General features: G+C 35.7%; 2 protein-coding genes across 2 annotated transcripts; one reads left to right on the top strand and one right to left on the bottom strand.

The window, feature by feature from the left end:
• The first annotated feature begins 18,338 nt into the window (after positions 1-18,338).
• On the top strand, positions 18,339-25,595 carry LOC115444612 (titin). Its single transcript, XM_030170451.2, has 7 exons — positions 18,339-21,870; positions 22,172-22,383; positions 23,303-23,510; positions 23,782-23,900; positions 24,295-24,473; positions 24,706-24,815; positions 25,275-25,595. The coding sequence occupies exons 1-7, from the start codon at positions 18,417-18,419 to the stop codon at positions 25,565-25,567; spliced, it is 4,575 nt and encodes a 1,524-aa protein (XP_030026311.2). The 5' UTR covers positions 18,339-18,416; the 3' UTR covers positions 25,568-25,595.
• Positions 25,596-28,218: 2,623 nt separating this feature from the next.
• Positions 28,219-67,954, bottom strand: LOC115444614. The gene is made up of 6 exons (XM_030170453.2): positions 67,766-67,954; positions 48,262-48,602; positions 39,549-39,688; positions 32,935-33,110; positions 30,897-31,086; positions 28,219-30,717 (listed from the first exon to the last, which is right to left on the bottom strand). Exons 1-6 carry the CDS (start codon positions 67,822-67,824, stop codon positions 28,978-28,980), a joined length of 2,646 nt encoding a protein of 881 aa, XP_030026313.2. The 5' UTR covers positions 67,825-67,954; the 3' UTR covers positions 28,219-28,977.
• Between the last annotated feature and the right edge of the window lie 4,135 nt (positions 67,955-72,089).

Raw genomic sequence — 72,089 nt, 5'->3', positions numbered from 1 at the left:
ACATAAAATTGTATATGGGGGTGTCCGGTGGTACCTAACAAAACAGGTAGATAGGGTGCCTGGGGGCTATTGAAATCGCCCCCGTCCACGATTTCAATAGTTTGGAGTGAAGCATTTCCATTGACCGCGCTGATCGGAAAAGGGATTATTGGACGGAATTTTTTATTATTACTGGTGTTGTAGAGCATACTTAGAGCCGGTTTTGTGACGTCCGAGTAACCTCTAATCGTCGAATATAATATAAAGCGACAAAATAAAAAAGTCAAACTCTTAAATAAATGGTAAACAAAAAACTTTGTGTTACTGTCTTTTCTGTTAACTACAACATGTTTTGTTAAACATTATGGAAATTATTCAATGATTTTTGAAAATAAAACAAATAAAAATGCTTTATTCATCCCATAAGCGAACATAGTTGCACTTATGATAAGTCAAGGTACATGTATTGGACATAAAATAAATGAAATAGTACAAAGTAAACAAAGAAGCTAACTCGGGCTGACAGGAAAGAAGAAATAAAAAAGATTTAGATATTAATTGTTACTCGAGTATTTTGTGTAAAAATAGCGTCTTTCCAAAAGACTTCTTTATGACTTTTTCATGTTCGAAAGTAGATCTCTAAAACAATAAATGCGATTTTAATTATTCTTTTATTAAAAAAATATTAGTCGGATCTAAACCTATACAACTTGAAGTCATAAGCACTGATGCGCGACGTTTGCGGGAACTCTCTCTCTCTCTCTCTCTCTCTAGTCGGTTCCTCATAATATCTGAGGATCGTGCGGGAACTACAATAATAAAAGTATTGTCATAATATTTACTCAAAAAGATTGTTATAAGTCCGGTGTGTTTGTAAAAAATCACCTAATGGCTTCTATGATTTGTGTTTATGCTATGGGTTACAAATGTGATGTTGTTAGTTCCATACCGAGATTGATCATCTTTTTGGGATGTTTTCAATTATTTGATTATAAGCTTCTGCTCGCAGCTTCGCCCACGTGAAATTTTCCGGGATAAAAGTCCCGCTATATATTTTTCCGGGATAGAAAATAGCCTATAACCTTCCCAGGACCTTAAACTATCTGCATGTCGAATTTCATAAAAATCCGTTCAGTAGATTTTGAAAAAATGGATAACATACAGACAGACACAAAAAGGAACTTTGTTCTGTAATATTATTAGGAATAGATTTGTGTGGGAATAAATAATAGTGTCCAGTATTGAGTGATACAATAATCTTCTAATAATAAATAGTATGGCAGTTTTAACCAAATGTTTGGAGCAAGTTATGCCTTTTTTAGCTAGTTTGAGAACAAAGAAACTGCTTCAAATTAACCATCGCATGTATTAGGTGAGAGGAAATACTTAAAAACAAATTCATAATTGAAATCACTATTATACAAGTTGGCATCATTTAGTTTTTAAAGCTCTACAATTAAGTTATACGGGGTCATTTTGATATTGCATTAAATGAAATACTCGTCTTTACCTCTGCCAACATTGTGACAAAAAATTACGATTTTACTTTTCTGATTTTTTGATCATTTTGTATTTTAGTGCGTATATGGCTTGTGCGTGAATGTATATCTGTCTGTAAGTGCTGCGACGAATTGTCTTAGGGTTAATCGTAGTGATATTGGGACGTGTAAAATTAAAATTACTTATTATTGATGTATATTTTGTTCAAAACTTTATTATTTTATATCTGCGGTTTGAGTTAGTTATCGTAAGTGTTATTTTCAAATAGATAAGTATGTGGTTTTATTTATTAACGCAATGTCAAAATGACCCTGTATACAAAACAATGTCAGACATGTCAATTATTATACCTAGCACAAATTCGCATCTTGTGCTTCTTATCTTGAATAAATTTACGATTGACAAACTCTCAAAAGTAATTTCTTACCAAGGATTCGATTTTAGAACAGTCACCTAAAAGATGCTGATTTAATTGAAAATTGAAAATCGTTTAAACTTTTGTGTCCGGATTAAAAATCGTTTTTTCTTCACTAAAAATTAACTTCAGAGACTTTATTCTAGACAAAGAGAAAAATAATATTTTGATTGAATTTAATGTGTAAGAGTATTAAATTTATGATTTTATTGAAGTAGTTGATACTTTGATGGCTAACTCTACTTTACCAAATACTGGGTACAGGCCTCCTGTACTACTGAGAGAGATTAGGCCTTAATCCACCACGCTGGCTTAGTGCGGATTGGTAGACTTCACATCCCCAAAATTCCTATAGAGAACTTCTCAGGTATGCAGGTTTCCTCACAATATTTACCTTCGCGCTTAAAGAGAGCGATAACTCCCAAATCACATTATCTGAAATAAATAATGTTGGCGAAACGAATCTACTTTCTACTAGTACGTTCACTCGGCGTATATCTAAGCAGAACTATGTAGAGGCGAAATGGGAGGCGAATTGTGAAATGCAACCAGTGTATAGTATTTTCCCGCCCTCACGCCCACCTCTAGAACTCCTATAAGCCAGGATCAGCAGTGGCACGCGTTATGACTTCGAGTGATGAAGTTCAGCTAGTCTCAGGGAACACTAAGCTTTTTATCCCGCAACGAAATTAATCAAATAGAAGATAAGGAGGAATTGATAATATTGATTATCCACTTCTCTCCATAGCAAAGCGGGAGACAAAATATGAACTAAGGGGCATTGTAACCTTAAGTATAGGGACGTCTACAACTGACAAAGCCACGAATTAAAGAACAAATGAAAGAGTCCCATCATATGAGCTGTTAGATTTGATTCAAATAATGCTCATTGCAAGAACGCCAGAAAGTACGGAAATTCCATTTAGTTCCTACAAGGTTCCTATAGTATACACACCTAGATGATATTTGCATAACATTCATAATGATGGTGCGCTCATCATGCTAAAGACTACACATCCAAAGTACGTGATAACCTGTTCAAATTCCTACCCAGGTGTAGAGCTAGTGTATAGTCAAGTAGAGACCTTATACCTAAAGAAATAAACATCACTATATAAGACGACAAAACAAAACAGTTCTCTCCTTTTCCTCCTCATCGATTTTAATACTTATTGATAAGCAGTAGAGCTTATTTCACAATGTTCAAGTAAATTAAGAACTCTTACAATAAGTAATTGATAGGTAAACCGCCAGTTAACCGTTGCAAATAATTATAATTGTAATAATTTACTCAACAAGTATATTTGTAATTTTTTTAAATGTTCTTTTTATAATTAACTTGTCACGGTTTATTTGTCCCTTTTTTTAATAAAATTGCATATGAATATCATATTTTTCTAAAGATATTTAGATACCAATATATTTTAAACAAATTTTATTCTATAGCGTCGGATAAGGTCAGGGGGAAATCGCTGGCCGAAACTAACTTACAAACTTTAGCTATTAACGGCAAAGTTTAAATGAAGACGTAATCTCTGAAACTACTGAACTGATTCCGAAAATTCATGAGAGCTATATGGACTACTTTTTTGAGGAATAATCTTCAACGCAAACAGGGTCATAGGAAAAGCTAAGTTATTTTTTTTTTCTTTATATCAGTTAATTAGTTTTACTATAATCTGAATCTTTTTCATTCTAAAACTTATGTTGAACAAAAATATGTAATATGACAAAAAATAAGTAATGATTCTTTTGCTAACAGATCTAATGAATAGTTGTTAAAATTATTATTTTATGCTTTATCTTGTGTTTAATTCAATTTTATGTTTTACTAGCTTCTGCTAGCGGTTCAGCTGGAATAAAAAAAGATTTTATACAATAAAAGTAGCCTACAGCACTCAGAAGTAATGTAGCTTCCTATTACAGAATAAAATGTAAAATCGGTTTAGTAGATGCTGGCCAACAAACAAACTCTTTATCTTGATAATATTAGTAGTAGCTGTACTTTTATTCCGGGTCGGTCAAATGGCCCCACTGCATCGGATGGTAAGTGTAGTAAGGTGCAATAGAATTTCGACTAACGAGAGATGATTACCATCAAACAGTCGAGACAATTATGTCGATCTATTGGAACCGGATATATACAAACTGATCCTGGGACGCAACACACTTACTTGGACCATTGAAATTAAACTAATTTTCGGATTCTATCGCGGTGTTAGTATTTTATTTTCTCCCGACGTTTCGAAGACTTTGCAGCCTTCATGAAGGCAATCAATGTCTAACATTCGCGTAAACATAAGAAATCATTACTTGGACCACTATTGCGGTTTTGAACACGTTGTGTACGGTTGACGTTATCCGGGCGGATATAAAATATATCCTACCACCAGCGAATTATATTTTGTAATTTATCTCATTTGCGTATATTTTTTGTAATTACATCAAAGTATTAACTGATTTTAAATAGGCTCCTTGACTTAAATTACTTACTGTATTGAGGTCAAAGCTCCTAACATCTCATTCGACATTTGTATTATGATTTTTCTTTGTAAAATTCCATTTCAGTACAAACGTATTTGAGGTACAAATTGAGGGGAGGTGTGGGCGGTGTAAAGCGCAGGTAACGAGAGGCAAAAAGGAGATATAGCGGAAACTGAGAAAGTTAGGTCACATATACCACGGACATGAGACGAAAAGTCAATATTTTCATTGAAATTTAAAAACTACTGGTAGGCCTCTCATATGTGAGAATTCGATGAAGAACAACTTAAGCAACTATTAGTTTAAAACTAGTATGGTGTTTCTTACATCTTGAACAATTTCGTAATGTTTCTAGCATGTTCAATAACTAATAATTTTAAAGTAGTGACTTGACTACAAGTTGACTTACTTTATTGGTGGTAGGTCTCTCATATGTGAGCTCCCGCTTTGGTAGGTACCACCACAATGTCTATTTCTGCCGCCAAGCAACACTGTGTAGTCATTGTTGTGTTCCGGTTTGAAGGACATTGTAGCCAGTGTGACTACTATTCCACTGCGCTAGCCATCCTAAGACATGTTGTCTTATTATCACAAGAGATGTTGTCTTATTACGTCCAATAGTTACACTGGCTACAATTGATTTCGAAATGTCATAAGGCTCTTAAATGCTCTGTTCATTCTTTATAATGCTAGGTAAGTACTTAGACTGGCTGTAACTGGTTTGAACCGGAACATAATAGTGCATACACACACAAAAAGAAATCTCGATTGTGAGAATCTGCGAAATGTTTTAATATTTTTTTTCCAAACTCCAAATAGTACGTGGTGTAACTGTACAACGCTTTTACGTCTAAAATAGCTTCGCTGAGTTTCCCTAGATATTGCGCAGGGCTGTCGAGGAAAATAGGAAAATTACAGGATGGAAAATTCTTGATGTGGAGTTGTCTTGTGGTATAATAATGTATTATGCTGCAAGGAAATATGCCGGCATAACATTAAAGTAACATAACATGCCCTTTTCGGGGTACACAGAAGTATAAGTTATCATTTTTTAATTGTTCACACTAAAATTAAAACTATAAATATTTGTGAAATGCGTGTTGTGTTCACTAGTTTTAGAATTTCGACTTCGTATAATTTTAATGATTTTTTTAGGAATAAGATATGTGCATATACCAAGTTATGAACCAAATAAAAAAGTAACAATTTTATTTCGCAATCTATCCCCCTTCCCCCCGTCTAACTACACTTAATCGCATAATTTTTATTTATTTTTTTAGGAATATATGTATATATCTCAAGTTGTGAAACAAATAAAAAAAATAACAATTGTATTTCGCAATCTATCCCCCTTCCCCTTCCGTCTAACTAACTACACTTAACAAAAGTTATTTCGTATTATTTTTCAAAACAAGCACGGCAAAGTAACTTCACTGCACCTGATGGTAAGTGGAGAGTGTGATAGTAATATCAACTGACGAGAGATGATTATCCCTCGACAGTCGACACAATTATGCCGGCCTAATAGAACCGGATATACACAGGCTGATTTCGAAACTCGACACACTTACGTACGCCACTATTGTGGGTTTTAACACCTTGTTTACGGTGGTCGCTATCTGGGCGGATATAAAATACATCCTACCACCATCGTTAGCTGTATTAAATATCAAAATGTCAATCTACTTAGGAATTTGTAAAAGCGGTTTGGCATATTTATCGTATGCTCGCGAAAAGTAAAATGTAGTTTACTGTATACCCCACAATAATACATAATGGAACTTTTACTCTAGCTTTTGCTCGCGTCTTTAAAAAAGTTGCCTATACTGCCGTACTAAGCGCAAAAGCGATATGTCAGGGAAACCTTATTTCCAGATAATCAAAGTTTTGTAAATATAGTTTTATAGTTTTGTATGTAAAACTGAGATAGAGAGAGAGATTTTTTTTTTAACCACAAAACAAGATACTGTTCTTAGGTAAGTTCATTAGATGGGTATTTCTTTAAGCTATCTGACGACATAAACATCTAGAATTTAATTTTGATTTGAGATACCGCGTTCGTGCTTAGCACGGCAGTATAGCACTCAGGAATAATGTAGCTTCCTATTACTAACAAAAATATCAAAAACAATTTAGTAGTTCCTGAGATTAGCGCGTACAAACACATCAGCTTAAATATTAATAGATTCAGGCGAACAGAGCAAACCGCAATTATATTTTACGTTTTTAAAAACATATCTACAGCACGAGAATTTTTACTCGTGTCCTAGATAAATTAATTCAATATCGATTCAAACGGTAAATTAATTCAATATCGATTCAAACGGAACGGATGTTACAAAGGCAGATATCGATTATACCCAAACCGAACCCCACACAGGAGACAATTAAAACAATTTCTCTTAGATAAAGCAACCCTAATAAAACAAAGGGGAAGGCAAGGTAATTTATATGGTAATGTCTAGTATTATTCACTTTTTGTTTTACCGCTGCCTACTTCATAGGTTTTTGTTACAAAAAGTTTGTATTTTTACCTTTAATATAGGTTTTTATACTGACTGCTTGCATCATAAATGTTGAGCATAATGCTTCACAAAACATGATAATATAACACAAATGCATGTAAAAGCAACATATAAAATATTGATAAATGAAGGGTTTTGAATCCGATGAGCGACTTTCGCTTGATACGCAAACAAACTAAAAAGAGATATAAATTACAAAAATCGATTTATACTTTTTTTTATATCGGTCTTCCATTAACTTGTTTACCCCTTTTTATATGATGACAAAAATTTAAAAAGCTGAATATGATAAGAAACTTTGTAAAGATTTTTATAGATTTCGAATAAAAACTCCTGAATGGATTTAGAGCTAATTTATAAATTATACCGCTAATTAACGCAGACCCCAAGACACAAACTTATCTAGGGCGGGAACTATTGTCAATACATTCATTAACATCGTATATTATTATAACGGTGACGTTTTGGTTGCCATTTTAGTTCAGATTTTGAACAAATAATTTATATGGACGTCCGTGTCTATAGAATATACAGTCATACATATATACTGTCCTTTATTATAGACACTGTATTGCTCGTAGTCTATAGCCCCTAATTATACGATTCCGTATAGTTGTCATTGGGCTAAAAGCTTTCCCTTTGATATTTGGGGGGCCTCGACTAATTAATTAGTCTCTTCATGCTTCGAAACGTATCTAGGCCGGCTAACCCTAAAGTATTCACAGCATTATCATATAAATAAGTTTATATCAGGGTATTTCATATTCTTTTGGATAGGTTTTTATAGCATAGACATCAAACGAGCAAATTGCTCGCCTAATCTTGTCTCAAGAATCATGTTTCATTCGCATATTGACTAAATGACGAGACGAGCATACCGTTCGCAGGCGCGTAATCGCAAACTCGACAACGATATATCAGTAATGCTATGATTTTTCTCCAAAAGTATCGGAAACACTAATCTAACAAATGTACTACATTGTGTATCGTAATCATAGACTAAGTTTATGTTTTTTTTAGTTGTTCGGAGTGAATGCACCGAGTGCATAAAAATAAATAAATTATTCTTTAAGATGACGTACGAGTCGGTGTCAAATTCGAATGTATAGTCCCACAAACTTATCTGGCCCGGTGAGAAAGTCGCTGTTATGTCAGCGAATGGCAGGCAGATTGACTTTTCAAAACGACGTCGTTAGTTCCTCTTTCGGCCACCGGGCCAGATAAGTTTGTGGCACTATAACGTATCTGTTAGTTACCATTAACCGCCATTTTTAAAAACCGACCCCAATAACTTCTTTCGATCTATCTTAAAAATGGCCTCATCAGAATATTTTATTTTGACTTGATTACAAATGAATTATTTTGATTGGTATCTCGGAATTGGAATGAAGATTGATATCGTTTATTAAGGCTGTAAGGGTAGATTTATATTCGATACCAGCTGACCCGACAGACGTTGTCCCGTCTTAACTATGAATTTGCAGCGCGCATTCTATCAATCGCTAACAGTTATTTCAAGCAATTGATAGTTATATAAAATTAATATTTTCGTTAAGTTTTCTTAAATTTTCTAATTTTCCGCGCAATTTTTTGAATTTTTTCTTTCATAAGAACCTTCTCCTGACAATAACAAATACAACAAAAAAAATAGTGAAATCGGTCCAGCCGTTCGCGCGTGATGGCGTGACCAAGGGAAATAGGGATTCATTTTTATATATATATAGATTGTCGAATATGAAACGTTCAAACTTCTGGTGACCCACTTCCTGCTTTCTCAGTCTGTTATACAAAAATATAAATATAATGATATATTCTAACTTTAGGGACATTACTATAACAGAGGTCGAGGAGTGTTTCAGAAATTTTCTCCGGAATATTTAGCAGGATTTGCAAAAAAATATTGAACTTTTTATTACACCATATCTTTTAAGAAAAATGTGCCTAAAGCGCAAGTTACAAGGTCGCTTATTCACTGGTCCTTAATACAGGAAAATGTTACCAGTACCCTACTAGCCTATTACAGCATTTTCTACTCTAAAATGAAGTGATAAAGTTGAGAATCTATCGTGCGTGATTTTTAATAGAATTGATCAATCTTACAAGCAAAGGCATTTGAAATTCGACATTATTACGAACGTAATAGAGTTGATATCATCGTAGAACGTTGCAGACACGCGCTGGGGAATGGTTTCGATTGTTCTTTCTGGTGTTTCCGAGGTTAGTGTGTTTGTTTCCATTGTAAGGACACCTCGAATAGATTATTATTTTCGCTGCAAAGTAATAAATTGCGATTTCTTTGTTTCAATATTACATGAGAACTATTGTGTTCCGTATTGCCTTGATGGCGTAGTTGTATTTGCGCGATGCGACATAGCACTGCGTTCAGATTCAAATCTATGGTCTCAAATAGAAAGGGAGGAACTTTCAGGCAATTTAAACATAATAAATTGGATGTAGGTTTGATTCAGTCCATCCTGTCGTGTCCAAGGACTGATGTGGCAAAGGGGCTCTGTAATTTAGTGACTATCACCTAGATGTGTAGATTGTATGTCTATTTCTCAATCTGTATAATTTTTACTGTATGATACAATAGTTTTGGTAAGTTCTTGTGGACAAAAACCCTAAATCACTACATTGTATAAAACAAAGTCGCTTTCTCTGTCTCTATGTGTGCTTAAATCTTTAAAACTACGCAACGGATTTTGATGCGGTTTTTTTTAATAGATAGAGTGATTCAAGAGGAAGGTTTATATGTATAATAACATCTATTAAATAGTGGAGAAATATTGCACCCGTGCGAAGCCGGGGCGGGTCGCTAGTTAAGAATAAAATAAAAAAAAAAACTATGTTTGGGAATAGTGGTTTTTCCTCACTATCAGCCCGGAGTTTGGAATTTGTGATCGATATAGCTAAAGGGTTCCATATCACGTGATGGGACACACTTGGCGAAAACGGATGTCTTGATTACACCTCTACCTAACCCTTCGTGGATATTGGAGGATGTAGTCATGATGTGTGTGTTTTGTATAGAAAACTTTTAAACAGTAAAATTACTGGGCATTATGAAGATCAAACATAAAATATAAAAACTACTAAAAATAATTTAATTTCACTTATGGTTACTTTACTTAATTTTTACTTTTATTATTTTTAGTTGTTTTTGAATGTGATTATTTACTTAATTTACTTTACTTTTATTGTTTTTAGTGGTTAAAATTCATCATAAGTTGTCACGTGATTGAGACAATGTGCGGAGTGGAACTCATAACTTGGGTTTCGATGTGGGCATCATAAATAGTTTTTTATTATTTCCTGCGCCGGAAGTTGCTAGGATGTCAATCTATCTATATATATAAAAATGAATCCCTATTTCCCTTGGTCACGCCATCGCGCGTGAACGGCTGAACCGATTTCACTATTATTTTTTTTGTTGTGTTTGTTATTGTCAGAAGAAGGTGCTTATGAAAGAAAAATTCAAAAAATTGCGCGGATTAGAAAATTTAAGAAAACTTAACGAAAATATTAATTTTATATAACTGTCAATTGTTTGAAATAACTGTCAGCGCTTGACAGAATGCGCACTGCAAATTCATAGTTAAGACGGGACAACGTCTTTCGGGTCAGCTAGTAAAGAAATATTTTGACATAGTGAATGGACAGTGAACACCCGTAAAAACAGACGTATGGAGCGACTTGATCATGGACATATGACCAAGCTTCTAAATTTAAAAAAAAATTGTGACAATGACATAAGCTGACCGCCAATGAAAAATGACGAGTTCTGACATTTTTTTTTAAAGGACAAAAATTGATCGGTTCTACCTACCCTACCCTACTGTATCCATTTTTCGATCTCCCGCAGTTCAATGGACACGGCCCAAGGTGGCCACCCCACGAAACACCCCTGCAGCCCCTACTTGTCACGGTAAAGAGGTCAACGACATCACCCTACGTTTAGGCGGTATATTACGCACCGATGCGAAGTAGGTTACGTAAGAAATCTTAATACTTTTGAATGTGTATGGAAATTTGCTAATATTATATTTCTGGTGGTAGATCTTGTATATGCGAGAGTCCGCCTGGGTAGGTACCACCGCAATGTCTATTTCTGCCGACAAGCATTGTGTATTCACTGTTGTGTTCCCGTTTGAAGAACATTGTAGTCAGCGTAACTACTGAACATACTAAGACTTAACATCTCATGTCTCAGGATGGCGAGCGCAGTGAAACACCGAACAATACTTTGTAATTCAAGGTGTTGGATGGTGTTTCTACTGTTTAAAGGCAGTCGTATCGCTTGCCATCAAGTTAACGGCAAGCTCGTTTCGTCATTGAAAGCAATAAAATACCTTGATTGATAAGACTACCTCAGAGAGGTTATACTGTATGAATGCATTGCTGAGATCTTGGATTCAAAGGGGTGAGTAAAGTATTGGGATTTTCTGTTGAGTTCTGATTTCTGATTTTCGTGAATGGAATTTGTTACTATCATATTATGGGATGGAATTCCCACGGTGAGAAGTTTCGCTGGTGTTAGGATATATTTTATATCCGCCCGGATAGCGATCACCGTACACAAGGTGTTAAAACTCGCCTTAGTAGAGCACATAAGTGTGTCGCATTCCAGGATCAACTTGTCTATATGCAGTTTCAATATAATTGTGTCGACTGCCGAGGGGTAATCATCTCTCGTCAGTCGACATTCTATTGGACCCCACTTACCATCAGGTGCATAAGGGTCATTTTGCCGTGTACGTGTAAAAAAATTAGGTATCTAAAATTCGCGTAAACATAAGAAATCATTTTCATTCATATTAGTATAATATAATATCAGCTCTCTATTATATACTGTACCACTGCTGGGACACGGGCCTCCTCTATTACTGAGAGGGATTAAGCCTTTGTCCACCACGCTGGCCTAGTGCGGATTGGTAGACTTAACACACCTTCGAAATTCCTATAGAGAACTTCTCAGATGTGCAGGTTACCTCACGATGTTTTCCTTCACCGTTATTCATATTAGTAAAAAGTAATATTAAAAAAGCGAATAATCCTAAATGTTTTTATGTTCAATTGTTTAGCATTTGTCATATGTTATGGAAATGAGTTTAAATACGAAATGGTGTCACGCTATCTGTCCGGGAATCGAACCCCAACTCACGACCCTATTACAAGGGTTTTTAATATTCCTTGGAATAATTTTGCAGGGCTGATATAGCGTGTAGTGTAGCGCAGAGGCAGCTGTGGTGTTCATTTAAATAATAATTAAAGTGACAATTATATAAAAAAAAGAATATCGTGCATAACTGATGTAATTTACTTTATAGTAGTAATAAAGACTGTTTATGAAAATTGTGTAGTGGCATGATGGACTGCAAAGATCAACTTTATTAAATTCTGGTAAATTTAATCAAATAAATCATTTTACTTGCAAAATATTTATAAGTATTTATATATTATTATTTATTTATTAGGTTTTCCAGCAGACTTAACACTACGATTTAAATATTATATTATAGTTATAATGCAAGCCCAAGTTAGGAAAATTCAACATGCACATAATTTAATCTAAAAGTGATCTAAGCGCAGAAAATTAAATACAATATAATTCAGAGACGTTCACACAACATGTTACCCAAAGCCAGACTATATGAATCTTGTAGATAAATTAAAACATATATTCAACGAAACTAACTCACATAAAAACAATCTTAAAACTGTGCAGATTTATTAATTAATTTTTAAATTCAATATAAATAAATAGGAGTCCCTGTTTCACATTGCTCTACGTGTAGCACATATTGCAGGGAGTCGAGCACGCGCCCAAATGTCATGCGCGGATTTTATACCGCTCGCTGAATGTGGAGACAGACTTTATTTTTATTGCTTTGAATGACGAGACGAGCTTGCCGTTCGTCTGACGGCAAGCGATACGACCACTCATAAACAGTTGAAACACCATCCAACACCTTGAATTACAAAATATTGTTTGATATTCCACTGCGCTCGCCATCCTGAGACGTGAGGTGTTAAGTCTTATTATGTCCAGTAGTTACACTGGCTACAATGTCCTTCAAACCGGAACACAACATTGACTAGTCACTGCTGCTTGCCGGCAGAAATAGATATTGCGGTGGTACCTACCCAGATGAACTGTCATATGTGAGACCTACCACTAGTAAATTTATTTATGATGTCATGATCAGGAAAAGAAACCTCGCCACGTTGCGGTAAAATATGGAATTAATTTCTTCTATTGACAACGTTTACTTTAAAACGATAGCTACAGTGGCGCCCTCAGAACAGGATGTTTATTTTTCTGGTATAGCTAAGGAAATATTTTGGAAGCAGCAATTAATGCTTTGATTTTTTATCAGTTTCCGCTTTCATGTAAAATGTATTACTTTTTTATTCACAAAATAATAAAGTTTTAAATTACACAACACTCTCTAGTATTATAAATATATTTTTTGAGAAAGATCTAGTACCTGGGGTCCTAACCTGAGTATGATTATCCCCGCAGAGGTAAATCAGCTATTTCACGGGGGTAACAAAAAATCTAATTATAGGATCGTAATTAAAGAAAGTAACAGAGCTGACGTTAAAATTGTAAGGCTGTTGTGCAATTTATGATTAATAAACATGTTTGTATTTGCTTGTGTTGTTTTTGATAACATTTTATGGCGGGTATTATTTTTTCACATAGACCACAGGGGTAATAATATTGAAAACTTTGGGAACCACTGGTCTGATATTCATCATCATCATCATTTCAGCCGGGAATCGTCCACTGCTGGACATAGGGCCCCCCCATTGTGCGCCACAGGGAGCGGTTCTGGGCCGCCCTCATCCATCAGACTCCGGCGACCCTCACCAGATCGTCGGTCCATCTCGTCGGAGGCCTGCCTACGCTGCGTCTGGTCTGATATTACAAAAGTTTTATTTTTCTCTTTAAATGTCTCTACTGTAAAGTCGACATTATCGATTTAGCGTGGTTTTATTTGTTAATATCGATTATCGTATGCATATAATTGTTGCTCGTGGCTTTATTCTCCTAAAGTGCTAGTGAATTAAAAAGACCTATAGGAGCTAGAACCAATAGGAACGGAAAATCAAAAAAAAATTGGAAAGACGGGAAAAGTTATTCTTTTTGAGAGCTTCCGTGGGGCGCGTTGTGTAAACAGTTAACGTTTCGCAACGATCATGTATGACGGAATTGTTCCTCTTGAAAAGTTTGAAAATTGAATATACTAACTCATCTAAATATACTAACTAAGTATCTTCCTTCTAGAGACCTCTTAGCTGTAATGGGCTTGTATACAAAGCGAAGTAATTGGACAGGCCGAAATACTTCTGCCGACTGTCAGATATATTTTCATTTATTATTAATCATTTTCCTTAGATTTCACCTAACACCAGATGCAGTGAACATAATTCCTGGTGTAAATTAATGATATTTAAAGACTATATTCGTCATTAATTAATCATTAACACACTATATGAAGTCGTCAAATTATCCCAATTGAGTGTTCGCATACACTACGCACTTATAAATACTAGTTGATATTGAAGTAAAACTTTTTTAGAACCGTGATTTGAAACTCGATGAAACTAAAATGCGTCAAGATGTTTGAAAAAGGAACAGCATTCAACCAGCCTACATGCAACATTTTGCAACTTTTTATTCTATTTTTGTTCGTACTGAAATTAAAATAAAAATTTTAAAATGTGAAATTAAAATAATTTGTATTTGTACGTACAAAACACTGTTTTTGTTTGATTTGTTAACTTAAAAAAAAGTTCCTTTCCACACAACCCGACCACTTAGTTAGTGGGACGGTGGAGTTATAATTAGTTTACGCATTGACCCCCTCCCACCGGTGCCCGGGAAACAAACCCCTCTCATAGGGCACTGTACATTTCTATAAAAAGCATTCGCTTTGATTTACAGCGGAACTATATTCTAAAGTCAAAGGACTAAGGTTGAAAATCAATATTGAAATGGCAGTAATGTCGAACTATGATCAAGAATTATTTACGTACAGTAAACATAATTATAGATTCTAAAATCAGTGGGCTAAGGTTGAAATTCAATATTCGAATCGCCATCGTTTACTTTCACCGATCGGTCAGTGTCCAATAAAACCTGCAAAGGTAATAGATAGACTTGTAGAGAATAAAGGTAGAGGAAAGAGTATGCTAAGTTCTGTCTGGGTAGGTACCTCTGTATTGTCTATTTCTGCCAAGCAATAATACAATCACCATTAATTTCCAGTTTGGAAAACATTATATCAGCCCTGTATTATATACTGTCCCACTGTTGGGCACGGGCCTCCCCTACTACTGGAAAACATTGTGATCAGCAAATTACTCGCCATTATGACACTTAAGATCGTATTAGTAAATAAATATCACCTTTGAGTAGGATCTTAAGTAGTCATTTAATGTATTGAACTATTTAATAAACATTGCTTGTTGACATTTGAGAGCTTGTTCTCAGGTGAGTCGCCATTGTTTAAGATCCAGTAAAATGTAAAAAGCACGCTTTTACAACTATAGGTTTATTTGCCAACATTAGGATGCGAAAGCCTGGAACAAAGTACATGTAGATTTTATAGAGCGTATTGCTATGCTCGTCATCTAAATAGGATCTAATAAACAAAACAGCTCTCAAAATCCGTCATAACCTGTGACCTGTTGACAGGGTAACTACTGAACACAATAAGACTTAACATCTCATGTCTCAAGATGGCGGGCGCAGTTGAATACCAAACAATACTTTGTAATTCAAGGTGTTGGATGGTGTTTCTACTGTTTATGGGCGGTCGTATCGCTTACCATCAGCCGAACAGCGTTTCATCTGATATCATAATTCAGAGCGATAATAAAAAAATAATACCAGCCCTGTATTATATACTTCAGAGCGTTACTGAGTTGCAATGTATCTAATATCTCAAGATGGCGATTGCTTTAAAATGCCATGAGCAGTCATAAAAATATTGAATTTGTCAAAGCTACGGGCAGTTACCCTGTATTACAAACTAGTCTTTGCCCGCGGTTCTCTCCGCGTGAAAAGAAATCCGGGATAAGAAGGCCTATAGGAGAATAATGTAGTTTCCTATTGGTGAAAGAATTATCAAAATCGGTTCAGTAATTCCAGATATTAGCCCCTTCAAACCTACAGACAAAAAACTCACAACTGTCCTTAATATTAGCATAAATTATTGTAGTATGTCATATACTTAAAAGGTACATGAATGCTTATTGCCATAGTTTCCTTTTATCTCTTTTATGCCAAACAAATGTACTTAAAATAATACATCAAACTTGCTTCTGGCGTTTTGAGGGTCCAACCCCATATGATTAGTGTTTTAAAATGAGGGGCACTTGATTAAAAATGTATGCAAGGGGTCTCGGTGTGCACGTTCCGTAGATTTATTTAAAGCTTTGCTCGCGGCTTTGCTCGCATGAAGATTTTCGGATAAAATGGAGCCTATATTTCGACAGTCCCTACGTAAAGTATCGAATCTGCAAAATTACATTGTGTAGATCCAATACTTTACGTATGGATCGTGGAATAAACATCACTTGTTTAGTGTTAATTTCCATGGCGATAAGCACTTCGATCCTTATTGTCTTAAATAAATGCAATTCATTTTAATAAGGACCGTTTAAATATCGACAGTCCTCTGTAGTATTGAATCTGCAAAATACAATTTTGCTGATTCGATACTATACGTAGGGACCGTCGATTTCAAGTTAGACCTGCCATATATCAATGAAAACTGAATTTATTTCCATGCAGTAGTTTTTGTGTAATGCCTATACAAACATACAAAAAGATACTAAGTAAAACACCCCCTATATAAATATTTCTTCAATATCTATACTGTGACATTGGCCTGTTACAATATTATTATATGTAAAGATTTATCCGCCTTATTATTTACATCATGTTTTTCTTTTTCAGAAGTTGGCAAAGATGTAATATTTATGATGAGAAATACTTTTCTTGCGAGCGAAGCCGCGAGCAACGCCTAGTATTTTATAAAATAAATTTCATCTTTATTACATGTCATACAGATCAGACACCACCTTAGGGTTCTTCCATACTGTACCCTAAATCCGCACCTATAAGAACCCTTTTTTACGTACCATAGAGTCGATTATCCTTTGGCAAGTCCAGCCCCATTTCAAACGTCAGTAAAATAGAGCAAAAGATTTATGTGGGTCAATTTGTAACAGTGTAAATTTTTTAAAAATTGCAACTCGCAATTGTTTGCGAGGATTTGAACAGTTTGAGAAAATTGCTTTTGTTTTTTTTTTATAATATATTATAGCTGTTTGACAAACTGTTTTAGTACTTCCTTTGAGTAAAATACAGATCAATTTTAATTGTCGTTCTACGTAACAACTCAACAAAATTTCATCACAATCTGATGAGTGGTTTAAAAACGCTTAGAGGACAAATAGATTCACATATTCATACGTATTATTAATGCACTTTATCCCAGAAGAGGTAGGCAGAGGCGTAACTGGAGCACGCACTTTCCGCCTTACATTCCGTCCCATGATGTGATAGGCGAGCCTATCACCATATCGGGCACAAATTCCAGACTCCGGGCTGATACTACAAAAAACCAATATCACTTTGCCCGACCCGGGAATCGAACCCTAGACGTTAACACAGCAGTCGTACCATAAAACAACTACGCCATCGAACATTCTAAACAAATCCATTTTTATTTAAATAGATGTTGCACTATTTTTTATGCAATTTCAACTTTATTGCTATGACAATATTGTAGGTATAAGGTATTAATATGAGAATAGTGATTGTCTAGATTCAATTGGTTGTCGTAGTTTGCGGCATGCACAATATTATAAAAAAATAAAGGTAAATTTAGCTTAATTCTTATCTGCAACTAATTTTGTTTCCAAAAACCTATTATTAACGCATGATTAAGGACTATAATACGAGTAATATTTATAGAATTCCCAAAAACAATCGTGAGTTCATTTACCTGAGTCAATTTGCAAAAATATACGAAACAAATTCACTAATACAATGTGTCACGATTTAAAAACAAAATGACAAAATCAACATGAAAAATTTCCTTAATTTTAGAAATTTCAATGACGATATCATGGGTATGAAATCCACGAACCGTCATGCAATGGAATTCTTCCTAAAAAACTGTAATTCCACTGACTCAGTGATCTATATTTTCAATCGAATCAATTCTTATATTTAGTGCGTACTCGTAACGCTTGCACTTTTGGCAAGCGGCTCTTCCTTGTGGCCGAGTAGTTGCATAAATCTGTACTCATTGTCATTTCAAAACAAACTGTTTGCTTCCATACTAAAGTCCAATTCAGTTTGTGGCGAATATGATGACATTTGAAACATCACACGCGAATATTTGTAGACCAGAATAATACAGACAAACAAATCGGTCAGACCGCTTCTGATTTTAGATTTGCGCGGACGTGGAAGTCACCTAACCTCGGAAATGAACGCGAAAAAAAATAAAAACAAAAAGGCTAACAAGCAGCCGAACCCGACGCCACCACAAAAAGAACAATCAGAGAAAATACAGGAAAAAAATGAAAGTGAGTTAAGTGATCGAGTGGATATAATTAGTGGTATAGTGACTGAACCGGAGATTGAAATACCTAAGAAACCAAAAAGAAATCGAGGTAAGAAAAAGAAACAAGATAGAGAAGACGATGATAAGAATGAAGAAAAGACGCCAGAACCAGTTAAAGAGATTGATAATAAAAGTGAAATTCCCGACACCGACGTTAATATTAATATTACCGATTCGAAACCGAAAACTGTATCCGAACCCATCGAGGACATTTCTATTGCCCCTACTGAACCAATAAAAGATGAGACTGAAATACAAATAGCAGAAAATGTACTGAAAACCGAGCCGTTTGAGCAAGAGGTAAAGCACTCTAAGAAGAAGAATAAGAAAAAGAAACGACACGACTCAGATAGAAGTGATAAGAGTGGAGATGCACTATTGTGTACTGCTGCATTTCAAAAACTATTAGATGACTCTGATGAAAAACCTACGGATGGAATGGAGGACAGAGAAGGTGATAGTGTAAAAGAAAAATTAATAGAAGATAACCTATTGGCTGTAACAGAAGATGACAAGGGACCTAGCCTAGTTGCTGATGATACTCAAACCATTTCTACGCCTGAAACTGAGAAACATATAGATGTAACGCCTGAAGTCCATAAATTTGAAAGTAAGAAGAAAAAAAATAAAAAAGATAAGAAAAATCCGCCTAAATCAGAAGAAATTGATGTGTTGATTCCAGTAGAATCCTCTAAAAGTTTTGAACCAGTACGTGATACTAAAATGCCTGATGAAATTATTCAGACACAAGCTACTTATATTGAAGCAGAATCACTGAAAGATATTACAGAAGTAATTTCATCAGAGAATATTGAATTAGACACTCAGTTCGAAAACACATCTAAAGATGTAATCAAAGCAAGCAAGGTGCAGGTAACGAGAGAAAACGAGAATGTGGATATAATCCCTAAAGATGATAGTATTGCAGAAATCTCTAAGCCGGATAAAGGAAGCCCGAAACCAAAGGCAAAAATAGCAAAGCCTGTAGATAAAAAACGAAAGGGTAAACAAGAGTCTACAGATGTTTCAATGAGTGAAGGCGTTAGTACTACACTTGAATCGCTAATTTTAGAACAACCTTCTAGGGTCATAACAACGCCTGACGTACCAGATATTATACAAAAAGAAAATATACTCGATACTCCAGAATTAAAAGAAATATTCAAACCCACACAGCAATTAATAACTGATATCTGTGAATTTACGGCATCAAAAGAAGAGACTAAATTAGACACTTTCACTGTGGAGGAACAATTTGATCAAACAGCAGCACTACAACGTAGGGATAACATAATTGCAGAAGCAATTGGAAATAAATCCACAATACAACATAGTGCAGAAGAGCAAAAATATGTACCTATAGATAACAAAACGGGTAAAAAGAAACGGAAACCACTAAAAATGCCTATACCCAGCCCCGTGGAAGTAGAACCTATTCAAACTTTAGAGGAAATGACAACAGAGCTTAGCAAAGAAGGAAAAGACATTGGTGATGTCGAATCAATATTTGAAACCTTGGTCCCAACAGATATCGAAGTAAAAGCAACTGACCAAAAACTGGACGAAATTCTTAAGTTGAAAGTAGAATCTCAGGGTGAAACTGTAGATACAAATTCTAAAAGTACTGAACATCCTGAAGAACAATGGATAAAACCAAAAAGGAGAGGAAAAAAGTCGCTCAAAATGCCACCTACTCCTGGGGTCAAAGACGAACAATTCAATTTAAATATAGAAAGAAAAAATGAAGAATGTGCAAAAGAGCCTGAAATAACTGTACAACAATCCCCAATTGAAACTTTAGAAATCCGAAGTGTCAAAGCGGATGATTCTGAATGTTCACCTTGTGACGTCACTCCAGACATCGTGTATCCTCGATCAACAAGCCAACTTAATATCGATAATAATAACAATACGGTAATTTGCGAAATATCTTTACCAGACACATTGAATATCCCCGTAGGATTAACCTCGCCTTTAATTCAAGGGTCGGGAGAAACTCCAATAGGAACACCAATAATGGTATCTTCATTCAATATAACCGAAATGGAAAGCCCTACAGAAAAAACCGATTTGAAATCTAAAGTGATAGAAGTTAATCAAGAAATGGAAGAATTGAGATTATCAATAGAAAGGTCGTTGGCTGAGTTAACAGCAATGGAAAAAAGTGAACAAGAATTAGAAAAGCAATATGAAGAAACACACAGTAGTAAAGTTGAAATCACCACTTCTGAAAAAGAACTCTCTAAACCGGAAGATATTCAAACAACTAAGAAGGAATCGATAGACCTGCAAATAAACCCTGAATATATACCACCTGCTGCAGAAGAAATACCAAAAGAAACCAAAGGAATTGCACCGCTTGCCGTACAAGAAGATGATAAAGATCTAGAAATACCTAAAGAATCCACGGACAGTAAACTCAAAAAAGAAAAAATTGAAAAACCACCAGAAAAGACACAATGTGCTGAAGCACCTCCAATTTGTCCAGCAAGAAGAGATAACAAAGGCAAAGGAAAAAAACGGAAAGGTAAACAAGAAGTTTATCAATCAACTACTACACAAACTTCAGCTGAATCCTCAAAAGACAAAAGAGAAGAAAAGACTGAACAAAAGACAGAGACTCAAGAACAAAGTAAACAAGAGACTAAGCAAAAAGACTCAGAAATATTACCAGGTAATGATGATGTGAATACTTCAGATCCGATTACAGATGTAGATTATGATCCAATAGAAAAATTCGAAGACGCTTTAGGTTCAAGTCCTGACGACGTTGATGTTAATAAAACGTTTGAAATGATACTGAGCGAAGTAACTGATTCTAACCAAAAGGAACTGGCATCAAATAAACCTGATATAAATATCACAGCACCCGAAGAGGATTTTCGGGAAGCCAATGTACCCCAGCCAAAAAACTTGCTAGGCCATCCAAATATTCCTGTATCATCGAATAAGGACGACTTTAAAAAGGAAAAACATAAAAAGTTGAATACTAAACAAGCTAAAGTGAAAATAAAGGATGCCAATGATATAGAATGTATGAAGGAATCAAAGCAATCTCAAACTAAAAGCAAGAAGGCATCAAAAGACTTCCTGTTGAAAAATTCGAATGAAAACGGAGATTTTATTTACAAATACAGTTTTCGTAAGGTGTTCTTGCAGAATACGTGCCACGTGTGCGCTAAGGAGTTGTCTTCTATACGAGTTCCGTGCAATTTCTGCAACTTGCTGTTCTACTGCAGCATAAAACATAAGGATGAAGACTGGCCACAGCACCAAGCGCTGTGCTTCGCTATTTCGACTATCGTTCATGTTAAAGGTTAGTGTAAATAAACTTTGAAACCTGATAGAATTCTCCGTTTTATACCAAATCTCAAGTGTTTCTTTGTTCATTAGCTTTTGCTGACGAGTCGTGACTTAAGCTGCGCTAAAATCTTTCTTAGTTTCTTTACTTATTTTTCCTCATTAATATACAGAGGATATATTTAAGTCAATCCAAAACTTCTATCTATGTATCAAACAACCAAAATTTAACGGTTTATTTATTGTACATACAAGTTCAGAACTTCCATATTTATTAGAATCCTACATAATATCATTATTTAAAATTTCTATTACAGATCAGAAACACATCTATGCCGAAGCGAAGAACATTACTGGGCAGAATTATCGTCTACTGAGAATGCAGATGATACTCTCCTGTGAAAAGGTCCTGAAGCGCAGGCTTGTGCCGTGGGAGCAGGAGGCGCTCTTGTACCCTAGGATTTGCGCTGACGTCAGATGTCGGGAATGGAGGCAGACAAGGCTTAAAGATTGTGAGGGATGTGGACAGGTAACCTCTTGTTAAATCTATAATGAGAAAAGCAAGCCGCTCGGCTAATGGACAACTTATAATTTAATGAACAGATTTAATCAATTTGGGAATTTGAATTAAGTAGACTTGTAGACTTTGCTCACCTTGACATATTGAATGTTGAAATGCAAAATCTTTATATTATCAAGACCCCGTATGGTAACGTGAGTCATAAAAATGACCCTCCTTAATAGGCCAAGTAAATGTATCGCGTTCTGGAATCAACCTATGCGTACCTATATCCGACTTAGAAACATGCCGGCATTATGTCATCTGGCGAGAGATCATCTATCGTCAATCGTTACTCCTCCGGGACGCCAGTTCACTTATATTGCAGTGACGTCACATTACCATGCCCATATGAAGAACAATAAAACAACATAGCGTGGTTAAAGAAATATTTTCTATAGCTCTATATCTAATTACCGAAGATTACTTTCGATTAGGCTAACGAACCGTAAACAACGATGAACCCGATTAACACGTTTAGCTTTAGTATTTGGGTTGGTGCCCGCGCATAGCAGCTAAATACTCTGAGTGTCGTACGTCTACTTAATCATTTGTCTTGCCATTCCCTGTCGACAAGAGATGTATTTGCCAAGAGAACGCATATTCTGGCACTCCAATGGCTATTGTAAAAGCAACAGATAAGGTTCATAACTTAAAATTTTAATTCCATTTCAATATTAAATTGCAGAAAGGATTTAGATTAATATTTATGAACAGCTGCCAAACCGGTGCCTCTAGCATCTGAACTTCTTTAGGATTTCGGTCTATATCTATAACAAAACCTTCATTATAGAATTAATTTCGGATATATAGCTGATAATTTTTAGACCTTGATCAAGGAGATAAATTTTTGAAAATATTAACAATTGATGCCTATATTGCTTTTCAGATATCCTACTGCGCCAATAGCCTCGACCACTTACCATTGTCTCACCAACGTTGGTGCAAATCTTACGCCTTATATCAGAAGTTGGTGACATACCAACAGACCAAAGGACGATTGGAGCCAAAGCTCCCTACCAAGGTAATGACGGGAGACTACGAAATACCGGAGAAGATCAATGAGGTGCTAGCTTCTATGTATGAAGAGGAAATTGGTGAGTGTGGCTTTATCTGAAAATAATATCACCCCGGTAGAACTAGGTTTCGATGCTCTGTGAAATAATTTCTCAAAATTACATAACTCCAAAAAATAGGCAGATACGTAAGTTCAACGTCAGCTACTGAGTTTAATCATTCTATCTAAATGTCTTAATTTTCTTTAATATTTTTCAAAGTTTTCTTAGCCATTCGATTTCCTGACCTATATGAGTAAGTCACGACTCTATTATAGATTCAGTAAATAGAAAACAAATGATTATTTTTCAGATATGAACGACATACAGTACGCGGCATTGACTCAAATAGCCACAGCGCCTTTGACTGTAGCTTACAGTCACCAGCTATATCGGAAAGTTAGCAAACCTTCCACCAATGGCATATACAAGGTATGACTATCACTACATTGGCCTTTTATGATTGATAAGGGATATCTTGTTTGTGCTTACTCGTTGTGCTGCCTAGCAAGTTACTTGCACATCATCAAAATAATAAAAAATATGCATTTTAATATAAATTGACAAAAGCAGCTAACCTCTCGCCTCATAGTAAGCGATATGACTGCAACACAACTTGAACTTTAAACAAAACACTGACGGCATAGCACTGCGCCCACCACCCTAAGACATGAGGTTTTAAGCCCTATAATGCACAGTAATTCTAATGGCTACACCTCTCAATAAATCTTTAATATAGCATTGCTTCCCTAAATACTTGAATTTTAATCGGATGAGAACAAGTTTCTATAATATATAAAATATTATAATCTTGATATCATTACAGAAGTCATCATTCGTCATCCACGTGTTAGGAGCTGAACTCCAGTTTGAAGCCGACGTTCTGAACAAATGGGAGGTGTTCTTCCTCCACCTTCGACCTGACGTGACCGAGTTGGTTGTGGTCCTGATCAGCAGCAACCTTAACCCTGGGAACTTGCCTTTGGATTTGCTTGGAAAGATTCGGTAATTGTTAACTAATCTTTTGAATATAATGTTTCTGAATATAAGTCAGAACTTGAGAGTGGTGTGAAAGTGAAGAGACCTATTTTCAGCAGTGGACGAATGTATATTAATATCCTTGAGGACAGTATAACTGTACTAAATCCTTGGTGGCATTCAGTACAGTCCATCGATCAAAACCAGGGTCACACCGCCTTACAGAACATTTATCTTATTAAAACCAAACTTTTTCCAGGTTGTGCGAGAATTGCCATCAGAACAAGCGCCGCGTGATCTTCAGTTTCCAAGACAAGTTGTCATACCAAGAGTATAGGACCAGTGATGACTTCATATACCCTGATATAGGTAGGCAGACTTCTGTGTATTTAATAAAAAAAAAGCCTAGAAAAGTCTTGAAAACAAACACAAACAATTTAAGGTTTACTAGCAGCAAATAGGTTATGAATTGTGATATTTTTAATTTTTCTGGTTGCGCGAATGTTAGACATCGAAATACGACTAGTTTTATTTCCATATGAGACTCTTGGGTAATATCTTGATCTTCCAAAACAGGGCCCCGATGGTAAAAAGTAAACCAAATCCTTTTTGCACTATCCCTTAAAATATATGTGCTTTTCATCACTTTTTTCCATCATTGTGTCGACTAGCGAGGGATAACGAACTCTTGTCAGTCGATACTCTTTCTGGCCACTCCACTTACCATCAGATGTAGTAGAGTCACTTTATTGTTTGCATTAAAAACTGTTGAACCGAACCCGTACTTGAAGGGTATGTGGAAGAAATAAACTACAATACCGTTTTCAGTTTGCGCCTTCAACGCTAGCATCAACCGCTCCTCCTACTACCCCAAGGACCAGTGGCCAGGCATCATTTCATCGGTGATGAGGCTCCGATCACCATTCCTCATCACCTCTCACACCCCTACGGAGCTTCACCGCGACCTAATCAAGGTCAAGGAATGCGGAGAAGTGAAAGTGATGGTGGAACCTCAGAGGAACTACTTCGCCAGCGTCCGGCCCGACAGAAACTTCATAACTGATGATGAAACTCCTTTGCTATTTAAAAATCAATGTTTCGCGGTTTTATGTGGTGTTTAGCTTGAATAAATGATTTTCAGTTTTTTAATCTATTTTCTTTTGTCGTCAGACCTCAAGTGTATGTATATTAAAATAAAGTTAATATTATGCAATCATAATTCAAAAAGAAATAAATTTAAAATTACGAGCTTTATATTGGTGAAAGATTCTTAATAGTTGTGTTTTTGGCATTCGTGAGAGATACTTGGAAGTCCAAACGATCTCGTTCAAGAACTGGATATTAGGGGCCTTAACTCTACAGATTCGACATCTTGAATGAGTGATTGAGGGGATGTTAATACAATTGCTTTATTAGATTTTCTGCTTTATTTGTTTTTGAAAATTATTTTTGTTAAACGACTGTCTGGAACTGTAAAAAACATTATGTAACTTTTGAAAATAAAAATATATTTATTTATTCACCGCTCAACACTCACAGACAATATTAGTCCTTTCATAATTTTACAGAGACTTATCATACTTTTTTCTCTCTCTTTCGCAAGGCGCAGTTTGCACATCTGCCAATTTCCTACCTTGATATTGGCAGAACCATCGTCTGTCAATGGTGCCACAATCTAACAATTGAATTATATTAATTGAGGGAGTGATATCAACCAACTCAGGAACTATATGAAGAGAAACTTGAAACAAAAACAAAAATACACAATAAAAATTTATTAATAAAAATATTCACAATTACATAATATTCTCTATTCGTATTTACAATACATATAACAATTAATACTATATCACAGACAATACGACTGTTAGTCACATATAGCTTAAGGATGTACTAACTATTGTCGATATATCGATAATATATAAAATACTGATATACACGGTCTTTGACCTAGTTTCAGATTGTAAAGAACAACCCTATCTAAATGAAGAAGTTTGTATGAGGCAACAATACTAGTACATTTTGAGAATGGAGGTTAGATTTTACTGGCTTGGACAACTTACTAAATATATTTACCGCCAAGGAAATTTAAAACATCGTGCTATCACTGTCATCCATTAGGAGATGACAAAGACAGCACAATTATTAAAACATTTTTAGCGTTAATCATTAATATAGTGAGTTGTGCAAGTCAGCCTACATCTGATACATTGCTGTAATCAAGACATAACACCTCTTTTAAAAAGGCAATGGACCGAAAATTAATACCTGTAAACGTACTACAGAACTAATTAATTGTTAAATCTATCGATACATCGACAATCTATATAATCCTAGCACATCCCTATAACGGCACATAGACACTTGACCGCAGAATAAAAATAAAACACGCAAATATAATTTCTGAACGGCACGCTCACTCGAGTCCCAGCACCAGCCACCTAAAAGAGATAGTTATATACATACACACACAGAAAGGACAGAGACAGAAGATTAGAATCCAAGAAACAAAGACAGATGACGTCAAAAAGCTTGCAAATTATTTGGAGTTTGGAATTTGTGACCGACATTGTGTTGATTATGAAAAAAAACATATATTTTTGTAACAATTTCTTTTTCATAGTAATTGCTTAAGGTTTCCGCAAATATGAAGATTGATTACTTATTCGTCAATAAGAATTCTCACAAAAGATTAAACTCAATAAAGGATCCAAAAGAACATATATATAGTTTATTTACTGTACTTATCTTTATTATGATTGAGTTTATTTTCATTCATAAAGTATTAAGAATTTAATGTTCCGTATTTCTCTTAATAATTTGCAATATATTGCTTTAAAATATCATAATTTAATAAATAAATTTATAATTTTTACACAAAATATATACACACAGAAAATTAGAAAAATATGTAAAGATTTGGTGTTATTTACACAAAGTTATGACATAGATACGTTAACAGGCAATGGAGTGTTTGGGATAATTCATTCATTAAAACTAATGGAAAGTCTGCCAATCCACACTAGGTCAGAGTGGTAGACTCGGGTCTAAATCCTCAGCATAGTTCAGAAGGTCCATGCCCAGCAGTAGGTTAGAATAACATACAGGGCTGATATTGTAATATTATTTGAAATAACAAAGAAGGGATAAGATATTATTATTCACTTTTAGTTTGTCAATTTCATTCGTGTTCTATTTTAGACGGAAATGTTATGATAGTTATTTCTTAGTTGCACTGTTTAATATCTTGAGAGGTTAGGAATTAGATGCAAGAACCAAGATAAAGATTTTGTTGTGAATCATCTTGTTAATAAGTTTTTAAATTGTATGGTAGAAGTGTTATTATTTACGGAGTGCCGATATGAACATTCGCAGTTTCAAATCCCAAGGGCACACACCTCTGACATTTCTAAAATCATGTATGTTTTTTTGTGAATTATTGCTTGCTACCTGCATACTTAATAATTTCTCTATAGGAATTTTGAGGGTGTATGAAGTCTACCAATCCGCACTAGACCAGCGTGGTAGACTAAGACCTAATCCCTCTCAGTAGAGGAGACTTTTGCCCAGCAATGGGACTGTATATAATACAGGGCTGATATTGTAAATATTATTATTGACTAAAAACATTTTCATTAATTGGGAGCAAAATACCATGTTTAAAGCCACCAGGTGCTGCAAGCAGTGGAGTACAGACTATAGACAGACATAATTTCACTGGAGTCAGTATCACTATTCAATTCTAACGTACACATTAAAAAGGGTTTTTTTAATTCTTCTCAGTAAGGCGACGCCATCGTGAGGCATACAAAATCTGTTGGTCATTGAAGGCGGCAGGTATAATGACCTAAGCTTTATTATTATATTGATAGAATTATCCTCAACAAAATGATATCACGTTGCAGAAATGCGACAGTAAAACCTTAGAAGTATCAGGCAAAGAGTTCGCAAGGCAATAAAGACGTTAAATATTTAACCCTTTTAAAAGAATTTACACATCTTGTTAAGTGCAAAGCAGACACTTTGTTGTCATTAGTTTTGATATCGCTGTTTCCATTCGTTTAATATTATTATTAATTCATAATATAAAATTGTCACAGGCCGATGCCTGTACCTATAGATATTGAAGAAAAAATAATATAGGGGTATATATTAGAGCAACAGAAGCTATTTCAACAGTTTTAGGTTTTTTATCTGTCTGTTTGTACTCGCATCATCTAAAAACTTCTGCGTATAATTGAATGCGAATTTTACCTATATTGCTTAGAGGTGTAACTTAAAATGTAGACTACATTTTATCAAAAGAAATTATAAAGTGGGACTGAAATCACGAAAAACTTTTAACGTGAGCGTAGGCACGAGCAATAGCTTATTCATAATAAAGGCGCCCATACCTACAAGTGTGTGAAGTATCAACTAACCAACGAAGTAAATTCCAGCGTCATAATAATAAAGAAGTGACCTTCACTGCGAACTGTTTGCCTGGTACAACTTCGGTTGTATTAATAAAGCAAAAGAAAAAACATATACCTTAAAGTACATAGACATTAACCTGGTCTAGTTCTGTCGTAGAAGCAGTTGCTTCCGATGCTTCTTTGGTATCGAAATCAATACTTTCTGCAGCTTCAATCTTATTATCGACATTATATGATGAATTGCTAATACTGATTGCGTCGTCAGAACTTTCTAGATTGTCCAGGAATGTATCTTGGTTAAAGAATTGTGTATTTTCTGTATCATTTATGTTGATATTATTAATTTCAGATTTGAATTCTATGTCTGTATTAACATTTGTGTATTCATCATCTATGGATTGCGTTACATCAGCATCAGATGTTCCCATTGATTCTAGTTTGTCAATTTGTTTTTGACTCTCCAGATACAAATTTTCTAATTCTGTTTCTGTAGAATCTGAAGTTCTTAAATTCCCTGAAGTAGTTGTTTCTGACATCCCTATTTGTTTATTATTTAAATAATCTAATGTAAACGTTTCTTTCGCTTTCTGATTCTCTTGACTTATATCAGAAGCACTTTCTGTAGTAGAGTCGAATACGTCATTTTGATTATTCTGATGTAATTTGGTGATTAAATATTCTCCGCTAAACATTTTATCTAACGTTTCTTCAGAACTATGAACAGATTCAGTAGTTGAGATTTCTGTATTAGTAATACCTTTAGTAACAAACTTAGCAACTAAATCTTCGTTACTGAGAGAATCATACTCTTCTGAGTATTCTTTGAATTTTTTTACAGGATCTTTAGATATGCTTTCAGTAGACAATGTGGGTGATTTGTTTTGTAATTCTGTAGTGGAAAATTCTGTGCTAGATGTTGTTGACGTGTATTTTTTATCATATTGTGTAAATTCTGTAGACGATGGGTTCGCTATTAGTTTTATAGTTTTTGAATAATCGTTTGGTGTCATATACTCTGTGCTTAAACTCTTTGTATCATCTTTGAGATCAATAGATTCTGCCGTTTCTGTTGATATACCTGTGGTCACATGATGGTTTTGTAATTTTAATGTCAAAAATTCTGAACTAGTTATTTGTGATGTTTCTAGATTTGAAGGAAAATCTGTAGAAGCTTTAGTTAAATCAATGTCTTGAACATTTTGATTGCTTTGAACGAATTTTGTGACTAAATTTTCTGGACTAGAATTTATCGTTTCTGTATGACTAATATTTAATAATTCTGTAGGTAATTCTGTACTCAACATTATATTTGTATCTTTATTATTTTGAACTATACCATCTATATCTACGGATTGACTAGTATCTCTGTAATAACTTTGTTTATCAGTTGTAATATCAATAAACGGTAGACCTTTCTTTTCGTTTTTAGTCATATTATGCTCCTCCATTAAAGAATTGAAAATGATCTCCATAAGTATACTGTCATTAATATTTGGTACAGTTTGGTTGATTTTGTCGTATTGTGAACCTTTTCTTTTGATTTCCTCAACAACGTAATTTTCAATATCTTGCGTGTAATTTTCTGGTGGAACCCAATCGAACTCTGGATCTGTGATATTCGTTTGAAAATCTGGTCTTTTCGTTGTTATCCTTTCGACTGATATTGGTGGCATTTCGTCTCTTATCTTCGTCGATGGTTTGGTGTACGCTGCAATAGCAGGGCCTAAGGTGTTGTCTAAATAATCTTTCAGTTTCTTACATTTGCTCACCGTATTTACATCATTCGAACTTCCCCATATGATGAAGCCTGACGCATTTGATTTATACAAAGTGTCTAAGGCTGTTTTCAGGTCCTCCTAGAAAAGTATAACGAAAGTGATAAATACAAGTGCATCATAGAGTATTTAAATGTATAAATTTTTATAGCTTAACCGAATATAATCGCAGACAGAAAATATAGACTTTTGAAGCAGTGAGAAAACCCTGGTTATCATTAGGTTTTCTGCAATCACTCTTATTAAATGAAAATACAAACCTCACTGAAATATCCTCCATCTCTGTACCGAAACCAGAAGTAAGGGAGCACTGGAGTGTTCTTGTATTTGATCCTATCAGCTTCCTTCACCCTCCCACGTATGAGGCCTGCCAGTTGGGAGGAGGTGAGGTCCCGCGAGCTGTATACTGAAGGATAGAGAGCAGTACTCTCCGACCACAACCAGTGTGCACTGGAAATACAAAAGATTATATATACAAAGCGACTTCACTATATGTGATGCTCAGTATAAAGAATCGATTCATTAGATGTTGCTAGTGGTAGGTTACTCATATCCACCTGGATTGATATAACCGTATAGATGATATAAAAACCCCATAATATCAAACGTAAGAGAGTCGCATCGCGGGATTAGCACGTTTATACCCATATTGTCTTTAGTTTGTCTAATAGATGATCTTTCGTAAGCTAGAAACCGGCTGGAATGTTACCTTCGCTATATATTCTGTTTCTGCCAAGTTTTGGACATTATCGTGTTCAGGTTTGAAGGAGATAGTAACTAGTATAATTATTGGGCATTAGAAGACTAATACCCGTATTTACAAACAATATTAAGATACAAACAAATACAATACGCCTGTACTCATAGTGTCGGCAATGTCATAGTTTTCTTTGGCTTCGTTCAGCTTTATTTATCTGACAGCCAACTAAAGTAGAGTTGTGTCTCAATATTAGCCAATCACAGCGGCCCTATTTCTGCGTACTGCGAAGGCTGTCATGCCGTAAGCAGCAAGAAATAAACTTATTATAAACGCATTGCGCCTTATATTTAAGTAACGTTTCTGAACACGGACCTTAACATATAACTTCTAAGTGACGAGCACAGTGCCACTCTATATTTACAGAATCTTCTTCTAGTATAAATTCTGGGTAGTGTTATAAACTTTTGTAGGTAGTCATGATGTTTACGTCATATTTTTGTATAAATTGCCACTGGCGAGCATGTTTATTTTTTTTATTTTTTATTGCTTTGAATGACACGACAAGCTTGCCATTCGCCTGATGGTAAGCGATACAATCGCCCATATACAATAGAAATACCATCTAACCTCCAGTCTAGTAGTTACATTGGCTACAATGTTCTTCAAACCGGAACAAAATAGGGACTATACTATTGCTTGGCCGCAGAAAAAACATTGTGGTGGTACCTACCCAGACGAACTCTCACATATGAGAAACCAGCCACCACTAAATCTACGATTGGACGTCAAGTTATAACGCTTCCATATTATAATTATGCTCATTGTTCCGTAAAATAATTTTATAGTAAACAAATATTTCCATTATTTACAGCGTAAACAATGCGTAAGATAAATTTGCATAAAATGCATATTTGTAATTGTGAATTGTCGTGACAAATTCTGAATAACAATATGTACTGCGTAATATATTGAGGCACGGCATCACGCACTTATCAGTTACTGATGCATATTTTCCTGCCTACAAGATATTGTTATGCTAAGTCTTAGCATATTTTTTCTATTATCTCAGCTTAGAGGCTGGTTGGAGGAAAAATTATATTCTCAGCTGCAGTGGCGTCTGGTGAAGTTTTTTGAAAGAAAACCCGACGTAACATATAGGTACTAATATTCATAAATGCGGTCTGCAAATCATTTTAATGATTCTTAAAGTCCACAAAAATTCTACATCAAGAGAAGCCGGTAGGAATTGAATTATATGGACCGTTCGTCATTACTCGGCTGTTTAGCGAAGACCTTAGCCAGCTCAAGGCCCCGGATAAAAGCAAAATAAATGCTTTATTGGTTAACAGAGTGGTGACTTATAAAAAAGTCGTCAGCTTAAAGTCTTAAGTCTTCGCGCGAGGATCTCGTGTAAGCGCGTACAACAGTCTAGTCCCTAAAACGCGGTTCGATATGGTAAAGGAAGCCTGTTCCCAACAGCGAGACGGCACATACAATTATAATTTACTGTAACACCTTTTTATACAATATAGTATGCAACATGATCATAATTATAATACAGTACTGACAATTCAGGAACTCATGTAAGGTTTCTTTACCGGTCATTCTCTTCAGGGACTTTATTTGCGCATGATTCTTTCATCTTGTTATTCGCCATGTTGAAACAGTAGGGGAAGCCGTAGTATCCCCATAGGGCGTTGGGCCGCATCTGCTTGGCGATAGAGACAGTGGTCTGCATGAATGCGCGCGCAGCATCCTCAAAACGTTGTTTCGCCTGGAAAATACCATTTATTCTCTTAATAGTCTGAAGTCATCTAAAATTAGTACCAATGAGTATGCAATTGTTTCTTGCTTTGCTCTTTACCAAGAAACAAACACATATCACGCCTTTATCCCTGAAAGGGGGAGGGACAGGGGAACCCAGGGCAATCACATTTTGCTTTATATGTTCCGCCCCAAGATATGATAAGGGGCGAGCCTATCGCCATATCGGATACGCATTCCAAACCCCGGGCTGATGCCGAGTAGAAAACCCATTATCATTGCCCGACACTAGATTCGAACCCGGGCTTCAAATCAGTAGCCATACCGCGCATGCAACACCTACCAAGACAGTATCTTTTAGAATTTTTATTCCAATTCTAATTCCGTTTTTTTTTTTTGTAAGGCGTGTGCGCGCGTTTACTCTATTATACTTGCACTAATCTCGACAACACAAACTGCTGTGTATCCGTGGCGGAAAGTGAGATTTTCCAAAAGAGAACCCAACACAACATATAGGTCCTAATATGCATAAATCTGCAAATCATTCTAATGATAATTAGATTCTACAAAAATACTACGTTTTTTTATTGCTTTGAATGACGAGACGAGTTTGCTTTTCACCTGAAGGTAAGCGATACGACTGCCTTTAAACAGTAGAAACACCATCCAACACCTTGAATTACAAAGTATTATTTAGTATTCCACCGCGCTCGGCATCCTAAGTTATGTTAAGTCTTATTATGTCGAGTTACACTGGCTACAATATCCTTCAAACCTAACACAACAGTGACTACACACTGCTGCTTGGCGGCAGAAATAGTCATTGCGGTTTTACAAACCCAGACGGACTCTCACATATAAGACCTACCACCAGTAAAATAAAATGAAGGGAAGTCGGCATAAATCAAGTTATATGGACCATTCGCCACTATGTATGCTAATGACGAACGTTAAGAATATCATATTTATTTTACGCATTGGTCAATTAAAATAGCCTATGCGGGAATTTCGCCTAACCACAATTAATTCATAAACACAAACAATAATATTGTAGTAAACAAGTGAATCATATCAGTTTTGCGGTGCTTCTGTAGTTAATAACAATTAGCATGAAATAACTAATGTTTTCATATAAATATGACGTATGTGTGACGCAATGGAGGATGAGTCTTTGAAACGAGGACCGTGAGTTCAACATCCCAAATGGATCAAAATTGTTCTTCACAAATCATGTTTTTGTTTTTGAAATCGTAGAATAGAAAGTTTCTAGAAATTTTCGATACCAACTAAGTATCCAAGACTTATCTGTTAAAGCACAGGAATATGCGTTAATATTGATTATGATATATAATCTATAGCGTTCCACGAACAAAGGGCTATCCAACAGTAAAACAATTTTTCAGTTTGAATCAGTAGTTCCTGAGATTAGCGCGTTCAAACAAACAAACTCTTCAGCTTTATATAATAGTATGGAAGATTATTTTTTTACTAGATAGGCTAAGGTAAAGGATTCATTCCGGTTTCCAAAAAATGTATATACTTTAATAGGAAGACTGTAAAAAATCGATTATAATTCACACACAATCACACTTTTCCCAAAGGGTAAGCAGAGGTGCAACTGGTGTACTCACTTTCACCATACGTATTCCATCCCATGATGCGATAGAGGATATCGCCATATCGGGCACAAATTCCAGACTACAGACTGGTACTGAGTACAAAAACCCAACATTACTTTGTCCGACCCGAGGATCAAACCCGAGACCTCAGCACTGTAGTCGTACCGAATTACAACAACGTCCTAGAGGCGGTCTCATATTAATTCCCGTTAATCACTACTATAAATTCATACATTTAGTCTTTGATCATGTCGGGTTGGCTATACGCTGTCTTCCAAACATAAACAGTCTTACTTATAAAAAAATCGCAAAGCTATGCTTAGTTAAAACGCAAATTAACTCGATCAGCTGTAAGTCAAAACCCCTCGTGCCTCTTAATAAGGCTTAAACTAGGAAAACGGTAATGTTTTTAACAGCCATTTAAGCAATTCTTAATCACCTCTTAACGATGAAACAAGTTTTTAAGTAAGACTGAAAGAATAAAGGCAAAGTATATAAACCGAATATATGTATATCTACGGGTGAAAGTCTAATTGTTATTTTTTGGGAGACTAATTTCATACATTAAAATTAAACTACTTTTCGGATTCCATGTGACCCCCCGTGACCATGAACGCTGCAAAGTCTTCAAAACGTCGGGAGAAAACTAATTTATATAAAAAACCGCGATAGAATCCGAAAATTAGTTTAATTGTAATGTCTAACATTCGCGTAAATATAAGTTTCAAACATATTAAAAATCAGCACGTTTTTCTACGTATTTTAAACTAGTTAAAGTTTTTCGAAAAAATTGTCGCATGTCAGTTAGCCTTTTAACCGATATGTATATGTATGTAACAAAGTTCTTGTACAACAAATGTTGCAATAACGGACAGTAAACGCATGTTATCTCACTTTTTAATTAGGACAGCGCGCTCAATAAAGGGACTGCTCAAACGTTTACAATGTAATTAAAGATTGTTTAGAATTGTCAACAGATCTGAGATGAGAGTAACAGGAATCCTATCTTACTTTCTAAGTATTCCCTACTAATATAATGTTAGTATGTGAGTTTTTTTTCATTACTCATTACACTAGTGGTAGGTCTTTCATATGTGAGAGTCCGCCTGGTTAGGTATCACTGCAATGTTTATTTTTGCCGCCAGGCAGCAATATGTACTCACTCGTTGTGTTCCGGTTTGAAGTATATTGTAGCCAGTGTAACTACTGGACATAATAAGAGTTAACATCTCATGTCTCAGGATGGCGAGCGCAGTGTAATAGCAAACAATACTTCATAATTCAAGGTTTTGGTGGTATTTTTACTGTTTATTGGCCGTATTGCTTACCATTAGGCGAAAGGCAAGCTAAGAAAAAAGAAAAGAAAATATAAAAAAGAAATTAATTGCTTGATAAAAACTGACTACGAATCCTCAAAACTGTTTCGTTATTGAGTCAATTTTCTCTTTTACTTCTATTTTTCTTTGGTGTTCATCTGTTTTCTTCTATAAGTTCCATGGCTAAATTTGTCGCGAAAGACTTTAAAAAATCTGCTGCTGTCTTCCTAAGACTATAGATATAACAATTAAAAGCGATCCCACAGCAGCGTTTGATGGGCAAGTATTTAGGGCACTGGTTGCGCAACGAATATATTTATATAAAACTAGCTTTTCCCGCGGCTCCGCCCGCGTTATAAAGTTTTTCAGGCTAAAGTTTTCCGTTATGAAAGTAGTAGTTTCCCGGGACCCTATGTTCTTCCCGGGGTCTCAAACTGTCTCCATACCAAATTTTATCTTAATACGTTGGGTAGTTTTTGAGTTCAACACGTTCAGGCAGACAGATGCAGCGGGGACTTTGTTTTATAATATATTTTTAGAACTTTTAAGAGGAACAATCCCGTCATACATCATTGTTGCATAACTTTAACCGTTTACGCAGTGCACGCAACGGAAGCTCTCAAAACTAATAAATTGTCCCCGTTTTGCAACATGTTTCATTACTGCCGCTCCTAGAGGTCATAGCGTGATGATATATAACTTAGAGCACTCCACGAACAAAGGGCTATTCAACACAAAAAGAATTTTTCAGTTCGAATCGGTAGTTCCTGAGATGAGCCATTACTGCTCCGCTCCTATTAGGTATAGCGTGATGATATATAGCTTATAGCACTCCACTAACAAAGGGCTATCCAACGCAAAAATAATTTTTCAGTTTGGACCGGTAGTTCCTGAGATCAGCCATTACTGCTCCGCTCCTATTGGGTATAGCGTGATGATATATAGCCTATAGCACTCCACGAACAAAGGGCTATCCAACGCAAAAAGAATTTTTCAGTTTGGACCGGTAGTTCCTGAGATTAGCGCGTTCAAACAAACAAACAAACAAACTCTTCAGCTTTATATAATAGTATAGATGTGGCCCGTTACTGTCAATTCAATGGCAATGACTGACTGATTTTTGTATGTGTCCCTGCTGTGTTTACCCTAAATTTGGTTGCGAACTTTAATATAGAACCCTCTAGAACATTGTTTTTTAAAGAGAGCGACAAGGAGGCGTGACAGTCGAAAAGAGGGGCATTAATGTAGATTTTTTCAATCTATTTGTATCTTCAGACACTTTCCTAGCCTCTCATCCACCACTACAACTTCTGTAAACCAGAATCAGCAGTAGCACGCATTTCATGACACCGAGTGCTGAAGCTCAGCGAGTGTCAAAGTATTTCTATTTCTCGGCAACAGTGCTTTTTCTGGATGAAAGATACCATATGTCTTTCTGTACCCCTGACAACGTTGTGCAAAAATTCATGATCATCGGTTTGAGTAGTTAAAGCGAGGAGACGTAACAAACTCACTTTCATATTAGTTAGGATACTTGGTGATCTCCTTGTCTTCCTCTTTCTTGCATTAAAGAGCAGGGGGACATGTTCATTTCTGTATGAGGCAGCAAACTAGTAAAAATTACTTTGGGAACCCCGCTATGAAAAAAAAATTTGGTAATTCTTCTTAAGGATTACTTACAAATTTATAATTGTTAATTGGCAATCTGTTTCACTTAATTCATTACCTACTAACTGTACCAGAGTCTATCCATGTAAATATACTGATATTACTTCTTGTATAATTTTTTGTTTGTTAACTTAAATGCTCTCTAAAATTTCGCCTACATAATAAACCCGCATCTAAATCAGTTCAGCCGTTTTTATGCGACGCGCGAACAAATTAACTTACTGCTTGTAAGTATATATTATGAAATGCGTCCGTCCATGCAATACGCAGAAATCACTATAATTAGTCATTTGTGGAGGGTACTTAAGTGCATTCCTTAATTGGAATTTGTTACGTCATTTCTTCTTGAATGCGTAAATTTATAAAATATGAAACTATTTTTTTTTTTATTGCTTTAAATGACGAGACGAGCTTACCGTGCGCTTGTTGGTAAACGATACGACCGCCCATAAACAGTAGAAACACCATCCAACACCTCGACTTACAAAGTATTGTTTGGTATTCCACTGCGCTCGCCATCCAGAGACATGAGATGTTATGTCTCATTATGTCCTTCGAACCGGAACACAACAGTGAGTACACGTTGCTGCTTAGCGGCAGAAATAGACATTGCAGTGGTACCTACCCAGGCGGACTCGCACATATGAGAGACCTACCACCACTAACTATATCCAGGTTAGGTCTATATTTGTCGAATCGAAATAAAAAAAATAATAATCCCAACACTGGAATCAAACATAATAGTCGCGACACAACATGAACCATCATCTAGTATTATTATTCCAAAACTTGACCGAATTAAAAATTTCATGTCAATAATATGTTCATTAACGTGTCGAGAATACCGTGAACATTTAAGTTATATCAACAAAATATAAATAACATGTGAAAATTTAAAAACTTTCGACTTCAATAAATACCTCTAAAAGAGAAGATATATGCCTACTGTTCCTTTAAGTTTATAATCTATCTAATATAAATAAGTATATCATCGGAGACGGTTATAAAACTACAACAGCATAGTTTTCTAATAACAACTGTAAAAACAAACAAAGTTTTTTTTTTATTATTAATAAGAGGTAATTTTCGTAACTACGTTCTCTAATTATAAGTACGTATATAAAATGTTTGCATACCGTTGAAACGGTGAAACATGTTGCACATGTAAGATATTTAACATCATAATTTATACCTGTTTTATCACTACATACTATAAAACAAAGTCGCTTTCTCTGTCCCTATGTGTGCTTAATAATATCAGCCCTGTATTATATACTTGCCCACTGCTGAGCACGGGCCTCCTCTGCTACTGAGAGGGATTAGGCCTTAGTCCACCACGCTGGCCTAGTGCGGGTTGGTAGACTTCACACACCTTCGAAATTCCTATAGAGAACTTCTCGGATGTGCAGGTTTCCTCACAATGTTTTCCTTCACCGTTAAAGCGAACGATAAATTCACAAAGAAAACGCACATAATTTTTTAGAAAAGTCAGAGGTGTGTGCTCTTGGGATTTGAACCTGCGGACATTCGTCTTGGCAGACCGTTCCACACCCAACTAGGCTATCGCCGCTCCGAGCGGCAATAGCCTAGTTGGGATTTATGTGTGCTTAAATCTTTAAAACTACGCAACGGATTTTGATGCGTTTTTTTTTAATAGATAGAGTGATTCAAGAGGAAGGTTTATATGTATAATAATAACATCCATTAAATAGTCAGCATTGCACCCGTGCGAAGCTGGGGTTGGTCGCTAGTGCAAAATAAATTTATTTGCTTTGAATTGATTCTCGTAAAGCGAGCTGTTGTACCATTTTATTAATATGTACTTATCGGTTAAGTCCAACTCACTTCAGCCTGTATCCACTGCTTCGGCCACCACCAATGGAGCTTCTTCTCTATTTCAATTGATATGTCCTTGTACGGTACCAACACTCCGAAGTTCTGCCGGAAGATCGGACGCCAAGACTCAAAGTCGATGATTCCGACCCCTGGAATGATTTAAATTTAAAGATAAAAAGTTTTTATAATCGTTGTGTTATATAGTAATATAACTAACAAAAGAGAATTATCCTATGTTTGAGTTTGTATATTATTTTATCTACATATAAATAAAAATGTTTTTTCTACGACTTTTCTTAAATCGTTAGATTTTATGTTCATATAAAAATAAACACATAATTTAATTTCCGTTTGAATGTTAGTTTAATCGGAATATAACGTAAAATTTAAAGGACGTAGCAATTAGACGCTGCGCAGACGTTATCCATTGTCGTATTGAGAACCCGACGCAAAACAGTGAATGAATCTCTCCTAGCCGAATTTTGGCCAAGGCGGCCAATCTTAACGGATATCAGCCACGTAGGAGATATTATAGTGCATAAGTGTTGCGCAATACACAGGTGCACTCTCTGTTCCATCACTCTCAAAGTCCAGAGTCTGGCAATCCAACACGACCGAAGACTTATCACAAAACAGTAAAAATCAGCTATCGATATTACGTTTCACAATAATTCTAAATTATGAATTTAATTTTAAATAAATAAACTAAAACATATTGATAATCAAATCAAGTAAAATCGTTTAAAATGTGTCCGCTATTCTTGACTCTAATGCAATAATCCCTTTGCGCGGAGGTTTAAACTGAATTGAACCTTATGGTTTCCAGCACTCATTATACTAATTAAAGCCAAATGAAAATTTTGCATAAATATTTATTGTAGGTGCTATAAACATTTCCTACAAACAAAAACAACTGCAATACATTTACAATTGTTTATGCATTGTCCAAACAATGTAGACATTAAACAATATCAATGCATTAGTGCCATCTGGTTTGTATTTAATAATAAACACAATTTAACGAATTTCAGATGGTGTATGATTAAATATTTACATTAAATCTAATTACACCAGTTGTTAATGGGTTTATAGATGATTGAAAAGTCTCTGGTTGTAGTAATTGCGAAACTCTATTGTAGGTTTGAGTTGCCGTCAAAATCAGTCTGGTTTGTTCCGCTGCAATCGGCATGTTTACTGCGCGCTCGCTACGTGCGCCGCGAGGGCCTTCGCCTCGCTATGAAGCACAATTGACAACATTACAAAATGTAAACATGCCTAAAACAAAAAAAAACCGTTTCTTAATTTTTCCACTCTGAGTTCGATTACGAATTTTTAATATTTTTTTAATACTTAATTTCGAAGAAAAAAAATTAAAAACCGAAAAATGCTTGATGACGTCACATATACGGTTGAATGAAATAGTTCCTCGATCCACCTTACTATTTATTTTAAAAAACTAAGACACCGTCATTTGTCAAGGTCAAATGTCAATATTACAATAGATACGTCACAACTGTTACTACTTTCAAAGAGAGAGAAAGAAACAAAAAATCTGTCACTTCACTTCTTTTTTACTGCAAAGCAAAGGTCATTGCGTTTTGAGCCGTATATTTGACGTCATTTGGTGCTTACGTCGTTTTAGAATAAAACAAAATTCAAAGTGAAAATCATGAATGAAAATATCTGAATTTCGAAAAAAGAAAAAATATAGGTCTCATAATTTTAGATCTAGTTTCATAAAATATAAACATTTGGGTATGTTGAAAAAATGAAATGTTGTCAATTTGCATGTGTGTAAGGTTTTAATTCGCGTGGCAAGAACGCTTTATTATTTTAAAAAGCTAATAATTTCTTAGCCATGGATCTACCACGTGTCTTTTTTTATACGATCGCGCGCGGCAAATTGATCCCACTGCACCTGATGGTTAATGGAGTGGGGTGCAATAAAACGTCGACTGACGAGTGGTGATTATCCCTTAGCAGTCGATACAATTATGGCGGCCTGTTGAAACCGGATATACACGGACTGATCCCAGTAAGCAACACACTAAGGTAGGCCACTATGGCGGGTTTTAACATCTTGTGTACTGTGTTCATTATCCGGGCGGATATAAAATATATCCTACCACCAGCTGAACCGAGCTTACAGGAATTCTAGTGATGGACCAGAGGGAGCTAAGTCTCCAGATCTGAAATAGAACTCGGGACTTCGCAATCAGTTCAAACAATCACTAAACCAAGCAGTCTCACCTCACAACCTTGCTAAATGCCAACACGAGCATTATTAAACATTTATAAATAAATAGTGGATCAAGTTTACCCGCATATGGTCAAGGATAGTAAGATGCTAGAATAACTACATTCCTATCTAGCTTAGAAGTTTTCATGGTTAATTAATTGCTATATTTATGGCCACTTTGTAATGGTGATTTTTACTAAACGTTTTTTTTATAAGCTTGCCGTTCGCCTAATGGTAAGCGATACGACCGCCCATAAACAGTAGAAACACAATCCAACACCTTGAATCACAAAGTATTGTTTGGTATTCCACTGCGCTCGCCATCCTGAGACATGAGATGTTAAATGTTATTATATCTAGTAGTATATATTATATTCGCAATGTTTGGAACTTTTACATTTTCTAACATAAAAAGTATGTGACCATCCAGGACATATTTTATCGCTGTACCAAATTTCGTCCTAATCCATTTAGCGGTTTAACGCTAAATAACAGCCAAATATGTTTCACAAACTTTCACATTCTGCTAATATAATAAGTGTGATAATTTGTGAAAATATGTAAACACATGCTGCTTTCGGAAAATGCACCTTACAGGCTTTCACTTCTGTATAAGTTTCCTGTTTTGTGTTAATTAATTGTAGAAACTTAACTGAGCCATGTACTAACTAATTTGCTTTATTTTATCTTTTTCATTATCGCTTGTATGTTTAGTAAATATATATGTATCATCAGCAGCCATATAAAGTCAACTGCTGGACATAGGCCTCTCCTATAAATTTCCTTCAAACACACATCACTTCTTATGAGTAGGCAGAAAGTAAATTACAGAACCTATTCTTCACTACGTATGTTTCGTCCCATGATCTGATAGGAAGCGAGACTATAGCCATTTCGGTTCAAATTCCAGGCTGATACAGCAGTGAACTAAATATCACTTTTCCTGACCTGGGATTCAAACCTCGGATTTCAGAGCGGCGTTGTACCGCGCAAGCCATGCCAAGCTAGTAAAACTTTAACAGCGTTTATACTTGTATGCATAGGCTAGTAAATTAATAAAGTTTTATCAATAGTTCCGAAACTAATCAACAAGTCGGAGTTCTGAAACTAACGGCCGAGTTCCAACGCTCGGTGATATATATTTTTTTATCTACTTATAGTATGATACATGTCGACGGTTGAAAGCTAATTGACGTAAGACATTTTTTTGCGACACTAAGTTCCATACATATTTAAAATCAGCACTTTTTTCTATGTTTTTTTACACTATATAGTAAAAAAAACCAAGCAGTGTACGTACTTAGGTCTTGGGTTCGATTCCCGGGTCGGGCAGTGATATTGGGTTTTTCTGCTCAGTTTTTTTTATTATATGTCACCCCGGTGTTTGGAATTTTCTTGGCAGCGCCCCATAACATCATGGGACGGAATACAAACAGTGGAAATTATGTGCACCAGTTGCGCCTCTACCTACCCCTTAAGGGATAAAAGGCGAACGTATGTATGTAATGATTAGCCTAATGTTAATTCAGGGCATGGTCTATGTGCGTAGAAAATTTCATCCAAATCCGTTCAGCGGGTTTTTTGTTTTTTTTTATCTTTATTTAAGGGGCTTGGTCGTTATTTCACGACTATGTTGCCCCGTACGTCCGCTATGACCGGCTTTGTTCAACGGTTGCTGAGTCTATTGCTAAACAGCCAAACATAAATAAATTACTCATTTATAATATTCCAAATAATCAATTTATAAGTATCCCATTCCATCACTACGATATAGACAATCCATTTATAAAATTTAAATACCCTCCTACAGCCGTTTGGAATAAACGATTACAATTTTAATCTTTGTCCCGATCTGCGAATGAACCAATCAAAATAAGTCATCAGTTGCCATGTCAAAAACACTCGATTGGCAACATTTCATTTTTTCAACATACTCAAATGTTTATATTATTTGAAACTAGATCTAAAATTATCAAACTCATATTTTTTCTTTTCTCAAAATTCCCATATTTTCATTCATGATTTTCACTTTGAATTTTGTGTTATTGTAAAACTAAGTAAGCACCAAATGACGTCATATACGGCTCAAGGTGTAGACATTTGCATTGCAGTAAAAAAGAAGTAAAGTAACATTTTTTTTTTGTTTTTCTCTTTCTTATTTTTGTTTTAGGCACAGTTTACATTTTGAAGTGTTGTCAATTCTTATTGGTTAATCACGAGCCATCAAAAAGAGCGATTATGATCTTTCATTGAAAACTACGGTCAACCATTTCGAGCAAAACAATGGATGAAAGATTCCGCATGACCTTGTAATGAGCCAACGCTCTAATTGCTGTATGTGTGAACAGCCCACGCGGCGTTGTTCCGGTATGATGCTTTAATCAATGAGATGGAAGGCAGTCGATACAGTTTTTATACAACTGTTTGTTTATGGTGGGATTCACTATTACAAGAGGCGGATAGTCGTGAGGCTGTATGATCCAATGTTGCCGTATATGTTAATTTTAGACTGATTTCACCTGTACCTCCCTCGGTAAATCGACATTGAGAATGCGTTCCATTCCGGTATATGCAGATTTACCAACAAAAAAAAAGAATATTTTTTTTTATTAAAATCTACCAAGATATTAATTTTTAGGATTTTATTGCGGTTTTTATATTTGGGGACTCCCCTGTCTCCCCCGTGATCACAAAGGCTGCAAACGTCGGACACAAGATGGAATCAACAATTGTAATGGCATTTTCATTATAAAAATTGCTTCTAAAAGTACGATTAGTACGCCATTTTGACGAGGAAAGCACCTTAAGGTAGTCAATTCAACAATAAATTGAAATAATCGTTTTGTACGGGATCTACAATCTTAAAAACGTATACAAATTAATCATGATCATATTTATGCGTAATACGAGAGATCTATAATATAATGTGATGAAAATACTTTGAGCGAGTTGAGAGAACTTTTAGAACTGGTGGTAGGTCTCTCATATATGAGAGTCCGCCTGGGTAAGTACCACCGCAATTTCTGCCACCAAGCAGCAGTGTGTAGTCACTTATATTCCGGTTTAAAAACATTGTAGCCAGTATAATTACTAGACATAATACGACTTCACATCTCATGTCTCAAGATGGCGAGCGCAGTGGAATAACAAACAATACTTTTTATTTCAAGGTGTTGGATGGTGTTTCTACTATTTATGGACGGTCGAACCGCTTACCATCAACCGAACGGCAAGCTCGTCTCGTCATTCAAAGTAAAAAAAATAAAACATCTGTCTACCCCTTACGAGATACAAGCGTGACGAATATAAATAAACCCGCAAATTCAACAATTATCAAGCGGTTAACTATTGTTCCCTATCAGTCTGAGTTTGTTTTTTTCCGTTGTTTACGTGGAATTTTATTCTTTTAATTAAATAGTGTTGCTTACAATGAATCCCTTCTAGATGATTTTCTGTCACAGCAGCAAATTTCGTCTCAACAGAGGTCAGCCAGGTACGCAGGAGATATTATAGTGCACAAGTGGGTGCGCAATACATAGGAGCACTCTCTGTTTCCTTACTAGCTTAGTCCGGTGAGACGGCAATCCGACATGACCGGAGAGAGATCAGATGCAGGACTAAAGACTTTACGTGCTTTCCATGGTAAGGAGGTGCCACACCGCCAACTTCCGGCTGCTGCGATTAAGTAAATTTTAAGATGGACCCAGTCACAATTATTTTTAGCCCGCATCGGGATTCGAACCCGGGATCCTCAAAGCAATGGCCGTACTCTAACCACGTGTACATTATAACTACGCCACCGAGGCACTATGTAGTATTATTTTGAAAATCTTTATATTGATCACTTAATTTGCTATTTAAAAGTTTTCAACACAACTTCAAACTAACAGTTAATCTTGATCGTCAGCCTTAGGATGCCCACTGCTAAACATACACCTACCCCATATATATTATTTATCAACTTAAGAGTTTCTTTAACAACTTTCCAGTTTCTCAATATAACCAATGACTACACGACCAAAAACTATTACTTCGAAGTCGGAACTGTAAGTTAAACATTCTTAACTCTCACAGGAAATACTTATATATACTTATACTAAGTACCTATAGTTATGTATCGTTACTGTTGTAAACTCTTATCAGCTCTAGTATAAACCTCTTGGGTTTGATAGATGCTATTATTGAGTAATTATTGTATTTATGTGTAAACAATAAATAAAAAAAAAAATAACCTATATCCGTGAACATGGTCTATAAATGTGCCAAACATCGAATTAATATCGCAATTTTTCATATTACAAAACAAAGTCCTCCACATATGTCTGTATGAAGGCGATAAACTCAAAAATTACAGAACGTAATTCAATGAAATTTGGTAGAATTATAGTTTAGGACCCTGAGAAGAGCTTTTTATCCCAGAAAAACTCTTTCGCGCTGACAAAGACTCTAGCCAAAGCTAATTTAAATTAGTCTAACTATACAAAGTATACGAAAATTTACACTCACTACGAAATACAGTAATAACTTTACAACCGTGTCCTATAAAATGTAAAATTAATACTGGCACGATTTTAAACATAAATAATTTAAAAATATATAAAGACTAACAAAGGTACCTTTCATTCAACTGGATGCTACAGTACGACTTAAGTATTAATGCGACAACAATGATATACATATAGAATAATAATACTCGATGTAGATCATTCAACTCTCATAACTCTAACTTCTATATAATATTGAAATAAAACTATTTTTCAGATTTTATTGCGGTTTTTTATTTTATATTTTTCTCCCGACATTTCGAGGAATGCAGCCTTCATGGTCACGGGACCGACTGAGGTGTTAGATGTCCGAAAAGTCAGTAAAAAAAATTATAATAATATCAGCCCTGTATTATATACTTGCCCACTGCTGAGCACGGGCCTCCTCTACTACTGAGAGTGATTAGGCCTTAGTCCACCACGCTGGCCTAGTGCGGATTGGTAGACTTCACACACCTTCGAAATTCTATAGAGAACTTCTCAGATGTGCAGATTTTCTCACGATGTTTTCCTTCACCGTTAAAGCGAACGCAATTTACAATTTTTACCTACCTTTTATAAGTATAAAAAAAATAACTATTCTATAGCGTACTCTAAAAATTACGAAAATGAATTGACCCAGTATTGTTATTACAGTAGTAAATAATTACGCGTAACATATGATCAGTAATCTGATATGACCTTTAGTAGGTCACGTTACGTAAGAATGATTCATGAAACTCGTTGCAAGGAAAATACCAATACGTTTGGTAATACTTTAATTGTGATTCATTTTAACACACATCACGCATTTATCTCCGAAGGGGTATGCAGAGGCGCAACCAGGGCACCCACTTTTCGCCAAGTGTTCCGTCCCATGATGTGATAGTGGGCGAGCCTATCGCCATATCGAGCACATATTCCAGATTTCAGACTGATATTGAGAAGAAAAACCCAAATATCACTTTGTCCGATCCGAGATTCGAACCCAGAACCACAGAGCGTTGCTGTATCGCGCATCCAGTACAACTACGCCACAGAGGCAGTGATTCATTTTAAGCATAAAGTACTGTATTGTTTTACATTTTACATTTATTTATTTACAACTCCATATACAAATGTATACACGGACTTAATGCCATAGGCATGCTCTACCAGCCAACCTTAGGGTGGTGCAGAGATAATCACGGTAGGTGCATGAAAGAAAGGTTGAAAATTTAAAATGTTCAAAAATTTCAAATATATATACGTATAGATATATAAATACATAAAGTAAATATTATTACATAAAAATATAAAGAACTAAGGTGGTGACTTTTTCGCTTTATTTGAAAGTATTCATCACCCTGAGAGATTATTATTAATATTGAATTTGATTAATATTGAAGGCCTTATTAAGAGACGCAAGTCAGTTTCGCTCCGAAGATCGATATCAGCGGAGACGCTGGCAAATTAAAGTCAGCATCTTATGGTCCTCGCTATTTATTAATAACTTTATTTCAGATAAAAGATCCATACATAAAAAAATAAATTTTGGCACAAGAAAATTAATAATGAACAAAGATGACTGGTATTTAATAAAATCAGTATATAATATGACCTAAAAGTATTTTATTAGTTGGTACCTGTTTATCTAATATTTAATAAACAGAGACAGACAACATCCCCAACGATATCTTAAGTTCTTTAATAAATAAAACTCGTATCGTTGTGGTATACGACAAATTTTTATTAAAATTTTTACCCAGATGGGAACAGGTTCTCAAATGAAAACTTAAGCTATGTTCATTAAATAGTTCTATACTTACATTAAATGTCTACTTCAGATCTTACTCAAAGATGAGATTCATTTATTAAAACAGCCTAAGTCCCCTTAAACCCAAGTCCAAAATGGACATGGCGGTGGTACCTAACCCCAGGATACGAAAAACTCTAGTTATACAATGCAAGGAATACGTACCACGGAAATTGGCATCTGGAATACTCTGCTCCAAAACGCTCTTAAATGTCTCCAAATGGAGTTCCAGATCCCCTTCCTGCGGGACTCCTCCGTTCCTAAACTTAAACTTCCCGCTGGTCTCATTTTTCAGAAGCGCCGGGAACAGTCCAGGATCGTACAGGATCGAGATTTCCTCTCCTCGAAAACTGTCATTTGCATTTTGAAGAATGCCATAATTTTCATATAAGTTTCGAAATGGTATCTTCTTTGACTTGCATTGCATCGTCGGGACGTTCCAGTACACACTGAATGGTCTTTCCTGGTCTTCTAGACGGTCTTCTGGCATCTCTATCACGTAGTAACTGAAACAATAGAAACTGATAAGTATACTAGAAGAATTCGATGTGATCATGGTAGACTATAGTGTATATTATAAGGACCAAAGACTACAATCTCATTAGAGACTCAAAATTATATTTTGTGTTTAATTGTTAGCGTATAAACGTTTTTGATCGGAATCTAATTAATTATATTGTTCCATACTTTCATTAAATGCAATATTCCAGCACAATTCTGCGATTAAGATATTCCTAATATGAATGGATTTGCATCTGCCACAAGATCCGATCGCACCTTAAGCAGCGACAATTGCTGCCCTCTAAAACGTGCATTACGCACTTCCTATCCAATTGAAGTAACGCACTCGAACATAACATAGTTTGGTGCGCTGTGTCTTATATTCAAAATTAGCTCAAATCCAAGAAGGATGACCATTGATAGTACGGTGCAATCCTGAACAGCAGCCAGCTTCCTATGGCCATTCACCAGTACTGGGTACCCAGGGAAATGAGCTGCGAGTGCATTGCGAGTGCAAGTGAGTGGTAGATACAGTCCACACATTACCGTCCATCGAAGGTCCAAGTGTTTTTCCAAACATGTATTAAGTAAGGAATTCATAGAAGTGACCCACACGTATTTCGAAACCAATTGTTAAAGTTAATTAATACCTACTTTGTATAACATCTCTAGTACTGTAACTGTTATAGTGTTATACTATATATGTATAAATCCTACTAATATTATAAATGCGAAAGTTTGTGAGGATGGATATATGGATGTATGGAAGTATCTATTCCTCTTTCACGAAAAAACTACTGAAAGGATTTAGATGAAACTTTACAGTAATATTTGTTGATGTATAATCAAAATAACATAGGCTACAATTTATAATGATTTTGTGTAATTTGGTTATTATATAACGATTCATATTCGCGGGCGAAGCCGCAGCAAAAACTAGTAATATGTAAATATCATATTCAGGTGACGAACAAATTAAAGTAAAGTATAATAAGTTCCTGACTGCAATTTCCAAAAGTAGAGCAGATTATGCTTAACAGTGGATATCCTGTGGCTGATGATATTTCCCACATTCCACACATATCTTCTGTGTAAACGACTAATCTGAGATTTATTTTAAAAGAGGTATTCTCTGTGCATACTTTTAATACCCTGACTTGCAATTTATAATGCAATAGAAGTTTATTATCCTCTAGTGAGTGTTGTAAAAAATAATCATAATCTTATGCCATAACATTTGCAAAATCTTTTGTAATTGTCGGAAAATACTGCACTTATCTTCCGCTCGTATTACTTCAGACATATTAAATCCCGTGATAAAAGTAGCTTATAATATTTGAGGATAACGTAACTAAGTTATGTAACTCATATTTGGAGCTTATAGGATAAAACCATTTCATTTAATTATAGTCCGTGGTGCTTTACGACAGGTTTTTCTATTTGTAACAGCCTCTAGACTTGAGGTTATAATGCCTCCTTAGTTCATTGTTTTGTCTCCCGCTTTGCTGTGGAGGGAAGTGGACAAATATTTTTCCAACTTCTCCTTTTCCTTTTGATTTATTTCGTTGCAGGTTCAGACGAATTAGTGTTCCCTGAGACTCAACGAAGTTCAGTGGTCGAATTTGTGATGCGTGCTACTGCTGATCCTGGCTTACAGGAGTTGAGTCTCTATAACATATCTATTTATTAGTGAATATATTTTTCAAAATCGAATGAATAGTTCCCGAGATATTCGCGTTCGAACAAAAAACATTCGTAAGCTTTACATAATAGTATCAATTTCGCATTATCAGGGTACTTAAATTGGTCATAAAACTGGAGGTCTTGAATCGAATGCCCAAGTTGGGTAATCTTATAATCACTATAGTCTTTAAGGACAAGTTACTTACATTTTGGGCGGTTTGAATGATATTAAAGCGAGTATTATAAAAGGCATTTTATATTGCGTTACTAAAAGAAACCACATACTTTTCTCTTTGAAAATAACACTTTACAATATACTCGAACCATAAATCTAATAAAAAAGTGTAAGTTTTGAACAAATAAATATTTCCACAAAATGATTTTAATTTGGCACGCTAATGCCATTACTACTACTTTAAGAGAATTCGTCCCAGCGGCGACATCACACTTCTAGTCCGAAAGATACCCACGCACACATCAAACTCAGACTAAAGTACAAAATTATAAAAAAAAATTAAAAGTAAGACTGCAATTTTTGGGTTAAAATATTCATTACTCTTGTAACATTTTTGACATAATATTAGCAGAGGTAAAGATAGGTATTTAGTTTCCTTTATTAACGCAATATCCAAATGTGCCTGTAATAAAAAACAAATAGCTTTATTAATCATAAATTGCACAACAGCCTCACAGTTTTAACGTCAGCTCAGTTATTCTTTTTTTATTATACGTGCCTATAATTAGATTTTTTGTTACCCCCGTGAAATAGCTGATTTACCCCAACAGGGGTAAACACCCAGGTTAAGAACCCACGCTATAGAGTGTTATGTTTATATATGATCATCATCACCATCATCATCATCATCATCAGCCGCAGGATGTCCACTGCTGAACATGGGCCTGTCAAAGATTTCTATATTTATGTTAATATATGTGTGAACATTAATGTAGCATTATTAAAGACCGTCTTACCCAACTATCTGATAATACACTTGGCTACAATACCACCAGACAGTAATAAACTGCACTCCTGAGATATAACTTTAATCTTAAAAAAACACAAAATTATCCCGCAAAACGGATTACATCAGTGTTTGTTTAATGACAAAATTATATGAACTTTGAACAATGTTTAATACCACGATAGACTAATTATACATATAAAGATACCAACTAAATAAATAACTTTAAAAAAAAAATTGTTACTACCTACTCTTATTGTATGTACCTATACAAAATTGTCCATGCCGTTGAAGCGGTGAAACATCGTGCATAAGTAATATATTTAACATCATAATTTATGCCATGTTCTAGCAAAATAAATTTTGATTTTTGTATTTAATTTTTATACTTCAAATCGAGAGATATAATAATAATATTAATAAAAATCTTGCAAGCACTGTCTTTGGCTGTATTTCCTCCATAAGTACAGACAGAGAGAGTACTCGCAAGGTGTATAAACCCCAACTAGAATAATGTATCTTAAAGGGGCCTCTACGTGTTGGATCGATGTCCCCACGCAAGCCTTCCAAAAGGACCGGCGTTTACGCCGTGGTTTTTCCGCAGGAAAGATACAACTAAATAATAGTATCAGCCCTGTATTATATACTGACCCACTGTTGGGCACGGGCCTCCTCTACTACTGAGAGGGATTAGGCCTTAGTCCACAGGCCTCAGTCCACCACGCAGGCCTAGTGCGGATTGGTAGACTGCACACACCCTCGAAATTCCTATAAAGAATTTCTCAGGTATGCAGGTTTCCTCACGATGTTTTCCTTCACCGTTAAAGCAAGCGATAATTCACAAAGAATACACACATAATTTTTTTATAGAAACATCGGAAGTGTGTGCCCTTGGGATGTGAACCTGCGGACATTCGTCTCCGCAGTCTGCTCCTCAACCAACTAGGCTATCGCCACTAATCAAGAGATATGGATATCTTTTATTAAGTTCGACTAGTGATAAGCTACTTTATCCTTAAGCATTGAGCAGACGGTGTCAACTTGTTACCAAGAACATACAACTCCTACAGAAACATCAATTTCATAGTAGTGTAATGATTCTCTTCACCAAATAAACAGCGACTACACTCGGCGCCTTATTATAAGTTTTCTTCATCATGATTAAGCGACCGCACCCATCGCCATTCGCGTGTAAGCCGAAAGTCGATTCTCACGAAAAATATTCCACCATTAGCCTAAATGAGATATCAAATACGTTGTTGGTCAGGGCGGGAGTCGCTAAGGCTAGAGCTCTTCCAGACGTCTACCTTTGTGATAAATGTAATTCAAAATCATGCAGTGGTTTTTGCGATGACTTTTAAAAAAAATGTATAGTTTGGAATAACGAGACCAGCTTGCCGTTCGCCTGATGGTAAGGTGTTTTTACCGTTTCTGCACGGTCGTATCGACGACCATGCATAAACAGTAAAAACACCGTACAACACCTTGAATTGCAAAGTATTGTTTGGTATTCCACATCGCTCGCCATGAAATATGAGATGGCGTCTTATTATGTCTAGTAGTTACACTGACTACAATGTCCTTCAAATCGGAACACAACAGTGACTACACAGTACTCCTCAGTGTCAGAAATAGACATTGCAGTGGTACCTACCCAGGCGGACTCTCATATATGAGAGACCTACCACCACAATGAACCATCTTTACAAATTCGCATGAACAATATTAGGATTCGACCAAGGCGATAAAAATGTACAGACATACGCCTTATAATTACGCAATCTGACACTTAATATTAATAAATGGGTTACATCATAGTGTTGGAGAGGTCAACAAACGGCTGTAATGGTTTTTATAAGCAAAAAACATGGGACAGATGAAGTGATAAATTTGCGCATATGGCCTTCTTAATCACGCGTAGATTCGTCTCCCACGTGGAAATGTTTTTAAAGAGGGTATCAAAACATAAGTAAAAAGAAGTTTCTTGAGATGAATTTTGGAGAGAACAAATATATAAATAATTTGATTAGTTCAGTAAAGATTCACTTACGATAGAATCTGTTTGGGTATAGCTTGATAAAATATCAAATCCAACTCCACATTTTTCTAAAATTTATTTAAAAATATACATCTGCTCAATATAGCAGTAGTGACTTCACTTTGTTTTGAAAGAAACTTCATTCTTTTTGCCCACATCCCCTGCACTGGATAAAAGACCTTGATGACTGGGCATTAAGACCCATAACATGTAATGTGTTAGTGTTGATATTTACGTTTGGCCCATTTGAGGTTCGATCCCCAATCCAACTCAATCGAATGTCCGCATTATCACTACGCTGTTAAAAATATAGTCCAACACGTGAAGGTGTCATTTTGTAATTAAAATATTAATACAAGTCGGAACTGAACCTGTGACCTTGTGAACGCACGTACCGCTTACCGTCGAGTAAGCGGTAGTAGCCCGCTAACGTATCAGCGGTTTTAGCAACCACGTGGTCATAAACTCGTGCGCAGGTACATTCGTATTCGATGCATGTGTAAAAATAATTCAATACACTGTCCCACTGATGGGCATGAGCCTTCTCTGCAACTGAAAGGGTACTATTCCTTACAACCACTGTCAGTTTGGGGGTCATTTGCCTTTTGGAAACCACTCCGCCAATCCGGTCTAATTGGGCAAACGTGAAGTAAAGTTGATGAGAAATAAGTTGAAACAATTACTCGATCGCATTGCCGATGGCAAGATATTTGTATCCACCCGGATAGCTATCAAAAACGAAGTGTAAAACCTACCATAGCATAGGAAATTCCAAGATCCGCCTTTATATCCTTCCAACAGGCCGGCATTGGCGACTGACGAGGGATAATCAACATAAGTCGATTCTCACTTGACTCTACTTACCGTCAGGCGCAGTGGAGTCAGTTCCGCACCCGTATTACCTTACGTCAAATTCTCAAGTACAAGTTTCCTGAATGACGTCAACGCTTGTCGGTATAATCTATGTGACCTACATTTTGCAAATCAATAGGAAAGTGCACGGTGCCTATTCATAAATACTATACGTCACGTAAACACTTAATACCAAGTATTCGATAATGTTTTTCATTTGGTATGTGAATTGATTGGTATTTATGATTAACATCGAATCATCTGTAATTTTTTTATGTTTACGCTAATGTTTGACATTGAAAAAAAAATATTTTACGGAGGTTATCGCGGTTTTTTATATTATAATTTTCTCTCGACGTCTCGAACTGCAATCTTTATGGTTCCGGGAATTTTGTGATATTGTAAAATGTAGATAGATATTGTTACTATGAATTTCAGATGAACAACACCTCAATCCGCCCCGTAACCATGAAGGCTGCAAAGTCTTCGAAACGTCGCGACAAATTTATAATAAAAAAAACCGCGATAAAAAAGTTTTTATTCAATATCAAATCTTCTAATTGATACATTGAAAGAGACATTAGAGGTACGACGTTACCACCGCGATAGAGTTTATTTTACTTGACACACACACTCACACCATTTATTCATGATAAGGGTAGGCAGAGGCGCAACTGAAGCACCCACTTTCCACCATGTGTATTCCGTCCCATGATATGATAGGGGGCAAGCCTATCGCCATATCAGGCACAGATACCAGACTGCTTGATACTATAAAAAACCCAATATCGTTTTTTCCTGAACCGGGGATCAAACTTCAGCACTGCAGTGGTACCGTGATACAACTAAGCCACTAACGAAGTCACTTTACTTGATAATGTCTACATAATCATCGTCATTTAAAACATTATCATCAGCCACGTGATGTTCACTGCTGCTATCCGGCCCCAAAAAGACTAGAATATTCTATTGGAACTGGCCTGCGTGTTATGTATTTTGGATCATTAAAATACCAGGAATTACAATATACCCACATTTTTCTCTACAGTAGAATAGGCAGTGAACTTAACCATTTCACCAAGCTTGTATGACAGGTTAGTCTACCACGATTACACGCATTTTGTAAAAAAAAATTAACCGCCACTACAAACCGAAAAATCATTTAACTTTACTTAAACCAGTCACAAATTTTAAAAACGGTGCCTAATTAAAATTAAACTTTATATATTATACGAAAATAGATTTGACCATCTCCAGATTTGACCATAACGATTTTGGTACAATATTCATAAAAAAGTGCAAGTTGGATTCGCGGATGGATAAACGAACAAAAAGTGATCCTTACGGTTCCTTTTGAGGTACGAAACCCTAAAAACTACATAATGCATTAAATATAGTGTATCGATAGCTCTTTGTAAAAAACGAGCTCTTAAAATGATGTGATTTAGGCGTGGCCGGCGGGTTTACCGTGACCTCCGTCACAAAGGACGGGCAAACCAGACGGCTCACATATGTATACGTATTACAGTATATTTGCAAACTATAAACGCCTGGATGGCTTAGCGAAGGCTGAATTGCCTCCACGGGTCCTATTTCATTTCACAGATCACAAAAAAAAATGATTTTCGATACAAGACATACCAGTCTGGGATTGGAATTGTTTATATATCGCAATAGGTTAAATCCCTATCTTTACATAGAGAAACAATTCTTATTTATTAATTGACATCAATTAAGTCTTTACCGTATAAATTCATTCATTCATTCGAGGCTTGTACAATGTGAATAAACTTATGACGGCGTGCTATTTACCAGTGACGAAAGGTGAAATTTTCTGAAAGAGAACCCCACACAGAATATAAGTAATAATACGCATATCATAATATGCTGTCTGTGTATCGTTCTAATGATAGTTAGCTTTTACGTACATTATGAAGCGGCGATAACCTAGTTGGGAGTGGAACGGACTGCCGAGACGAATGTCCGCAGGTTCAAAACCGAAGGACACGCACCTCGGACTTTTCTAAAGTTATATGTGTATACTTTGTGAATTATCGCTTGCTTTAACGGTGAAGGAAAACATCGTGAACAAACCTGCATACCTGAGAAGTTCTCCATAATAATTTCGAAGGTATGTAAAGTCTATCAATCCGCTCTAGGCCAGCGTGGTGGACTGAGATCTAAACTCTCTTAGTAGTAGAGGGGGCCCTTGCCCGGCACTGGGACAGTATATAATAAAGGGCAGATATTATTATTTAAATTTTGAAAAGGAAGTCGGCAGGAATCGATTTAAATGAACCCATCGCCACTGCTATTGATCGCTTGTCTTCGAAACGCCATCATTTATATACATAAACTTCTCTTTAAACTAATTTAAATTTAATGTAGTTGCTACTTTTATTTGTAAAAAAAAGTACGCATTAATGATTTATGTGTAGTTAATATAGTTATATGTGTGGTGTTATTTAATCTTTTTTTTGTCAATACATGCTATGACACCTTAAAATGTTGTGCATTTAAACCATTACCATTACTGTTATATTTTATTGGAGCTATCTATAATGTAACAACTACTGCTTGTCCTAATCTATACTTATAATAAATCTGTAGAGAGGTCAATTCTGTACATGAAATGTATTTCCAAAATAACTATCAGGGGGTGATTAGGGATCGATCTGATGCCAAAAATGCAATTAGTAAAATTTTTGTCTGTCTGTCTGTATAACCGTTATAGAAACAAAAACTACTCGACAGATTTTAACGTAACTTGGTACAATTATTTTTCACACTCCTGAGCTGGTTATAGTATACTTTTCATCACGCTACAATTAATAGGAGCAGAGCAGTAAAGGGAAATGTTGGGAAAACGGGAGAAGTTACTCCATTTTTTAAGCTTCCGTCGCGTGTGCAACCTTAATGGTTAAAGCTACACAGAAATTATGTATGACGGAAGTGTTCTCCTTAAAATTATATAAAAAATACTCCACGACAGCATATATCTATCTTTTATGGTTGACTGACAATAACACGTGTAACTCCCGATAGCTTAGCAGTTCGAAGCTTTCTCATTATATTTGTCTACTCTTACATTTATAACACTCTCAGTCATCCCTAATTAAAAAAGTTAACATTATTAAATATTTCATAAAAAAGAATCATAGAAATCGGTATAGAAACACCAAAGTTATACATGAAATACGCTAATAATAAGCCATCACGCGTGAATACTGAATCATGCTATAAGGATTATTTTTGTATAAAAATATAAGGTCGCGAATGCATAGGCAGGCGGCTTGCTTGGCACCTAGAGGCTAGCGAATCACTTAGCGAGTAGCTTCGTAAAACGAACATTATCGAACGTTCGCGACCGACTTCATTTTTGAAGTCCGAAATCCACGCGGGCGAAGCTGCGGGCGGAAGCTAGTTATAAATAAATAAATACTTTCCGTGCGTTCGCGATCGCTTAACTAAAGCTTGGGTAGAAATACATTACTGTGTATCACAATTCCTTATCGGCCATGCTTTTTAAGGGTAAATTGTTCTCGTTTAGGCTGGTTGATTCTCCTGCGTGCCCATGCTCTACAACTGGTTACGAAGTTGAACAGTCTGCTCATCATGTACTTTGGGAGTGTAGTCTCTGCTATTTACCAAAGAGATAAATGGATCCATCGCCATTGCTGTTCCCCATAACACAGGTGAAGCCGCGAGCAACAGTAGTCATAATTTTCGTGCATTACGTAACTCTCCCACACTGTTATCTTAATAAAGAAAGTAAACCAATGCAGCTGTACTAAGAAAGTGAATTATATTTGCTTAACCAATTCTTATCAATACTCGATAACAGATAAGTCAAGTTAACTCACACATAAAAACGAATTATACTAAACTCTTTCGTGGTGCATGATAAAGTAGTTGAGAATGGAAGGGACTGCCGAGACTTCACACGTAGAAATATAAGTATTTAAACTCTTCCATGGTAGATCATAACATAGTTGAGAATAGAAGGAACTGCCGTGACGAATCAAGGTAAAGCCCAAGGTACATTTGTCTTTTCGAAGTGTGTATTATCAATTATAATTCGCTTCTACGGTGAAAGAAAACATCGTGATGAAACCTAATTATAACAATGCCCTATAATAGTTAAGTTAAGTTTGTCAACCTGCGTGCCAGGCCCGGAGACCACAAGCGTCTCCGGACACTGGCCAGTGCCTAAACCTCAAACTGATTTAAAATTATCACTGGATCTGGGTTTTTGTCCTGCCCGGGTCCTCGTATCGGTTAAGGCTGCCAGTAGTCGTATTACACACACTGGGTTGGAGGGTGCCATTTTGCCCCTGGGCCCCTGGTCATCTAGCGACGCCATTGGGTATATAATGTGAAATGGCTGAGATATTTAAATCAGTAAGAGCAAAGAAAACAGCTGGGGATTCGCTGGCTCACTATTACAAGGTTCAATCTTAATTTTTACTTATGTTGGAAAAACGGGATTTAAAATTTTCAAATTGGTAAAAATTAGAGAAGGCGAGTCAAAGTTCCCCCTTTATTTCTCTTTCGGGTATGTTAGAATATTTTACTGCAAAAAAAGACATATATTTTATAATTTGCTGACCCGGCATAATATAGGTATTATTAAAACCTAAAAAATTACAAAACATAGGAAAGCAAATCTGTACGGAGTACCCTACTCACCTAGCGTTATGATATATACTTCACTACCTATCCTCATACCTACCAAATATACATAAATAATTTGATATAAATGTGTTGAGGAGTTTCAGAAGAGTGAGACCACAAACACCGTAACACGAGATGCTTATTAATATAATTCAATTTATGCAAAACATAATATAGATTCTTGTAATAGTATGCGAGAGATATACCATTTTAACGTAGTGTATACAATGATCTCAAAATAATTTTGAGTTTTCCGATTGCATGCTAATGGCGATACTAATTAATATAATTGCAACGTAGTATTTGACTAAGAAGTCCTAGATTTTATACTAGCTAATCCATAAAAGGGCCATGATAGAAGTCTTTGTAACTAGAATGGGGAAAGTGTTAACCAAAACTGATTGTAACTTTCTATTTAAAAATCATATCTCGCGTGACTTGTTTTATGCTTTCACTTTCATTGTATTTTGATTGATGAGTGTCATGTCAAGATTTAATGATCAACATCAGTTTTATCAGTTGTAATCGTTATGCCAGCTGTAACTACTTTCACTGTGGATGGTAAAATTAATTGTTATATTAATTTTATTGACCATACCATATATACATACAACCTTTTTACTGGTAAGTCTCTCATATGTCTCCCGCCGCAATGTTAATTCCTGCTGCCAAGCAGCAGTGTGTACTCGCTATCGAATACCGGTTTGAATTACCTTGTAGCCAGCGCAACTACTGGACACAATAAGATGACATCTCATGTCTCAGGACGGCGAGCGCAGTGGAATACCAAACAATAATTTGTAATTGAAGTAGTTCGATGGTGTTTCTAGTGATTATGGACGGTCATATCGCTTACCATCAGGTGACCGGCAAGCTCGTCTCGTCATTCAAAGGAATAAAAAAACTGATAAAACCATTGCTTAATTTCTCATTCTGGTATCATCTATATAATATTGTATTTAGGACAAAGCATTTGAATAACAATTTTCTTTGTTTAAAACTTGTTTTCGATAAATAGTGATTTAATGAGATTTTAACGTATGTTTTTTTTTGGGTCGAAATTTCCGGTTTCCAATATTTTTAATGCAAGATTTTAAAAGTCAACCCTTTCTTGGGTCTTTTTATACAATGTCAGTAAAGTGACCCCACAGCATGACAAGTGAGTAGACTCCAAGTGTCTTCCCAGAGATGATTACCCATCACCAGTTGCTATAATTTTGCCGGCCTGTTTGAAACCGGAAATAGCTTGATCACGGAACTAGACACATTTACCTAATATGGGCTTTTGCTATCCCGCCGGATACAAATATGCTCCCACCAGCAAATTACATTCTTTACTTTATACATTATGATTGTTTACAAGACTTCTGGTGTACTTAATCCCAAATATATTTTCTGACAGTCTACCTGCGGATGAAACGAGACAATGTAACTGTATTACATAATAAATAATGTAAGGTGGATTAGGGTAATTCCGGATTAGCGTGTAATACCGTATTAGCAAATAATACCGATAATTAAACATCAATGTTAAACTGTAACAATACAGTTTAAAACAATAATTATGGTATGTTACAAAATAACACTTCAGGAGCCTTATTCTCTATCCCGCACGTTATTTTAACAGTGTGTAACAAGCACGTAACACAACGCATCATGTTTAGGACTATAGAAATTTGGCTTACAGAATACCATTCCACGCACATTTCTCGGAGATAACATGACACGGCCGCGTTACGCGTTTACACTATCATACAGAATAAGGGCCCAGATTGCGTTACACATTTTAAGAAATGAGTTTAGGTTTTGCTACACCTAATGTTGAAAAAAAGAGATAACTCCGTGATCCGGTATTACTCCAACGCACATTAGGCACTAATATACATATATTAACCTAATGTTTGTTATAAAAGATGTGTTTAGGTTAAAGACACTGCATTCGTCACCCATGCAGTCACATTTCAAGGAATAACACTGACTACACTGGTCCTTAGGAACAGCACTGCCTGTTAAAATTATTCATAATGTAATAAATCAATAATTTGAAGTCATTGACCGCCAAAAATACAGACAGACAAAAAATTTATCGGTATAAGACGATATGAGGAAATATTAATCTTAATAATATGCGAAAATTTGTTAATATGTTTGTGAGAAGTAAACTTAGTAATTGCTGTACGGATTTAGATGAAATTCTTCGTATTCATGAACTGGACCAAATGGACGTATAGACTACTTTTATCCCGAAAAAGAACAAAATATTTTGTTTACCTGGAAATATCACGCGGACGAATTCGCGATCAAATCTTAGTAATTATCTTTACATATAATAAAATTATAACTGGCCGATGTCTGTAAATTATAGATATTAAAGAACTTGATATGGAGGATTTTGATTAGAGCAACAGAAGCCAAAACAACAGTTTTTAGATTTTTTCTGCCTGTATATTGGTACACGCAGTATGCAAAAACTACTGCATGGAATTTGCAATTTTAATAAAAATATAATACCGGACCTTTATCTTCAAAAAACTTTTACACAAGGACGGAACTGCGCGTAGAAACTCGTAAAAAATGAACAGTCTGATTTAGTTTGTGTCTAATAAGCAAGCCGTCTCAATTTGAAACTCTAAACAAATTACATGTAAACATTTGAAAATTCAACAACAGACATTGATTTTTCAGTAAATAAAAATCACCTTTGAATTTTATGATTTCATTGAACTTCCTTAGTCGTGCGCGGTTGAATTTGCTAAACGACTTTCAACTGTATTACAAATTTATACAGTCTTAATTACTGTGTTGATTGTTTGCTCTATATTTTTGCGCTGATTCATTGCATCTCATCAGTTGCTTGGCAACGCGTGCGTAAACACTATCGCTTTGTTTGTGTTCTTTGTTGCTTTCACTTAAGGTCGGAGTAAATTGACGCGCGGTTAAGTCACGGATACGAGTTAAGTCGCCAGTACTACAGCTAAGTAACTGCCATTATGTAAGTCGAAAAAAAAATTAATAAGCATTGATATATATGTACTACGTACTCGATTTGGCTTTCCGAACATTCACTGTGTTCAACTGAAGTGTACTGCAATCCATACAACTGCTTTAGTATGGTGTCAATATTGACAGCTTGTGGTTGTGTACGGAGTAGCACTCATAAGAACTCGAGTCTAAGTGTTTACTTGGATGTGAATAAAAATATTAGTCAAATAAGTAAAATTATTTGTTGTTCAAGTGAATAAATAAGTTATAACTGACGTTTTGGTTGCCATTTTAGTTCAGATTTTGAACAAATGGTTTATATCGACGTTCGTATCTAGAATATACGTCAATGAGTTAATCGGTCTCATTTAAAAGAGTTTTCCTAAACGTGGACAGCATCATGAAGTATGTCAAGATTAGCAATTTTGTGATAGGTTACAATGCAGACAGTCGAGGTATGGGGGAATGTTATTGTTTGTTATTTACGGGACCTAATTCTATACTCCGGGCAGATATTGAGCAGAACTCAATGTTACAAGACCGCCATGTGACTCAGCAACTTAACCCCGGCTAAGACAATAAGCATGCTCGTGTTAATTTACCATGACGGTCGTGCAAGCGTTAAGAAATATTTTCCTTTCATACATCCTGGGTATCTGGGTGGTTAGAATCGTCAATGATATTTACAGGATTACAAACTGTGATTGTTTCTCAATCTTCTCTTGATAGTATTTATAGTCTAAAACGTCAGTTGCGTAACACGTCTTAGTAAATTTGGACTTATTAACATTGACATATATTCTATAGACCCGAACATCCATATAAACTATTTGTTCAACATCTGAACTAAAATGGCAACCAAGACGTCAGTTATAACATATTTATTCACTTGAACACAAATAATTTTACTTACTTATTTCACTAAAATTTTTTATTCACATACAGGTTTACACTTAAACTCAAGTTCTTATATTATGAGCGTCACTCCATGCATAACCACACACTGTCAATTTTGAAATCATATTATAGTTAGGTGTACGGATTGAAGTTCAGTTGAGTCGAACACAATGAGTGTCCGGAACGCTAGATCTAATAGTAGTACATATTGATGGATTAACTGGGGCCCTAACTTTGTGATAAATCTATCCTTTTTTTGTAAAGTTCCTTGTAATGTTTAGTTATGTAATATTGTGAAATTGTATTATGCATTTTGTGGTTGCCCGAAGCCCATGTTGCAATTGGTTTTATTATCTGATACATAACATCACGCATTTTATCCCCGAAGGGGTATGCAGAGGCGCAACTAGGGCACCCACTTTTCGCCAAGTATGTTCCGTCCCATGATGTGATAGGGGGCGAGCCTATCGCCATATCGGGCATAAATTCCAGACTCCAGGCTGATACTGAGCAGAAAAACCCAAATATCACTTTGCCCGACCCGGGATTCGAACCCAGGACCTCAGAGCGCTATTGTACCGGACATGCAATACAACTACGCCACCGAGGCAGTCAGTCAGTCATTTATTATCTGATTGTTATTATAATGTAAATATTATTGTAAACTTTGGCAATCTTCGAATAATAAAATTTTAAAAAAAATTCAATGTTATCACTTTCTCATGGGACCTAACATAACTAGTGAAATATATTTTTCTTCATACGAGAACAGCAAAATGGCCCGAATGCACCTGATGATAAGTGGAGTCGGGTCCAATAGAATATCGGCTGACGAGAGATGTACCTCGGCAGTCGACACAATTATGCTGGCTTATTGGAACCGAATATACACAAGATCCCGGACACGACACACTTACGTGGACCGTTTTGGCGGGTTTTTACTCTTTACGGTGGTTACTATCCGAATGGATATAAAATATATCCTACCACCAGCAAAACAACTAACCACCTACCACACTGGTGGTAGATGCCTATTTTATTAAGGCAAAATAGATGCAACTCAATTTTGGTCTGAACTACAATAGCTGAGACGCTATCAAAATAAATTCAGTATCTTAAGATCGTCTACGGCTCTTAGAGCCTGTCTGGGTTCCGCCGCAATGTCTGTTACTTCCTTCAAGCAACATTGGGTATGCACTACGCATTGTTGTATTGAGGTTTGGAGTATATCGGGCCCAGTGGATTATGAAACTTTCTCGTTGCTCTACAATTAATACAATAGTTCTTGTTCTGTATTTTCTTTTTTTACTTTCCCCTATTTACCTTTTAAGGTAGTATTCCTCATTGAGAGGTCGTATTTCTTTATCTAGGAGTCTTATCCTATCTTGTATTTATTTTTTTAAGTTATTAATATGTGTGGTGATTGAGACTTAACACCTGATGTCTCAGGATGACGAAAGCAGTGTAAATACTGTTTATCTCTGCCTACCCAAGGGAAAAGGCGTGATGCTAAGCATGTTTAGTTTTTGCTGGGGTTAAATCGCGAACAGGTCAACTGGCGGTCAACGTATTTCGATGAACGCTCTTGGAAACGTTTAAAATAATTCAGATTGTTTATTTGTTCCCGTCAATGTTAAGATTGCATTGGCTTGTGTTTTTAAATTAAATATTGGGCCAAGATCAATTATTAATACGTATTAGCTAGGTATCCGGTAGGAATACAGTAAAAATACATTTTATTATCAAAGGACTGCAACTGGCTAGATGCAGGCTGCTTCTAACAAAACGGATTAGATGTCATCCTATATTTCGTAATGGACTTTCTATGACTGATGATGATGATTATAATGGTGAAAATTATAGAGCAATGGAAATATATTTTATTATGAGAAAGCTGCATCTGGTTAGATGCAGGCCGCTTCTAAGAGAACGGTTTAGAAGTCATGCTATATTTCGCAGTGGACTTCCTATGGCTGATGATGATGATTATAATGGTGAAAGTTCTAGAGCAAACAAAAAAAATATACCTTTAAATTTTCATAATTACTGTAGACATCAATATATAAGTTAACCCCATCTTTACTTTTAGGCATAGAAAATTTTAGACAGTCTCTAATTTTGAAAAAATGTACAACCGTATTCCAGATCGATAAACTAAAACTTAGCTTTTTTATGGCAAGGAAAACTGAACTCATTACTCCTGGTGTTAAATGAAGTGGGGACTAAAGAAAAAGCCGACGAACTAAGAACTATTTCCCTTTATGATCGGCATTATGCCGACCCGCCTAATTGCTACTTCACGTACATCCAACAAAAAAGGCCCATGTTCAGGTGAAATCTTACAAATGAGAGTCCTACCAATTAGATCCTGAATCCTGCTAACAGTAGGCTATTTGTGTATCACATAGCAACTAAGTGAGTCGGCTTCTAGGATCACCTTATGAATACCTGGTTTCAAACAGGCCGGCATAATTGTGATAGCTGACGACTGATCTCTCATCAGTTAATAATTTATCTAGATCTCACTCCACCATCAGATACAGTGGGGTAATTAGACCGTGCCCATTAGAGTAAACCTAGTCTCTTATGATCGATTCCTTATCTTCCAACTACCATCGGATCCATGGTAAAAATGGACCAATCAGGATAAAGTTTATTTGATATGTTCACAAATGACTTATTTAAATTGGCTTATTTTCACCATTGATTGTTGGTACTGGGAAGAGTATAAGGTAAACGTCCTCGTGGCCGAATACCCACCAAATGACAAGACGTCATTAAATCGTCTACAAAGCGTTCCCTTATTGCATGTACACGCAGTTCCATGAATAGGGAGAGATAGAGAAGTCTCGCAAAAGTCACAACCAATTTTTCAGACGATCCATAACCAAGCCCACTCCGCCAGGAGTTTACGACTGAGAAATATAATATTCACCATTGACCTAAGGTAAATTTGGTATAATTTATTGGAATCGGTCGTTGTTAACTCACTAGGCAAAATGTCAACGACTCGTCATTAGCCAATGTGCCAAGAACAAAGAACTCGGATGTGTAAAATTAGATTTTACGCAAAAATATTTTTAAATTACAAAGTATTGGGATCAAAATAGTATTGTCCGCGTACGACGTATTTACTAAGTGTGTCGCGTTCCGGGATCACCCTGCGTATATCCGGCTCCAACGGCCGGCATAATTGTGTCGACTGTCGAGGGATAATCACCTCTCGTCACTCGACATTCTATTGGATCCCACTTCATTTATTACCGAGAGAAGTAGGGTCAGATGAAAACGTTGCCAATAGAAAAAAATTGTTCCATATCGTGCCGTAATATAGCCAGGTGCTTTATTTTTCTGGTCAGCCTATATTGGGCCCCCATTTTTCTAAGTTCACCGATGTAATTATTATATACTCAAAATTAAAGGAACCACATCTATATTGAATTTATATGATCATGTTGAATTTATATTCTGGCCAATAACATAATATTGAATTCATATTGCCTTAAGATGAAATAGGAACGATAAAAAAAACATTTTATAACCTTATCGCTATAACATTAACTATATTTTACCTTATTTGTAATACTATAACAGGAAATACGATAAATATTTGGTTGGTAGGCTACAAAAAGTAACAGAGATGTAATCAAGATAAATGTATGGCCCATAGGGTCACATACATGATATTAATTTAAGAAGTAAAGTTTTGAGAGTTTCTAAGTAAACATGATAAAACAGAGTAACGACATTCCTACTAAATATAATTAATTACTTATCTAAACTAATAATTATTTACGGAGAAACGAATCGCATGTAAACATCTGAATTTGTATTATAGTACTACTTTTACATAATTAATGATTTCTTATGTTTACGCGAATGTTAGACGTTAAAATTAAATTATTTTTCGGATTTTATCGCAGTTTTAATATTTTAGTTTTCTCCCGACTTATCGAAAACTTTGCAGCCTTCAAGATCACGAGGGGACTGAGATGTTGTTCATCCGCAAAGTCAGAGTTACAATATCTACCTACCTACACTTTTTAAATTTTAGCTGTTTGTAGTCCGATCTATGCACAACTTACATCATTCTTTACTGGTGGTAGGTATCTCATACATATGTGGGAGACCGCCTGGGTAGGTACCACAATATTTATTTCTGCAGCCAAGCAGCAGTGTGTAGTCACTGTTGTGTTCCGGTTTGAAGGACATTGTAGCCAATGTAACTACTGGTCATAATGAGACTTACCATCTCAAGTCTCAGGATGGCGAGCGCAGTGGAATACCAAACAACACTTTGTAATTCAAGGTGTTGGATGGTGTTTCTACTGTTTATGAGCGGTCGTATCGCTTACCATCAGGCAAAAACAGCAAGCTCGTCTCGTCATTCAAAGCAATAAAAAAAAAATATTATAACAATTATCTACGCATCTTTGGAAACGGTTAACATTAAAATTCGTTTTTTAAATTTCATAATGTTTTTTCAGAATAATAAATCAGTATCCATTATAGGCACTCATTAAATTCAATATACCCCCACATTAAATCCTGGTTGCGGTCCTGTACGTAACCCTTCCGAATATTTTCACGGAATGCAAGTTATAGACTGAATGTGGCTCCAAGGGGGCGAAAGTCTGACTATTTTGTTAATGCAAGTGAAATTTAATATCGCTCGTACGCGAAGCAAAAATTTGTTTGTAAACAAATTAAAAAATCTGTTTTAATTTGCTTTAGTCGCGAAAGCAATGCTACGTCCAGTCCCGAGTTCGATTTTCAGGTTTGTAAAGCTTTCGCAAATAAATGAACGTACGGAAATTTCTAAGGACTTATATTTATTACATAAAATATATTAAAAATAGCGTCTTAAATATCTATTTGACGTTTCTTTTTATTTACTAATTTTCAAAATATGACTATAATATTATTATTTATAATTAAAAAAATACCATCGGACATACACACAAAAAAAATCAATAAAGAAAACACAAAAAAGCTAAGAAAAATAGCATGAAATTATTTTCAACATTTCCTCTCGTAGCTTTTTGAATTAAAAAAAAAAGCATTAAAAAAATAAACTTACTTATTATCATCGCACTTGACGGCGCATCCCGCTAATATAACGAACAGCAAACATTTCATTTTCACTCATAAAACTTCAAAAATCACTTTAAAAACAACAAAGTTATAACGCTCTGACATCGGTGTATTTTAGTTTTGAACACGCGCGACTTCCCCCCACCGTGGTCTAGAGGCGACTGACTCGCGAACTGAATTTACAGAACATATATCGCCGGTTATAAGTTTGCAAAATTATAATAATCATACATAAGTCCAGTACTACTCGAGATACGTAGAGAACCAATTCAAGTTTATCTGAAAGGAAGTCTTTTGAGTTCGAAGAAATTCTAATTAGTAGTAAGGAAGCGGCGATAGCCTAGTTGGGTGTGGAACGGACTGCTGAGACGAATGTCCGCAGGTTCAAATACGAACGGCACACACCTCTGAATTTTCTAAAATCATGTGTGTATTATTTGTGAATTTATCGTTCGCTGTAACGGTGAAGGAAAACATCGTGAGGAAACCTGCACATCTGAGAAGTTCTATATAGAAATTTCGAAGGTGTGTAATGTCTACCAATCCGTACTAGGCCAGCGTGGTGGACTAAGGCCTAATCCCTCTCAGTAGTAGAGGTGGCCCGTGCTCAGCAGTGGGCAAGTATATAATAAAAAATTGGTAAAATTTTTAGCGTATCAAAATAACTGAAAAGAACAAGTGTGCAAAATTATAATAAACACACTCTTTAAATCCAGTCATACTACTTGAGTCACGTAGAGAACTAACTTGAATACATCTAAAAGCAAGGGACTCTTTTGAGTTCGAAGAAATTCTAATTAGTAAAAAAAACAAATACAATATTTTTTTGTGTATAACTTTACCCGATCAGACAAGGTTTTATCGAGCAAAATAACTGAGAGGAAAAAGCTCACAACTATGAGCTAGAAGCTAGAAATGCAGAGAATAAATATATAAGAGAAAGCACAAGTAAACTTAAAATAATAAGTAACTTTTTATTTTCATATAGTTCTGGTTGATAGTAATTACAAAATATATTCTTTAAAATACGTTATCAAGACCCACAAGCTAATTACGTTTTCACTGATTTAATAGATCTTTAACAATCAAGCCTCAAACTCTACCAACCCTAACTTGACAAATTCTATATCTTAGTAGAAGTATGGGTGTGCAACATAAAGTATGGATTATCAAGATGGCTGCCTCGGTGACCTTGTTGTAATGCGTAGGCGGGACGAGTACGGCACTGAGGTCCTAGGTTCGAATCCTGGGTTCGGGTAAAAGTAATAATGACTAGGTTTTTCCATATTAAAAATTACTGAGTCCCAGCTTGGAGTCAGGAAGTTGGCGATGTGTACCCCCGTACCTTAGAGAGCACGTAAAGCCGTTGGTCTTGCGCCTGATTTCACTTCGGTCATGTTGGATTGCCTTCTCACCGGATTATAACAGTGAAAGAACAGGGAGTGTACTGTATTGGGTACACACTTTTGCACTATAATATTCCCTGCGTAACTGGCTGATCTCTGTTGAGTTTGGCCGCCGTGACCTAAATTCCGCTAGAAGGGATTCATGGATAATCTTCGCACATCCTTTGAACCGATCCCATGTCATACGTCATGTGCTCGATAAATTGACGTTTACGCGGTAGCTTACTCTACAAAATTACCCCTTAACCAGATCAACAGCAAAAGGCATAATTATCCGCTAGAAGGGATTCATGGATTATCTTCGCACATCCTTTGAACTGGACGCATGTCACACGTCATGTGCTCGATAACTTGATGTCTATGCGGTGGCTTACTCTTACTTATCCCTCGATGAGATCAACAGCAAAGAGAATAATTACCCAGACTGCCGATGAGTAATCACATCAGATGACATTCCATTGGACCCCCCTACTCACCATCAGGTACAATGGAGTAATTTTGCCGTGTCCATTAAAAAAAATATATTAGTCACGGCTGCCAATAAGATGGTCATTTCAAACTGCACCTCCTACAGTTGCTTTTATAGAAACCGTAGTCATTTCAGATTGCAACTGCTTTTAGGAAAACTATTTTTAAACGAAATGGAGATTTATGAGGGACTAGCTTACGCCCGCAGCTTCGCCCGCGTGGATTTCGGGTTTCAAAAATGGAGAAGGTGCTCAATTTGTCGGGATGTTTTTTTAATTTATGGTGGTATGCAGGTGGTCCGATTGTCCGGTCAGGGTCTGATGATGGGATCCTGGTGAAATCGAAGGAACTTTTAACCATTAAGGTTGCACACGAAATGACGGAAGCTTAAAAAATGGAGTAACTTCTCCCGTTTTCCCAACATTTTCCATCACTGCTATGCTCCTATTAATTGTAGCATGATGAAAAGTATACTATAACCAGCACAGGAGTATGACAAATAATTGTACCAAGTTAAGTTAAAATCCGTCGTAGTAGTAGTAGTTTTTGTAGTTTTTGTTTCTATAACGGTTATACAGACAGACAGACAAAAATTTTACTAATTGTATTTTTGGCATCAGTATCGATCCCTAATCACCCCCAGTTATTTTGGAAATATATTTCATGTACAGAATTGACCTCTCTACAGATTTATTATAAGTATAGATATGCAAAAGTAGCTCAAAATTGTCCATAACGAAAACATGCATTTTAAAGTAAAACAAAAGAAATAATATCGTGAAGCCAACCAAATAACTAATGATATATTAAATTTTGTGACTGTTCAATTTAGTCGGGTCCGCGATATCACTTTTGTTGAGTTTCAGAACGCGACATTACATTATTATATTCTGTGCTCCAACGCACACTGCTTTGATGTTAGGAACACACCTACATTGCTTAGACAACAGTGAACTTTATACAATAGCAATAAAGCTCAAATTGACTCTACGTATTAGTTAGAAAACGTTTGTATGGGAAATAGAAAAATGCTGTTTTGAGGATTTTCCCGGCAATTATTCGAATTTTTCTCACCTTTTAAAACTTCCCTAGACCTCCACGAATAATTCAAGACCAAGATAAGATAAATCCGTTCAGCCGTTCTCGAGTTTTAGCGAGACTAACGAACAGCAATTCATTTTTATATATATAGATATTTTTTTTCATTACTTCCAAATCAGAAACTGTTGTCATAATCGAAATCTCTATGGTGACCTAACACGGACGAATAAAGGGCATTCTCCAAACAGAAATCATGACATCATTACAATTCACCAAAGTTGATTGTTAAGTGTGTTTGAAATAATTGTCAGACCAAAACGCAATTGTTTCTCAGAATTGTTTGGACACCTAATATTCGCCGTTGGAGTATTTTTAATTAGTGCGGTGAAGGTTTAAATGTCAATAATCTCATATATAATAATAAAAATATCAGGCCTGAATTACACTCGTATAATGCCCCATTGCTGGTCGCGGGCCTCCCCTACTACTGACAGCTATTAGCCCTTAATCCAGCACGCTGACCTAGCGCGAATTGGTAGACTTAACACACCCTTAAAATACCTATAGAGACCTACGCATATAAGCAGGTTTCCTCACAATTATTAGCTTTACCATTAAAACAAGCGATAATTCACAAAGAATACAAACATAATTTTTTTAGAAAAATCAGAGGTGTGTGCCCTTGGGATTTAAACCTGCGGACATTCGTCTCGGCAGTGCGTTCCACACCCAACTAAGCTATCGCCCAAAAAAATCTAAGCAAGTATCTTCTTTTATTTCCTATAAACTTTTGGGCACAATGTAGAAAGAGTATAGTTTAGTTGTTACGACCAGCCGCGCGCTTAAAGTCAACCATAATAAAATATCCCAAACAGGAAATCCCTTATAAGTATTTTTCTTATAAGGATCAAATACCCACACAACGTTCCAGGATTAGGAATCCAACCTAAGGCCCTGAAGTCCACAGATATGAACACAACAGATGATATAGGATGCCATTAATCCATTATGACTAGCAATTTGGGAAAATAATAAACATGTTGAATTATTAATTAACCTATTTTATATTTCTGTTTGACACGCTTTTGAATTAGAAGCTAATAAAATATTAATAGCAATTTGAATTAGTAAAAGGTTCAGTCTTAAAAGATACCCTTTTACCATGTAAATTTTTGCTTATAAATACTTTTATACCAAGGAACTGAAGAAGTATTGTTCTAAACTAGAATAATAATATTTACCATCAGTTATATAATGTTAAATGATCTAACTGCCAGTCTTATAAGTATTTTCAATAAACGATCCCAATCTTAAACTTCAATCCGATTCCGAATATGAATCAATCAAAATGACTCATTTGTGAGCATGTCAAAAAAACCTTTGTTCTGATTGGTC

This window comes from Manduca sexta, chromosome 5, assembly GCF_014839805.1.
Source record: "Manduca sexta isolate Smith_Timp_Sample1 chromosome 5, JHU_Msex_v1.0, whole genome shotgun sequence".
NCBI lineage: Eukaryota > Metazoa > Arthropoda > Insecta > Lepidoptera > Sphingidae > Manduca > Manduca sexta.
Note: the sequence above shows the minus strand (reverse complement) of the source record. Positions and strands in the feature narration are given on the sequence as shown.

Bases quoted from the DNA above. Each gene is read 5' to 3' on its own strand.
- LOC115444614 (XM_030170453.2), bottom strand. From the start codon at position 67,824: ATGAAATGTTTGCTGTTCGTTATATTAGCGGGATGCGCCGTCAAGTGC. The intron at 33,111-39,548 runs GTGAGTTGGACT...GGTATTTTCCAG, and splicing joins AGCAGTGGATACAGGCTGAA to GCGAAACAACGTTTTGAGGA. The intron at 31,087-32,934 runs GTAAAGAAACCT...TTGTATTTCCAG, and splicing joins GTCCCTGAAGAGAATGACCG to TGCACACTGGTTGTGGTCGG.
- LOC115444612 (XM_030170451.2), top strand. From the start codon at position 18,417: ATGAACGCGAAAAAAAATAAAAACAAAAAGGCTAACAAGCAGCCGAAC. The intron at 23,511-23,781 runs GTGAGTGTGGCT...ATTATTTTTCAG, and splicing joins TATGTATGAAGAGGAAATTG to ATATGAACGACATACAGTAC. The intron at 24,816-25,274 runs GTAGGCAGACTT...TACCGTTTTCAG, and splicing joins CTTCATATACCCTGATATAG to TTTGCGCCTTCAACGCTAGC.